We start from the raw sequence: 60,948 nt of genomic DNA, 5'->3' as shown, positions 1-60,948 counted from the left end.
TCACTACAGGTAAAGTAGAAATAAACAAGAACGTGTTACAAGAAAATTCTGCATTTAAAACTTTACATAAGAAAGAATACAGAATCACTATCAGCAGTGGAGTACTCCAGGTTCCTCCCACAGTGCAAAGACATGCAGGGGTCCACAGGTGTGTCTCTGTGTGTCAGTCCTGTGATGAGCAGGAGACCAGTTCAGGGTGTAACCCCGCCTCGGTCTCCTGGAATTGGCTCCAAAGTAAAACTGGCTCTGTTACAGGAAACTGTCGTGTTAATGGTGTGCGGTGTTGTCAGCCTCACAGAGCTCATGTCCCTGCATACTGAGGACCTACAGTCTGTTTACTGACAGTTCAGAGTGACGCGGGCAGAGGAACCACAGACTGTCTGTTCTCATCTGGAAGCGTTCTAATTATTCTTTAAATAATTTTAAAGTCTGCTGTGGATTGGACGGGAGAAATATGATCTCTGACCCTGGCTCCTGTCAGAACTCGTGGAGGATTCTGGGTAATAAAGGGTTCAAACATGGAACGATTCCTCTGCTACACCTTTATTTAATGTTCCTGCTCTGAGGGCTCTAATGCTGTCCTCTGACAAAGAACAGGGGACATGTGTCCCGCGCCCCCCGAGCATCAGGCCGTCCTGACTGTGAGCGTGGAGCTGAAGACGGATTGGCTGAAGCTTCACGGCGGCGCTCTGACAGAGGTGACAAGCTGTGATGCAGCTCCATGTGACAGGAAGCAGGAAACTCTCCGCCTCGCTGTCACATTGAGATGTTAGATTAAAAGTTAATGAGGTTGTCTCCAGCCTGCACGGCCGCGTGTCTCCATGGAGACAGATTCATTTTCCTGAAGCTACACAGCGAAAGCTGAACAGACACGGTTTAAAGACAAGTTGAATGTTCTGGAGTGTCCCGGTCAAAGCCCGGACCTCTGTCCAACAGAGAATCTGTTCCTGACAGACACTGTGTCCAGATGTAAACACCTGACAGAGACAGAGACCTGTCCTCACAGACTCAGTGCTGCGTCTGCAGCCAAAGGTGCATCTACTAAATACTGACTCAAAGGGGTGAATATTTATGCAATCACTTATTTTATATTATATATATTTTACTAATTCACATTAATTGTAGAAATCAGTTTTTTGTGTAAATTAAAAAAAATAACATTGACCATGATTACATTTATAAAAACAATAACAGGGGAAAACATCCAAGCGGGTGAATAGATTTTATAAGCGCTGTATGAAGCTTTACTGTTCATGTGTTGCTGGACTCACAGTTAGCGAGCGGCAGTGAACGTGTTACTGCAGATTAGTGTGGATTATACATCAGGATTATGGACCGATGGATCAGAATTGATCTGTAACTGGGACAGATATCAGTGATCGGATCAAGGCCAGTCCTGTCACTCAGGTTATTTCTCCTCACACACACACACACACACACAGCTCCCAGAATCAGGGTGACCACTAACAACATCTGGGAACATCCGCGGTGAACGAGGACCAGAAGTCCTCGCGGCAGGACAGGGCACCTGTGTTTCCATGTTGCCGTCCCAGCCTGTGAATCAGGGAGACGTTAACAGGCTTAAGAGCCACGTAGTTACCCTGCTGTTAGTCTGTCATGTTCATGTTTGCGTGTTAGCTCCCACACGGACTGATTTCAGGAACAGTTTCAGGAAGCGTCCCTTAGCTAAGTCGTTATCCCGTGTTTCTTGGTGTGAACCTGTCCGGGGCGGCGGATCCGGCGGATCCCGCCCTCCGGACCCTCTCTCCCCGACAGGAAGCGCTCCTCCTCCCTCCTTCCAGCCGTCCTGCGTCAGGATTCCGCTCGGGATTGGTGCTCCGCCCGCATTCCTCCAAGTGGGCGGAGCTCCTTCCGCGCAGGCTATTGGTTGCTGCTGGTGTCATCGTGATGATCCTCGGCGGTGTGACAGATGACCATGGAAGAAGGTGGAAAAAAAAACCAAAAATAATCTGAGCGGGGCGGCCATCTTCTTTGTGCTCGCCGAGGCAGGGTTACGGTGTAAGTGAAGACGGAGGAGAACCGCAGCGGGAGGGAACAAACCGCGGATGTTTATTTTTATTCAGACCAGGAATAATTTACACGACGGGTCCGCCGCCACCCTGAGGAGAATCCGCATGGTTGTGTCTGCGGTGAGGTTTTCCTCCTAGGGATTCGGTGAGGAAATCCGCTCCCGTCAAACCAGTGGGACTGCTAGCTGCGGAGCTAAGCTGGCGGCTAGCCGGGCTAGCTAGCTGTTCGATAACCGAGCCCTGGTCGTCAGCGGTGGATCGAGGGCTGCGGGTCCGCTCGGTAACGTCGCGGCTGCTGGTGAATGGCTGTTTTCCACCAGCGGACTCTGATCCCGGCTAACACTTCCGACACGTCGCTGGGAGCAGCGCGTCAGATGTTCATTTTAAATAGAAAGACGCCGTGAACAGTTCGGGTTCAACTTTTCCTTCGACGTGACGGTCTGGGAGGTTTTTGTTTTTAAAAGGAGGGATTTGGTTCGACTTTGCCATCGACCGGCTACAGCTGGAGCTCCACTTAATCCCGCTTCCGAAACACAGCAAATCAGTGCAGGTCAATGAAAATGTCCTGTCTGATGCCCGAGAAAGAGGCTGCTTCTCTGCTCCGGTTCGCACCCAGTTCGACTGCGGGCTACCAAGCGTACAACGGCCACTGACATTACCACCTTTAATTACAGGGCGAACCGCTCCGCTCAGCCGGGTTTGATTCCCATGAAGAGACCCGACAGTCAGACGGTGTTCCCCGGCTTGTCGGCGGCCGGACTGTGAGCAGGCTCTCCTCTGTAACCTCATTTCAGTGAAATGTGCCATTTTGTCACGTTAAAACTTTAAGCCAGGACTGCTGGAGGTGTGAGCCGGGACACGCTGCAGGTTCTCGGTATGCACCACCTGTCCACGCCAGTGTAAACGGACGGTTCTTCAAATTAACTTATACTTATTATTTTTTTAAGCTTTGGATTATAACCACAGAAACGGATCTCTGTGCGTGGATCCACAATGGGATCAGCGACCAAACTGGCCTTCAGTGTTTTCCTCATCTCCTGCTCCTCAGGTGAGTCTGCTGTCAGCTCGTACCTGGCAGGACACGGTGGGAGGAGCCTCAGCTGAGGAGCTGTACTGCTGCTGTACAACAAGTCATGGTATTAGTAATAATTAGTTAGAGCCTGCAGCTGACGGTTACCATCGTTATGGACTGGTCTGCTGATGCTGTCCTCCAACATTAGATTATTAGCTAATCTGATAACCAGAGAGACTGGAACCAGAGAATGTTTAGCGAATAATCTATTATTTTCTCAAAATAATTGATTATTTTTCTGTTGATAAGCTATGAAACAAACTCCCCAGAGCTCAAGTCAGTGTCTCCAGACGTCCTGTTTATGTGACCAGCTGTCCAAAACTCACACGTAGTCAGTTCACAGCTGAAATGGACAGTCAGTTTGTTCATTATCTGATCAACAGAAAATGAACCTACTATCAATCAGTTAATAATTGTAGGAATTCTGTCTTCCCTAATGAGATGTACGGTAGTAGCCCGTTTGTGGCAGCGTGCAGGTAGCTGCCGCGGTTTGGCACAGGTGCCAGGCATCAGTGGGTATGAGCTCTCTGCTCAGCTCTCTAAAATGGTGGCCCGAGTGCATGACGGCGACACAGCAGATCTGGTTGTGGTGATTTCGGTGGCATCCTGGTTGTGGCAGCGAATGAGGCTGGTGTCGGCTCTGGACGTCGCGTCCCCCTGCCACAGGAAGTGCCAGAACTACATGCCAGTGCCACCACCTGACCCAGGCCTTGCTGAAAGTTCTTGTTTTCGACAGCTTTGGATTCTTTTTAGGACATTTTCTTAAATAATTGGTTTAAAAATCAGGTTAGTGAAATGTGAGAACCACAGTGAGAAAAGCCTGTCACATGCTCACAAAGCTGACGTGTTTCAGTCAGTGGTACGGCTGAAAACCCTGAAGTTTAACAACTCCAAAGATAGCACATACCAACATGTGAGAGGACGGAACCAGAAAAGCGACTGCTCTGTTTTAATGTCTGACACTTCCTGCCGAATTTTCACAGTAAAGGTCTTGCAGCCGAGGCTTTTAATGTGACAGAATGTGTTTGGCGTGCATTAATAAATCAGCTGCACGGTTGCAGGAGAACATCTGGACACATGCTGCTGCTGCGGTAAAAACATCTGGATGAGAACCTGCAGCTTCACTGCCAGTTTTAGTTTCAGGTCAGGTTAGGGTCAGGGTCAAAGAGTGTCCTCACAAAGACAGAAGTATAAACGTGTGTGTGTTGTATAATATGTACGGTTGAATGAGTGATGCTGTGTGTGTGTGTGTGTGTGTGTGTGTGTGGAGCTCATACACATTTGATAAGAGCCTTCATATTTAAAGGACCACTGCACTGTTTTGGTTCAGTCCATTTCTCTGTGTGTCTGTGTTCGTCCAGCTGGTCTCATGGTTTCACTCTGTCTCAGCTGATTCAATCTGAAAGACATTAGAAACATGAAGAACAGTAGAAACAGCAGCATCTGTAGTGACAGCAGAGACAGTGGACACAGCAGAGGCAGTGGACACAGCAGAGGCAGTAGACACAGCAGAGACAGTAGAGGCAGTGGAGCTGAAATGTGTGGACTGGCTGCTGGTCCAGGCCTCAGTCTGAGTGGACAGTGTCCTCCTGCAGCTGGCTGAGGTGTCCTTTTTGCTGATGGACAGTCTGAGTGTGGGACTCTGGACCGGGTCATGCACCTTTTTCTTTTTCGCGGTTTTATGAACTGTTGCACACACGTGTGCGTCAGTGCTCCAGAGCGCCGCCATTTTATCTGCACATGTCGTTACAGATCTGCGGAGCGCAGCTAAACATTTTCATTGGCTGCACCGATGCACCTGTGTGTGTAGCGTTAAAGACCCGCCCCTGCTCTGCCCTGATTGGCTCTGAAACAGATATTCTTCTACTTTCTTAGCGTTAGCTTACACACGGCGTGAACAGTTATCAGCCTGATTGCTCTTTCTCTTCCCCACACCCTCTGCTCCTCCCTTACCGGTCCAGTTTACCCCCTGTGGTAGTTAGTCCTCAGATATTATAGTCAGTATCAGTGTGCTGCTTCAAGAACAGCATCACTTATTTAGCGAGAGGTTGTTACTGGGGCAAATCTACATTCTGTTTGCTTCATATTGACCTAATTTCTGCACCGTAGCAGTGTAACGTATCCACAGCTGCTTACAGCCAGCGTGCAGACAGCTGCACCACGCTCACGCTCAGTTCAGACGCAGGTTTTATTCTGTTACCCAGGCTTTCTACAGACTGCATCACCAAGCACTGGTTTCTCCACCGTTTCTACTGTGGTTTCTACTTGTGTGATATTGTACTGGAGACTCAGCCACCTCTTTCCATTCTGCAAACTCGTATTTCCCTGTGTGTTCTGAATTGGCTTCCTCTCTGAATTTGCAGCACGTTTCTCTTAGTGGAAATGTTTTGGGCCGCAGCAAACACTCATGGAAAAAAATGCACCTGTTGGGGTGCATTGTGCACATTATACCTCAGCGTATAATGAGCATAAAGTGCATTTAAGTTGGAAACTATCAAGAAAATAAACATTTACTTATCGAATAAAACAGATACCAGAACCAGTGACGTACACACAGCAATATGACCTCAAAGCATACCGCTAATTTAAAATGAAGAGAAATGAAAAACACTGCTGTGCCCGATGCACCTGTCCCCGTCCCTGAAAGGCCCAGCTCAGACCTGACGTATCAGCAGAGGTAACTGCCCTGTCCCCGGGGTAACTGCCCTGTCCCCGGGGTAACTGCCTGTCCCCCGGTAAAATCTGCGCTGGAAGAAGGATTCACTTCCTTTACTAAGTGAAAGTACCAGTGCAGTGATGTAAAGTGCTGGTTTGGTCCGTCAGACAGATGCAACATTATATAAGGCGTCAGTAGATTTAATAGATTGGATTTCTACTCCGACCCCGACGTCACGCTGCTGTCTGTCAAACGTCAGAAGGCAAAAAGGTTGGAATCAGCTTGTTAACCTTTAACAGTGTGTTGTATGTTAAAAGCTTTATCATATCATTACTGCGTAACAGGGTCCACGCCGCTCAGGGTCACCCAGCACAGGGAGAACCTGCAAACTCCACCCAGAAAAGCCCAGGGCGGAGGGTTGAACTCAGAACCTGGCTGCTGGTATTATGTTCTAAGTGGAATAAAAAAAAAGGTGAACCTGCAGAAACCCTGACGGAGAAACACCGTGGATGAGTCTGAGCAGAATTAAAGAGGCTCTCACCTGTCAGGTGACTTTTTGCTCTGAGCACGCTCAGATGTTTCCACAGTAAACAGTTCCGTTCATCCTTTGCCGTCAGCGTCAGCTCACAGCAAAGTCCACGTCCCGTCAACTTTACATCCTGACGTACAGTTTAGTGAAGTAAGCGTCGTGTGTGTCCCTCCTCGTGTCTCTGTAGAGGCCAGTAAGGAACTGAGTTAGTGGTAAATAGCAGCTTACAGAGACGACGTCCTCTCACCCAGCCCGGTCCTCAGCAGGAGGGTCCCGGGTTCACAGGGAGCTGTTTCTGCTGATCTGGGGTCAGACTCTGGCTCTCTGATCAGTTCACATGGATAACAGTGTGCGTCCACACTGTGACAGACTCTGTCTCCTCCTCAGGTGCCATCCTGGGTCGCTCAGAGACTCGGAAGTGTGTCCACTACAGCTACAGCCCTTCATCGTACTCTTCTCCCTCTGCGGCGTCGGAGGGCCGGGGGAACGTCAGCGGCGTGGTGACCTGCTCCGGGGAGAAGGATAAGAGGCTGCACTGCTTCGCCACCTGGAAGAACGTCTCAGGAGCCATCCAGGTGGTCAAACAGGGATGCTGGCTGGATGATGTCAACTGCTACGACAGGTAACTGCAGCAGGAGAGACGTATGGACGTCAGACCGACTGGTTCTGAGCCATACGTCAGTATAATATGATTTCTGTTTGCAAAGACCAAAGGTGTCTCTGTCTTTCTAATGTCTGTCTTTGGGCTTTTCTGAAAACACCACTGTCAAAGGCATCTGCACAGTTTGTGCACAGTACGTATGTCCACTCAGAGGACGTCGGTTAGTAGGCGGTCCTTCAGAGTGGCCCAGGACACATTTAGATACACACCGCTCGAAGACTGGCTGAGACCACCTCTGAATGTGGTTCTGTCGTCCTGGGAGCATTTGCACCTGTACTAGAGCTGTCCACTTGGGAGCATGACCCAAGACACGTTAATGCTCGAGCCTGGTTTTGTCTCTCTGTGGTGGTTTCACGTCTCTGTCATGGTTTTGTGTCTCTCTGTGGTGGTTTTGCGTCTCTCTGTCTTGGTTTTGTGTCTCTCTGTCTTGGTGTTGTGTCTCTCTGTGGTGGTTATGCGTCTCTGTCTTAGTTTCATGTCTCTCTGTGGTGGTTTTGTGTCTCTGTCTTGGTTTCATGTCTTTGTGGTGGTTTTGTGTCTCTGTCTTGGTTTCGTGTCTCTCTGTGGTGATCTCCTGTCTCTGTGGTGGTTTCGTGTCTCTCTGTGGTGATTTCGTGTCTCTGTGGTGGTTTCGCGTGTCTCTGTGGTGGTTTCGTCTCTCTGTCTTGGTTTCGTGTCTCTCTGTGGTGGTTTCGTCTCTCTGTCTTGGTTTCGTGTCTCTCTGTGGTGGTTTTGCGTCTGTCTTGGTTTCATGTCTCTGTGGTGGTTTTGCGTCTCTGTCTTGGTTTCATGTCTCTGTGGTGGTTTTGCGTCTCTGTCTTGGTTTCGTGTCTCTCTGTGGTGGTTTTGCGTCTCTGTCTCGGTTTCATGTCTCTCTGTGGTGGTCTCCTGTCTCTGTGGTGGTTTCGTGTCTCTCTGTGGTGGTTTCGTGTCTCTCTGTGGTGGTTTTGCGTCTCTGTCTCGGTTTCGTGTCTCTCTGTGGTGGTTTTGCGTCTCTGTCTCGGTTTCGTGTCTCTCTGTGGTGGTCTCCTGTCTCTGTGGTGGTTTCGTGTCTCTCTGTGGTGGTTTCGTGTCTCTCTGTGGTGGTTTTGCGTCTCTGTCTCGGTTTCGTGTCTCTCTGTGGTGGTTTTGCGTCTCTGTCTCGGTTTCGTGTCTCTCTGTGGTGGTCTCCTGTCTCTGTGGTGGTTTCGTGTCTCTCTGTGGTGGTTTCGCGTTTCTCTGTGGTGGTCTCCTGTCTCTGTGGTGGTCTCCTGTCTCTGTGGTGGTTTCGCGTCTCTCTGTGGTGGTTTCGTCTCTCTCTGTGGTGGTTTTGTCTCTCTGTCTTGGTTTCGTGTCTCTGTCTTGGTTTCGTGTCTCTCTGTGGTGGTTTCGTGCCTCTCTGTGGTGCTTTCGTCTCTCTCTGTCTTGGTTTCATGTCTCTGTGGTGGTTTCATGTCTCTCTGTGGTGGTTTCGTGTCCTTGCAGTGGACTCTCTGTGGTCCTGTAATGATTGTTGAGTCCAGCTGTGACGTGACGTCTTATGAACCGTCTCGTTGTTCGCTCGTCATCATTCTTTGACCTGAACGACTGGGACGAAGTTGGATTAAATTCTCTGTGATGTTACAGTGAAGTGAGTGAGAAGAACGAGTGACTGGGACGGAGCGAGGCGCTCCTGAGAGACGAGCAGAGTCCCGCAGCCCTGGGACACGTTGTAAACATGACTTGTCTTTCTTGTGCTGACAGGAGCGAGTGTGTGGAGAAGAAGGACGCTCCTGAAGTCTTCTTCTGCTGCTGCGAAGGCAGTTTGTGTAACGACAAGTTCCTCTACAGCCCCGACAGCAGCCCGCCGCAGATACCCAGTAAGACACGCACCTGTCCACCTGCTACACACCTGTCCACCTGCTACTCACCTGTTTGTCCTCACGTCGTCTTTCATCATCACTGTAGATGACGTCCAGTTGGTTCTGTATTTGTCCTGATGTGGATGAACTGCGTGTTAAACCTCTGCTGCAGTGTGATGTAACCGTATAAATCGATTGTGTTGCTGTTGTGTGTTTTCATAGCGACAAACAAGCCGGTGACGTCTCCGCCCCCGGTGCTGACCACTCTGATGTACTCGCTGGTTCCTTTCATGGTCATCACCGTCGTCGTCCTCGTCTCCTTCTGGATGTACCGACACCACAAGCTGGCCTACCCGCCTGTCCTGGTGCCCACACAGGTGAGACGCGTGGTGTGTGTTAATGATATGATGGACCATCGGTTTGGTCCACTCTGGTCTCTGGTCCTCTGGTCTTCTGGTCACACCATGAGGGGACGTTGACCTCTGAGCCGAGGACGGGATTCCTGTGCACGGGACGGGAGCACGGCAGCGTACATGTCTGAAAGTCTTTATCTGATCAGAGAACAGGTCCACTCACGTCCAGCTGTAGTGCTGTGGACACATTGAACAGAGCTGAGGTCCAGGTCCCAGGAACGCGGACATGTTTCCACTCAGCCGCTGTCCGTCACGTGTCTTCCTGTGTGTTTCTGCCTCTCGTGTCTGACTGAACTCTCTCTCTGCCTCTCAGCATGCCTTTCATATAATGATCGAGGTAAGAAGATCACGTGACCGTGGTTTCAGCTCCACTGGAGAATGCTTCGTTTTGTTTTTCAGTTTTGCATCTTGCTCGTCCATCTCCGGCCCGACACCGTTCTTCTTTTGAAAACACACCCGCCTTTGTTTCTCTGCTGCTGTGGTTTGTGTTTTTGTTTTTGTTTATGCTCTGTGATGGTGGTTGTTGATGTTTGTGTGCACTGATGGACGTGTCCATGTCCTCATCAGCAGATGATGTGCATGAAAGACTTGAATCTGTCAGAACCTGGGTGAAGTATGCGCTCAGTAGCACTGTGGACTCTGGGGGTGGGACAAACTGGACGTCGCTCTCAGTCCGTCTGCTGTTGTCTCTTCCTCCAGGACCCCGGTCCCCTGCCCCCGTCCCCCATCCTAGGCCAGAAGCCGCTGCAATTGCTGGAGATCAAAGCCAGGGGGCGCTTCGGCTGTGTGTGGAAGGCTCGGCTGCTCAGCGAATACGTCGCGGTCAAAATCTTCCCCATACAGGTCGGTTACCGTCGGTTACTGATCACTGGTCTGGAACCAGTCCACCACGGACGGAAGCCCAGCAGGTCCACAGAGGCCGTCAGCACAATCCAGAACATGTTTTCAGACTAATTCACTTCTTATAGATAGATAGATAGATATTTATTCATCCCTCAGAGGGAAATTGTTATGTTACAGCAGCAAGTAAAACAGTCACAAAAAGAAAGGAAAGGACAGTTGGCAGCACTTAGCAACTCTACAAAATACAGTGTAACAAAATATACAGACATAAAGAGTGAATGTATATATACATAAATATATATGACAAGAAAAATAACAATAATAATAAGATAAAAATTAAAATTAAAAAAATAAAAACAGGGAGGAGAATAATATGTACAATAATATATACAATGTTGTAAGAATATAATCTGTCAGGTGTGCAGTATGTACATTTATAATAGATAAATAGTTAGAGCCATGGTTCTCTAATGGTGATATATACAGTTGTGCAGCAGCGTATAGTTATGTACAAATAATATACATATACACATTCATATACACATATACACATAGTCGTAACAGTGAGCAGTGAACTCACAGCTGTGCTGAAGTGTTCATCTGTCACACAGAGGTGAGCTGTTGTATTGCAAACGGTCAGAATGATTTCCTGAACCGTTCCTTCCGACAGCGGAGCTGAATGAGTCTGTTAGAAAACGAGCTCCTCTGTCTCTGCAGTGTGCTGTAGAGGGGGTGTGATGGATTGTCCATGATGGAGAGCAGTTTATTCAGTGACCTCCTGTCCCTCACTGACTCAAACGTCTCCATGTCCTGACCAATGATGCTGCTGGCCTTACGGATGAGCTTGTTCATCCTGCCCTCTCCAGCACTGATGTTGCTCCCCCAGCAGACCACAGCACAGTAGATGGCACTTGCAACAACAGACTGGCAGAAGATCTCAGCATCTTGCTGCACACACTGAAAGATCTGAGCTTCCTCCAAAAATAGAGTCTACTCATCCCCTTTTTGTATACAGCATCGGTGTGGGTCTTCCAGTCCAGATTACAGTTCAAGTGGACACCTAAGTGCTTGTACTTTTCCACTGTCTCGACCTCCTCCCCCATGATGATTATGGGTCTGGGTCTGGCTGCAGTTCTGGTCTTCCTAAAGTCGACGACCATCTCCTTGGTCTTCTTGACATTTAGGAGCAGATGATTTCTGCTGGACCACTCCACGAAGTTATCCACCAGGTGCCTGTACTCTGAATCCTGTCCATCTCTAATACACCTACCACTGCAGTGTCATCAGAGAACTTCTGCAGGTGGCACGATTCTGTGTTGTACTGAAAATCAGAGGTGTACGGAGTGAACAGCAACGGTGACAGTACAGTACAGTGGGGCTCCTGTATCACTCACCACCACATCAGACAGGGAGCTCCCCAGCCGTACAAACTGAGGCCTATCTGACAGATAGTCAGAGATCCAGGAGACCATAGACGCACTGACACCCATCCCCAGCAGCTTCTCTTTCAGCAAAAGAGGTTGGACGGTATTAAAAGCACTGGAGAAATCAAAGAACATGATCCTCACAGTGCTTCCACTAACATCCAAATGAGAATGAGCTCGCTGCAGTCGATAGGTGACAGCATCATCCACCCCCACATGAGGCTGGTAGGCAAACTGAAGAGGGTCCAAATTAGGATTCACCTGTGGTCTCAGCTGCATTAGCACCAGTCTCTCCAGTACCTTCATAACATGTGATGTGAGTGCAACTGGTCTGAAGTCACTGGGCACAGATGGGACAGCAGTCTTAGGCACTGGTACCAGACAAGATGTTTTCCATAGCACTGGTATCCTTTATTACTTCTTATGTACTGGGACTGGTTCCAGTTCAAAACCAGTGTGAGATACTAAAACCTCCCCCAGTACTCCACCTCCCCCTGCTGTGTGTGTTTTCAGGCTTACAGAGCCTTAATCCCCCACAAGGCTGATCGGGTCCTCAGCCAATCAGCATCCAGTAAACCCAGCATGACCTCAATTGACCACACACACACACACCAAGTCCAAATGCTCAGAGGAGCTCACGACCTCTGACCTCTCTGTGCATTCAGGACAAGCAGTCGTGGCAGAACGAGTTTGAGATCTACAACCTGAACGGGATGAGACACGAGAACCTGCTGCGCTTCATTGGAGCCGAGAAGAGAGGGAGCAACGTGGACACGGAGCTGTGGCTCATCACGGCCTTCCACGACAAGGTGACACCTGACAGATGTTTCTACTGATCACCTGACCCTGATCACTCGATCCTGATTGTCTGATCTCTGATCACCTGATCTCGATCACTCAATCCTGATCGTCTAATACTGATCACCTGATCCTGATCACCTGATCCTGATCCTCTGATCCTGATCCTCTGATCCTGATCACCCGATCCTGATCACCTGATCTCTGATCACCTGATCCTGATCACCTGATCCTCTGATCCTGATCACCCGATCCTGATCACCTGATCTCTGATCACCTGATCCTGATCACTCGATCCTGATCGTCTGATCTCTTATCACCTGATCTCGATCACTCGATCCTGATCATCTAATCCTGATTGTCTGATCCTGATCACCTGATCCCGATCGTCTAATCCTGATCACCTGATCCTGATCCTCTGATCCTGATCACCCGATCCTGATCACCTGATCTCTGATCACCTGATCCTGATCACTCGATCCTGATCGTCTGATCTCTTATCACCTGATCTCGATCACTCGATCCTGATCATCTAATCCTGATTGTCTGATCCTGATCGGTCTCTGAGGTTCATCCATCTCTTCAAAGCGTCACCTGATGTGTTCTCCGTTCTGCGGTCTGTGTTCAGGGTTCTCTGACAGACTACCTGAAGGCCAACGTTCTCTCCTGGTCCGAACTGTGTCTCATCGCTCAGTCCATGTCTCGGGGTCTCGCCTACCTGCACGAGGACATACCTGGACACAAGGATGGACACAAACCCGCCATAGCGCACAGGTACACGCACAGACACAGACACATACAGGTGCATACACACAGGCGTGTAGAGACAGTCTTGTCAAAGAGGAGGTGTCACTCTCTGTGATTTTTCAGGGACTTTAAGAGTAAGAATGTCCTGCTGAAGTCCAACCTGACTGCCTGCATCGCCGACTTCGGCCTCGCTCTCAGGTTCGAGGCAGGAAAGTCTCCAGGAGACACCCACGGACAGGTGAGCTCAGTTTGTTAAAGGTTGGAGCCACTGATCTGATGTGTTAGAGTCCTGCTACAGGACGCAGACCAGCTGTGAATGTGTCCCTGTCCGTGTGTCAGGTGGGGACCAGGAGGTACATGGCCCCAGAGGTCCTGGAGGGGGCCATTAACTTCCAGAGAGATGCCTTCCTGAGGATTGACATGTACGCTCTGGGCCTGGTGCTGTGGGAGCTCGCCTCGCGCTGTAAAGCTGCTGACGGTAAGGAAGGGACATAAAGGCTGAGCGGAGAGAGTGGCATCATGGGACATAAAGGCCACGCAGTGACCAGCGGCGTCTCAGACGTGCTGCAGCAGACGCAGATATTATAGATTTTGACTTTAAAGTGACAGGATTCAGTTACCGCTCAGATCCGGGTCACGTGGTCTGCGTGCGTCTCTGCGTCTCTCTCTGGACTCTGATGGTTCCCCCCTCCCCCTGTCTCTGGTCCAGGTCCCGTGGATGAGTACATGCTGCCGTTTGAGGAGGAGGTGGGTCAGCATCCGTCTCTGGAGGACATGCAGGAGGTGGTGGTCCACAAGAAGCTGAGACCGGTGCTCAGAGAAAGCTGGCAGAAACACACTGTGAGTCTGACTACGTTACCCATAACGCACCTCTCTGTGCTCATTGTTAACCATCATCCTGTGGACTGCACGACGTATCGGTGTGTATGTGTGTGTCTCTGACCTGTGTTGCGTGTGCAGGGCCTGGCGTCGCTCTGTGAGACCATCGAGGAATGCTGGGATCACGAGGCCGAGGCCCGGCTGTCGGCCGGCTGCGTGGAGGAGCGGGTCGTGCAGATGCAGCGACAGACGAGCGTCACGGCGCCCGAGGAGATCGTCACGGTCGTCACCATGGTAACCAACGTGGACTACCCGCCCAAAGAGTCGAGCCTATGACGAGGCTCCGGTCCGGTCAGTGATGGAGCGCGGACTCGCCCGGTGAACGCTCCGCCTCTGAGCACGGGTCGGCGGTCAGGTGACCTCTGGCCGCAGGTGAGTCTCAGGCTGATGAGAAGCTCTTTGAACTGGACGCCAACCTCGCGGAGAGTCTGTCATCAGTTCCTGTTTTTTTTTACTACAAAATAAAAGACTTTCTACAGCGATGTGAGGATGAAAACAGTTTGTCAGATTTCAGTATAAAAGGACGACGTGCGTTTTTAGACTCATGCTGTGACGCCACGAAGGAACAGCCTCTGAACGTCGGCATCACTGACACGCGTGTCGGCGAGTCAGAGAGTGGAATAATCATGGATCCACACAGGAAGTGTTCTGTTCCATCAGAGGGAGAAACCGGAGGCGACCGTTCGATGCTCTGCTAACAAACACTGACGCACGCGGACCGTCACACACCGCATTCACATGAAGTGAATATAGCACATGCACATTCATGTCACAACACACGTCAGTAACGTGACCCACTCACAGTAAACACAGGAAATTAAAGCGAAAACAATTTATTCTTTAAATCAGTTCATTAAAACGGCGCCAAGTTAACGTGATGTCGACATGATGTCCAGTTTCTCCTCGTCAGAAACCAAAGAATCAGAACCAGTCAATCGGCTGATCAATCACACCAATAACTGATCAGCTGTTTGTCCCCAACAAATAAGATCTAACCTCTGAGAAGAAGAATCTGTCGGTGTGTCACGCTCTCCTGCTCCTCCTCCTCCTCCTCCTGCTCCTGCTCCTCCTCCTGCTCCTCCTGCTGCTCCTCCTTCTGCTCCTCCTCCTCCTCCTCCTCCTGCTCCTCCTGCTGCTCCTCCTTCTGCTCCTCCTCCTCCTCCTCCTCCTGCTCCTCCTGCTCCTCCTCCCTGTCAGTGGGCCTGTGGAGCCTCAGAATGATAAAATGTGATCAACTGTTTTCAAAGAAGTTGAAAATATAACTGCAGACATCAATAAGTCGAATTTTACCTTTTGTTATTTATTCACAAGTCCTGGAGGACGTGTATGTGCTGGTGAGACGTGGACGTGCTGGTGAGACATGGACAGCACGGGAAACATTTAGAAATTTAAAGTGAAGCTTTACTGAGTGAAACCAGAACAAAATTTTATTCTTATTCGTTTAAATCGTCTCAGGAAAGATGATTTATCTTTACATCAGCAGATTCTTCTTCACAGATTTTAAATCAGCAGTCACGTGTTGGACAGACAGACATGTTACATGTTACAGATCCTGCTTTGGTCACACGTGTCCTCCCAGGTCAGTGTTTTGCTATCAGAATCAGCAGCGGAGACAAACAAACATCCACATCAGGACACAGAATCTCCGCTGTTAGCCTCTAATGTTGTAATGAGACAGATCAGGACAGGACAGGACATCAGATTGTCCCGGTGCTTCTTCAGTCGAGCTGAGACGAGCCACCGACAGGGAGACGTTCAGGGACCTGCAGGAAATCTGAGCGCTCACCTGTCCGCCTCGCCGTGGTCCGGGTGAGGAGCGCGTCCCCGGACAGGACCGGGTGTGTCCTCTGAAATCCGATGAACCGTTTGTCCCTGTGACACGAAGCCAAACCCGTCACTGGTCAGAGGACGTGAATCCACAGTTTGTACAGATGAATGTTGTGATTTCAGCATGAGTTTGTTTTCTACGGACACTAAACGAAAAGAGACAGAAGTCCTTTCTAATGTTTATGACAAATAGATTCATGTTTATTTTATATGATGTAAACAAAACAATCCGAGCTCATTCATTTATGTTGAAAGCTCTGAACAATAACTTCCTGTGGAGGAAGGCGCGTGTGTGTGCGCGTGTGTTCGATACCTCAGACCTGCTGGTGCTCACCATGACATCATTATGACATCATCATGACATCGCCGCCTGGCGTCGATCAGACCGAGACGTGACCCCCGGAGACAACGCCCGAATGTCCCGGTGAAGAGCGGAGCCTGAGGACAGAGGCGTGGCGTGTCTTTAAAATGACAGAAAATAGTGAAAAATGCACGTGGAGCCATTTCACCGGTGACGGCGGCGTCAGTCATCAGGACGCAGACTCAGGTACAGGTCCCAGCTCGGGTCCTGGACCTGGACAGACTCAGTCCCTGTGATGGGAAACAGGACAAGTCCTAGAGACAAGTGTTGATTGATTAATAATCGATGTGAGTGTGGGCGGGGTCAGAAGCTGATTAAGTATTGATGTTTTAAACGTGACATTTTTCACTGTTCTCTGACACTTTATCAGTTTCAAGAAAGACACGTGACGCTGAGGACAGCGTGTCTCCGCCCTGGTGTCCACGGTTTTTTTTTTCTTTGGTGAATTCCTCAGTTCAGACCATGAATCTCTGACCTGCAGCATCAGAACATGAGTCACTGTGGAAACCAGAGCTGAAGCAGCGGGAGGCAGGTGAAGTGTCCATCAGTCCTCTTATGTCCGTTAGGTCCTGAATCTGTCCACGAGGCGTGGACTCGGTCAGGAGCTGCTGCTCTCAGCTCTGTCCTGAGCTCGGTGAGGACAGTGAGGACGCTGCTGGTCCAGTTCAGACTGTGTTAATCTGTTTGACTGGAAAATGTCCACAGAGCAGCAGAGTCCCGTCTGACAGGTGTGATGTTCACAGGTGTTGAATGGACTCACCTGCTGTTTTATATTTAATGTGAAAACCGATAAATGTTCTATTTATTTCAGTAAAACCCCCAAACTGGCGACAGACACCGCGGTGCGTTCACTGCCCGCCTGTCCGCGGTGGGATTTCTGCTTTCTGATGGGTTGTTGAATCATTGTACAGAAGAAAATGTTCTGCTGTTTCCCCTGAAATAAAGTGACGGCTCTGCACCGAGGCGGTTCTTCTGCTGCTGTTTCCTGTTTGTTTGAGGTGGAGGCAGATAATTTTTAATTCATCACGGGAGGAGTGAGAGCTGATGTTACCGACCGTGTAATGTCAGGGAGCACGACAGGGCCCTGAAGGCACCACACGCATCTCTCTCCGCTGAGCTGCTTGACCCGGTTCAGGATCGGGATCGTGGCTCCTCCGGCTGTGATTGTTCCATCTGCCCACCACGTGTCTTAGATCAGCGCAGATATAATATAAAAAGAAGCCAGAGAAACCCTCACACCTTCAGGTCAACAGTCAGTCAGAGAGTCGGGAATCACTTCATCAGACAGTGGATCTTTTTATTGGATATAAAATAAACCAGACGGGTTAAACATGACACGAGTTATATTTAATTTTTATATTTAAATCAATTAACAATTGGAAAATTTATTTACTACCAATTTATTTGTGTACTTTTATCCTAACCCTGCAAAACACTGTATATATTATAATCATTATAAAACTCACAGGTTATGTTGTGTAAAACAGTTCTGAAACTGCTCAGTAGGGGGCGCCACCTGTTCAGAACATGCATGAGCCTGGGGTATCATGTCGGGGGGGGGGGGGGGGGGGGCAGCTCTGTCTTTTATAGAATTAAAGCAGTTGCAGTGACTTTGCTCAGATTTGTGAAACCTAAAACTCGCCGCCGTGCGAGGCTTTAATTTTGGCGGATTTGAACTTCCTGCCGTGGAGCAGCAGCTTCCTGTTGATCCCAACATTTCATTTCACAGGTGTGAGGGAATATTTCTGAGTCTGCGCACATTTTTATCCAGACTCAGGCTAAATGAGTTCGTTTCCCTGCGTATTAATTATCTCTGTTTATTTCCACACCGCGGCTCAGCAACGATTTAAAAACTTTATTGAACTGTTCCAGGAGCTGCGCTCGCACCTTCTTGTCTCGCGTTTTTTTTTTTTTTTTTTTTTTTTTTTAGGAGCGCCGCGGTGGCTGATGGGATCGCTACGCCGCTGGTGTGGACATGTCCGCCATGTTTTCCGCGGCGCAGGGAGAGGAGCAGTCCGGAGAAACGGCCCCCGCGTCCCGTTAAACCCGCACGCCGATGAGTCCTCCCGCCGGTTCCTGGACCGCCGGACACCGGTGAAGCCCGCTGCGGCGGACCGGAGCGGATTCACGTCGGCGCCGGTGCGGGTGTGTGGCGGGATTTCGCGTTTCCTTCGGATTGTCACCGATTTGGCGCAAACAATGAGTAAACTCTCGTTCCGGGCGCGAGCGCTAGACGCCGCCAAACCGCTCCCGGTTTATCGCAACAGGGACCTGCCGGACCTGACCGACTGCGTGTCCATTAACCGGGCCGTCCCGCAGATGCCCACCGGGATGGAGAAAGAAGAAGAGCTGGTACGGACATGTTCTATTTTACAGTGTGTGGCTGTTAGCGTTAGCGCTGCGCCGCGGCGGGATTCACGACGTGTTTACGTAGCGTTCCGTCCGCACGCCGTGCACAGGAAGCAGACCTCGTTCCGGCATACGAGGATTACGTAGGCGTTACGTACGGCGTACGCTGTTAGCGTAGTGGCGGTTAGGCTCGGGCGCTCTCTGTGGCTGTGACGTTCAAGTTTTTACGTAGTTCTCATGGCAACGGGCGACGCAGCGCGTGCCGTGTCCATGCCCGGCGCTCCAGTCTGCTGCCGGTAGTAACGGAAACACGCCGTGATGATGCCGTGGCCGAGCTCAGAGAGGACAGTCCGTCCACACGGGGACAGCCGTCAGCTGTTTACACGGAGCGAGACCGAAGAACCCGGATGTTCTGTGACAGATTAGATCCGACCAACCCAGCGTTTTATATTCACAGCTGTCAGCTGACTTGTCAGCTGACTGATTGTCTCAGAATGTGAAGGACATGAGAGTTTGTCCACACACCTGATCAGTCACATCACAGTCAGAGTCTTCCAGGTTGTCTTCAGGTAAAGTGACATGTCCATGTGTCCCTGCGTTCTGACAGTGACTCACAGCAGGACATGTCACCCACTGTTCATTCATCTACCAGTTGTTTTACACGCTGATTATTTATCGTCTGTGAAACATCGAGGACCTGTTAGAGCTGATGCGTGTGAAACACGTGATTCGTATCATGTGACGTCCTAGCCGTAGTTTTTGTTCAATCACTGGAAAGACAGGACCCGGGGCGGGTGGTGAACGGGTGGTGTTGATGTGTGTTTCTGCTTGTGTTTCAGGAGCACCACCTGCAGAGGGCCATTTCAGCCCAGCAGGTGTTCAGAGAGAAGAAGGAGAACATGGTGATCCCCGTGCCTGAAGCAGAGAGTCACACCACCTACTACGACCGTCTGTACAAAGGAGAGGTCCGAGTTCCCAAACAGCTCATCCACATACAGCGTAAGTACAGTGCTTCACCCTGACCTGCGTCTGTGTTGCGCCTGTCTGCAGCACTGTCTTGACGTTATGCTCTTCATGTTTAAAGTGTCCCTTGTCCTCGTCCTGTGTCCCTATGAGTAAAAGCTTCAGCTCAGTACAGACGTCCACAGGCTGGCGTCCCATGAGTCGGTGGTTCGTCTGCCGACGGCCGTTAGCTGGCGTCGGACTGGTATCCGTACCATGTGCTGTGTGTGCTAATGTCTGCACGTATGTGCTCTGCGTGGTCCTGCAGCTCTGAGTCTGGACCAGGAGCAGCCGGACTACGACATGGACTCCGAGGACGAGACGCTGCTCAACAGACTGAACAGGAAGATGGAGATCAGACCTCTGCAGTTTGAGACCATGGTGGACCGACTGGAGAAGGCGAGCACACACCAGGTAACTCTGAACACACACCATGGTGGGGGTATAATGCAGAGACAACAAGCTGGAACTGAAGCAGGCAGTGAAAACAGTTTTTATCAGATAGAGGGGCCTCGGCCAGGATCCGGGGACCGGGTCGGGATCCGGGGCCTGGATCAGGATCTAGGTGATTAATCCACCATCAACATAGTGGGTGATTGATTTCCTGGTAGTTGACGCTGCTCAGGGAGTTCTCACAGACGCCACACCTGAGACCAGCCGTCGACTGACCTCTCTTGTTTTGGCTCCGGTTTCAGCTGGTCTCTCTGTCGGAGGCGAAGCTGCTGCTGAACGAGGATGACTACCTGCTGAAGTCGGTGTATGATTACTGGACGAGGAAGAGGAAGAACTACCGGGGCCCGTCACTGATTCCACACATCAAGCAGGAGAAGAGAGACGGATCCACCAACAACGACGCCTACGTGGCCTTCAGACGCAGGACTGAGAAGATGCAGACGAGGAAGGTCAGTGACACTTTCATCTTCAGCTTCACAAAAAGACTCTGACTGTAAACGTTCGCCAACAGCTGACGTTTTGGTTTTTCCTCAGAACCGTAAGAACGACGAGGCGTCGTACGAGAAGATGCTGAGGCTGAGGAGGGAGTTCAGTCGGACCGTCACCATCCTGGAGATGATCAAGAGGAGAGAGAAGTCAAAGCGAGAGCTGCTGCACCTCACCCTGGAGATGGTGGAGAGGAGGTGAGGACGGGGGAGGAGGTTCACACATGTTGATACACTCACAGCCAGTAAATCTGTGAACACAGTCTTCATCGCTGCTGTCTTCGTTCAGGTATCAGATGGGAGACTTCAGTGGAGACATCCTCAGAGAGGTCTCACTCCCCCTGGTGGACAGACCAGCGTACAGCACTTCAGTTACTCTGAACAACGGGAACAGACACAAAGCTGACGTCAAGAACAAGGTACTGGCTCTGAACACACATCTGTCTGTCCCTCTGCACATCTGTCTGTCTGTCTGTGTTTCGTCTTTCGTGGGACGGTCCCTCCGCCCCCTGACAGTACACTCATCACCTTCATCCTTCCTCAGTATAAAATACCCAGACTGAGAAAAAGTTATGTGACTGGACTGTGAGACAGATGCTGATCAGGTTTTGTCTCAGGGGACCAACAAAAAGTCCGGCTTCCTGTCCACGTGAGACCAGAGGAGATTCAGACTCTTCAGCGTTTCTGTCTGTCTGTATTTCCTCCGTTTCAGACGCAGAAGACGCAGGAGTCCGTTAGAGAAGAGCTTCCCTTCGACCTGCTCAGACCAAAGAAGAAGAACGTCAGACGGGACAGGCCTTGTCCTCCGCAGAGACGTCCCGGTCGAACCCCCGGGCCCTACACCGTCAACCAGGCCGACATTAAACAGTACGACTTCCACAGCTCGGGAGAGGACGACTGTCCACCGCCACCACTGGTCAGAACCACACCCGTCACGTTGCTTACTGCCATAATCCATCTGTGATACTGATGTAATGTCTCACGTTGTTCTTGTGTCTCCTCAGTCTCCTCCGTCCTCGGCCGATGAGGAGAATAACCCTGACGGAGCGTTCGTCTTCAGGAGGAAAGCTGGCTGTCAATATGTCTCTGTGAGTTTCATCCTGTTTCTGTACGAGCAGATCAGTGATCCACCCACAGCTTCACCGCATCTCCGTCCGTCCACCGTCCACACCGTAAGGTTCAGGACGGTGGCACATGTTCTGTTCTTCAGCCTCCGAGCATCAGCACGTTCCGTCTCAGCTTTAATCTGAGTAGATTTACGCCAACACCCAAAGGATTGTGGGATATATGACCCCTCTAACACACGGGGAGAAGGGTTTACGGCTCTGATGTCACACATGAAGTCGGACTGCAGCTTCAGGACAAACAGGACATTCCCTGGTGATTCTGTCCCTGGTCTTCACTGCTGTCTCCGTTCTGCTCAGATTAAAGCTGAGGCTGAAGCTCAGCTGTCCCCACACCTGGACTGTCCTGCTGCTGTCTCCACACACAGGACGTGACTGGTCTGTGACATACGACGCACAGATGTCGCTGAATAAGACAAACTTTATTCGTCACCTTTAACATTTACAGCAGTCTCTGTACCTGTGTCACAGTCTTTTTGGGACTGTCTGTGCACAGCAGCTCAGCAGACGGGCACTGTCCAGGGAAGACAGGGAATTTTATCCTTAACCAGCGCTGCTGATACTCTGCGCGGTGTATTTGTCCACAGAACGTGAACAGAGGACCTGTCCTCTGAGGACATGCCCCAGACATCAGGTGCTTTCTTATATTAAGCTCTCTGTGTGTTTGTTTCCGAAGCCTCGCTCAGAGCAGACGGGTGGAGATGATCGTCCAGAGCTCCTCCCCCTGTGTCTCCGTCACTCTCTGACCGAGCTGTCTCTGCCTCCTCATTGGATGGGACTGAGCCGCCGCAGGATTGGACGAGGGGGCAGGTAAACGCTGACCCACTGATGTATGAGCCTCCATTAATCTGTAATCTGGACGGGAGTGTGTCCTTTTTACTGGTAGGCCAGTTAAAGACGTTTCCTGTTGATGGTTTTAGTGGTGTCAGACTGGTTTTTCTGTTCCACCCTCTCTAACCTGTCTCATGTCTTCCACTGTGAGCAGGGTCATCCTGGACAGAGCGTCCTCAGTTTTGGATCAAGTCCTGAAGCAACTGGACTCAGCACATCCAGTCTTCAGGACCAGTACCTGTGTCCACTGGGATCGCCCAGTAACTCTGGACCGGAAACCTTCCCCGGCTTCAGGAATCCCCCTCCCCTCCCTGACCGAAGTCCTGAACAATATCCAGAACCTGAGAAGGTTCTGCTTCAGACGCCGACGCCCTCAGGACCGAGGACATGGGGTCAGAGGGACGACGGGGTTCGCAGCGGACAACGGCGGATTCGTCTCTTGTCCGTCGGCTGAACTCGGCTCTGCGTCAGGTGAGTAGTCAGGACGGCGTCCTACGTCAGCAGGTCGATCGCCAGCTGTGGACGAAGGATTCACTCGTGTTGTTTCTGTGTGAACCAGCAGGGGGCATCACAGAGGAGCAGTACCACAGCCACCAGCAGCAGCTGGTCCAAATGCAGAAGCAGCAGCTGGAACAGCTGCAGCTGCAGAACAGCACAGCTGCAGCCCGACACATGGCACTGCACACGGCACAGGTAACACACAGAACAGGTAACACACACCCACACCCACACCTACACCCAGACTCAGACCCAGAACCACACCCAGACCCACACCATCGACTGTATAAGACATGGACGTAGCACCCGTGACGTCACCCAGTCGGCTGCGCCATCTTGGATTTTAGTGGGAGTGTACTTTCCATATTTGGCGGAGAGGCGGTTACTCTACGGGTCAGCCGGCCGAGAACCCGCCCACTTAGCTCGGAGCAACCGAGCTAGCCTAAGGTTAATCAGCTAATCGGCTAGGCTAACAAGCTAAGCGGCAGCTACACGCAGCTACATCCACCACACGACAGTCCCCGAGTCCGACCCAACTAGCTCGACCCCGTGTAACCGCGACACAGAACATACAACAGAGATCATAATGTTGCTGCTGTGTTTTAAACATGACTGTTTCAGATAGAGAGGTTTTAGGTGGTTTGGGTTCTAGCCTGTTATTTAACTGTGAAACAATCATTATTATTGGATATTGGATTATTGGATGTAGCCGCCTAGCCCAGCCGATGCTTTAGCAAAGAGCTAACTGCCAGTGCCTGTCTATGGAGCTGTCACTCAACGTAACCACGCCCTAATTTATTAAGCCTAAATAACACTAAAACGGTTGTGGTACAAAAAAATTCACCCCCCCCCCCCCCCCCCCCACAGTGTTCACGGAGGTGGAAACTATCAATAGAGACCAAAAACAAAAAATGTACCAGGTTGTAAATATGTATATGTTCATATAAAGTTGGCTATTTTAACATGGGGGTCAGCGGAGAATTGCTCACTTCTGGAGCCAGCCCCCAGCGGCAGCCGAGGAACTGCAGCTTTTTGAATGTGGAAGTGATCCTCACTGCTGAAACCTACAACTGCCCCCTTGACCCACACCCACACCTGATCCCAACCTGAAACACGTCTGAGTCTTCAGACATCCCTTTGAAGGTGTGAGGAGCAGAAACATGTCCTCACAAAGACACAAGACATACGTAGACACGCAGATAGATCTACTGTACACACAGATGTAAATGTAGAAAATATCTACACAACACGTAACACAGAGCACATTAACACACACACACAGTCACAGTGTGCTGATGTGCTGTCCTCGTTTTTCCTGGACTGGTTTCCAGTTCTCCCGGTCAGGTGAGTCCGGTTCGAAGACTCTGGACTCGGCTCGCGCTCAGTTTGCGGCCTCTGCGGTGATCAGCGCTCCTCCGCCTCCTCACGCTCGCACCGACAGTGACATCAAACCCTACAAGACCAGTGTGAACGGAGTCCATCCCTCAGGTGAGCTACCTGAACTCTGAGCCTCGCAGAGGAAACACACACACTGCTGAGAACGTGTCACATGTAAACAACATACAACGTGACTGAAGGTGACACTCAGCCTCCTCCTCCTCCTCAGGTGCCTCCAGGCCTCCGTACTCCACCTCTCTCAGCAGGTCGGGGCTTTCAGCTCGGGGGTCGCTGTCCTCCTGTCCTCCTTCCCCTCAGTCTCTCCCCAACCAGAGGAGCCAGGTGTGGGCCGTGTCCCCTGCCCAGCCCCACGCCACTCGGCCCTCTGCTCCGCCAGCGTCTGCCTTAAAGCTCGCCACTGTCGCCGCCAGCCTCGACCGGGTGCCCAAAGTCTCCACCGCCAGGTAAACGCACACCTGTCCAGGTAAACGAGACCACATACATCTGAACAGCTCAGTTTAAATACTTAAGAAAATGATTAAATTAAAATTTAAGAATATGGGATCAGGGGAGTTCTTCATTAGGGGATGGTTCAGGGCTCACCTGGGGTCGGGGGTCAGGGGTTAGCTGAACAGAAACCCGGCTGGATGAATGATCGCAGCCTCCAGCTTCTCAGAGGCCTTTAAATTAGACCGTTCCAGGACAACCTCTTTTATTTTGGTGGAATTCCACTTCCTTCCCAGCTTCCTCGGCACCCGCACACAGCTCGGTGGACAGCGGCGCAGATCCCGGTCCGATCTGGGTTTATCTGGTCTGCTGTTCCTCTCGGAGGAAGTGATGTCATCCTCACTAACGGCCTATCGGATGTGTTTTTCCTCACAGAGACTCCAATGAGCCGGAGAGACACCTGAGCAGGCTGTCGGAGACCACGCTGCCCATGGAGGTCACATAACACCGTATCCCATCAGCCCCTGCTCCCTCTCAGTGTCTGACCGGTGAATGTGACCCGCCCCAACCTCCGCAGCGAGAAGAAAATGGCGTCTGAGCAGAAGCTGAACGTTGTGTTGATATTGTTGTAATTATTGTTGTACAGTTTGTAAATGTCTCTCATGTAAAATAGTTTTTGTTTCATCAGTTTAGTTTCTGAGGCAGGTAACCATCATGTGACAGCAGCATCCACTCTGATTGGTCTGTGAGGACTCTGTCTTCGCTCTGGTTGGTCTGTGAGGACTCCGTGTCTTCGCTTTGATTGGTCTGTGAGGACTCTGTGTCTTCGCTCTGATTGGTCTGTGAGGACTCTGTGTCTTCGCTCTGATTGGTCTGTGAGGACTCTGTGTCTTCGCTCTGATTGGTTATTTATTTTTCATGTTTACTTTTTGTATTTCTCCTAAAAAAAACTCTTCACTTGTTTTGTTTTTCCAGAGATGGAAACTTTGATTTGGCTTCAGACTGAAACGATGTTTTTTGTGACCTGCATCTTTGTACCCGGGTTTATTTTTTATTTTGATTTTGAAATGTTACCGGATCTGTCCACGGCCTTCTGATCACCGAAACCCTCGTTAAAATAAAATCTGCATCTTGTACAGAGACGTGCTTCTGCCGCTGTGACAGAAAGTTTTTTATATGATGAGACGAGCGTGAAGCTCTGGCCTGTTTCACTCTGGGTTTTATTCTTCAGACGTGATCGTGTAGAGAAGTGTTCAGCTGCTGCAGCTGAAAACACATGAATAAGAAGTGGACACGGACAGACGGCTGCTTCTTTCTGTCCAACACCGTTTAGACCAGAGCTCAAAAATCCATTCGCTGGTTTTTAACAGCAACACCAACTTTATACTGCACAAAGTTTCTCTGATAACTTCAGTGATGATGATGATGATGATGATGATGAAGGTCAGAGGTGGAAACCCAGCAGGACACGGATTCGAACCAGCTCCGCAGCAGCATCACAACCATCCAAACAGGTGTAGTATCTGTTCTTATCTCCTGTAAGATGATCACGGATTAAACCGGTTTTCAGGAGCTGGAGACGGAGCTCGCTCCACGCATTACCCGTCTGTCCTCCCTTTGTTTGCTCAGACAGAGGAAGGACTCCATGTCCCATGATCCCTCGCGGCTCCGTGGTCCAGGGTGGACCTGTGCGAGGTGGGAGTGTTCAGTCAGTCCATCAGAGTCCCGATGGAAAGACGCTGACCGGGTTCAGACCTTCATCAGCACCGTTCTCTGGCTCCTGTAGCGGATTCGTTTCCCTGAGGGACTCGGCGGATGATCCGGACCCGGTGAACCGGACCGAGCCTCTGTCCTCCCCGGTGTGTTTCTGGCTTTCTGCTCCGTGTTTACCGGACGGCGGCGGCGGCGGCGGCGGTGATGATGGTGGACGCGGCGGAGTGCGGGCTGTGCGGGGTGAAGGTGATGTGTCGCTTCAGGCCGCTGAGCGACGCGGAGCGAAGCCGCGGAGACAAATTCGTCCCCAAATTTAACGGAGAGGACACGGTGGTGGTGGCGGTGAGTCCCGAACCTTTCAGCCGTCTGTCTTCACCGATGAGACCGGGTGGGGGGGGTGGGGGGCAGTACACACCCTCTGTCCATCCGTCCGTCCGTCTGCAGCAACAATAGAAACATCAGGACACAAACGGAAACGTGACTCAGCTGAAACCGGTGCTTCTGGTGATTTCTTGTGTTTTTACTCGCAAATATTTAGACAAACGTTTATTTTATGTCTGAAACCAACAATAATTTTTATTATACATCAGATGTCTGTCCCTCAGAGACGCTGAGACCGCGGCGCAGACTGACACGCGCTCAGAGGCAGTGTCCTCTGATCTGAAGCTTATTCCAGATTTATGCAAACAACAAAGCTCATTATGCAAATGAATGGAGAAAATAATCAACGGACCAATGGACAGGTTGATCAATACGCATCATCACGTGAGCAGCTCGTGTATTAAACCTTCATCAGATCGGACTGATCGAGTCTTCGTCTCCTGTTTCCGTCCAACGCTGCAGAAACACGAACATCTGAACTGTGGGTTTGTGAAGGTCACGTGACTGTTCCAGTTTCCTCCAGTTCATCATTTATTCCTCAGGTTTCAGTCAGAGGACACACACACACACACACACACAGTGTACCTATAACAAACATAATGAATGTGTCCTCGTTGCGTCTCTAACGAGACGTTTGTCTGAGCTTCAGGTTCAGAAGCTCTGGCAGAGTTTTCAGAATAAAAGACCCACTCAGAAACTCTAAGGTCGGGTTTAACGATCACGCAGCTTCAGACGTCGTTAGCTGCTTCTGTCCCTGCTCCTGTCCCTGTCCCTCACACAACAAACAACTCTGAGCCCAGTGCTGAATTTTAATCAGAACATTTCGACCCTTTACAGGGTTAAATGAGTCCAGATGACACCTGAGACGTGTCCAATGTTTGTCCATCGACTGGACCCTGAAAACACAGAGGGGTGATTTTAAATCTTTGTTCCTCCAACGTTTAAACCGTTTTTCAAAAAGAAATCCTGTGTGTCTGTGTGTCTGTGCACCTCGCATCATCCTGCAGCAATCACCTTTCTTCCATCTGATTGGTTCTGTCATCTCTCCCACTGGGATGCAGTTACCGTGGCAACAGGCGTCTCAGTAAAACATCAGGGTCGGTGAATCTCAGCTGAAGCTTCAGAACAAACACACGAGATCAACTAACCCGTCCTGCAGTTTGTCTCTTCATCTCCACAGACCTGCCATCATCCAGCTGTCCACCAGATGTCCTCAGACTGCCTCACCCATCCACACACCTGCTTCCACTTCTCATCATGTCTTCTGCTTTACCTGTTTCCACATTTCCCCTTTGTGTTGGACTCTGTGTCCCTGCTCGTGGGTCGGGGTTTGCTGTCTGCTCGCCTGGCTCAGTCTTGTGTCCAGTGTGTCCTGCTCTGAGCCTGAATGTGTGTGGACACTGTCCACAGATCAGTGTGATCAGACCGGAAACGTCCACAGCACAGTCGGGGACATTGAACTCGTCGGTTCTGTGTCGGACAGTTTGGAGTTCCTGGAACAGAGTTGTTAAAACACAGACTTTTATTTTGACAGTGTGTTTCCTGTGTTTCAGGGGAAGCCATACGTGTTTGACACGGTCCTCCCTCCGCACACTGAGCAGGTACAGGTGTACGACACCTGTGCCAGACAGATCGTCAGAGGTCAGTTCAGCTGATTGTGTGTGTGTGTGTGTAGATCTGTAAAGATATTTTCCATCGTTTGTGTGTGTTTCAGATGTGTGTGTTGTGTGTTTCAGGTGTGTGTGTTGTGTGTTTCAGATGTGTTGTGTGGATATAACGGGACCATCTTTGCGTACGGTCAGACGTCGTCAGGAAAGACTCACACCATGGAGGTTTGTCTGATTCTGTTTCAGTGAAACTTGAATAAAGTTTTGACTTTGAATGTGAGACAGGTTAAAGTTCTGTCCCCGTTCTTCCTTCTGCAGGGGAAGCTGCACGACCCCCGACTGATGGGAATCATTCCTCGCATTGCCAGAGACATCTTCGACCACATCTACTCGATGGACGAAAACTTGGAGTTTCACATCAAGGTGATGTGATGAGTCAGAGGAGGCGTGGCTCTGACAGCCGCCGCCGTCATTTTTATTTCTTCTGCATTGTAAGAAATTTAGTTTGTTTTCGGTGGCGTCCAAAAGTCTGAGTCCACGACCGAGATGCTTCCAGAAAGACAAACGACGAAATGAGACAAACTCTGCCTGAACACGAAGAGTTCAATCTGATCTGGGATCAGTCGTCCTGTTAGAAACCGGTGATGCGTTCACTGACCCGCCTGCTCTCCATATGCTCACTGTTCACCTGCTGCTCTGCTTCCTGTGTGTCTGTGTGTGTCTGTGTGTGTGTGTCCGTGTGTGTCCGTGTGTGTGTGTGTCTGTGTGTGTGTGTGTGTGTGTCTGTGTGTGTCCGTGTGTCTGTGTGTGTCCGTGTGTGTGTCTGTGTGTGTGTGTGTCTGTGTGTGTCTGTGTGTGTCCGTGTGTCTGTGTCAATGTGTGTGTCTGTGTCTGTGTGTGTGTCTGTGTGTGTCCGTGTGTGTGTGTGTCCGTGTGTGTGTCTGTGTGTGTGTGTTTCTGTTGGTTACATAGAAATGATCCATTTCAAACTCGTGTTGGATCCAAAGAGTTGCTGCATAATGTTACAGCTGCTGTGTCTAATGAAACCTGTCTCTGTCTCTCTCTCTCTCTCTCTCTCTCTCTCTGTCTCTCTGCAGGTCTCTTATTTTGAAATCTATCTGGACAAAATCAGAGACTTGCTTGATGGTAAATATATTTCTAAATATATGTAAAAGAAATGAAACATCTCTAATGTTGATGTTGTTAAACATCAGTTCAGCTGCTGCTGTGACTGACGGGATTTTCTGTTTCAGTGTCAAAGACAAACTTGTCCGTACACGAGGACAAAAACAGGGTTCCCTATGTGAAGGTATGTGACGTGTAGCGTGGTCAAACAGCCCGTCTGTCCTGCTGCGTCTGCTCCGCTGTAACACTGTGCTTTCGTCTCAGGGCTGCACGGAGCGTTTTGTCTCCAGTCCCGAGGAGGTGATGGACGTCATCGATGAGGGGAAAGCGAACAGACACGTCGCCGTGACCAGTGAGTCTGGGACTGTGCTGCCACACTGCAGCTGGTTTTAGCTCTTCTTGAACGTGATTGGCTGAGGACGTAGCGCAGGTTGTCCGCTGATTGGACGTCTGGTGGTTCAGTCCCAGGCTCGTCCGGCCCGATCGTGTGATTCCTCTGTGTTCTTCCCGCAGACATGAACGAGCACAGCTCTCGCAGCCACAGCATTTTTCTGATCAACATCAAGCAGGAGAACGTGGAGACGGAGACGAAGCTGTCGGGGAAACTTTACCTGGTCGACCTCGCCGGCAGCGAGAAGGTCACGCTCTGTTACTCGTCCATTTCTGTTTTTGTGTTTGTATTTTTTGGCCTTTGTAGTTTTCCTGCTAACTTCGGTTGGGGGTTAGAAGTGTAGGAGTGTGTGTAGGTGGAGTGTAGTACGGTGGTATGTTTCAGTTCTGGGCAGCGATCATCTGTTACAGGTGAGAACAAGTTGCCGTGTTGTGTGGGCATTGTGGGGATTTTGTGTCAGGGTATCCATTCCTTCGGACAGAATTTGTGGTGTGGAAAACGATTCGCAGCCTCGGCTACAGTGCTGCAGAAAGTCCTCCGAAAATCCTGCCGTGTAGACAGAGCGAGCATCTGCCACAAGGAGAGCAAAGCACACGCTACTATCCACGACAAAACACGCTAACACCAGTTACACGCTAACACCAGATCGCACGGACGAGCAAGAGTCGGAGCTTTTCCCTCTAACTGTAAAGTAGCAAACCTTCTGCTTTGTGTTCAGGCGGCTGCTAACTCCTAACTCCTAACTCCTAGCCCCTAATGCTACAAAGGCCAAAAAGCAGAAAACAAAAACAGATAAACACAAACACAGTGAAGAACTCACTTTGTATTTGATCATTAACAGATGCCGAGTTGTGGTTCGTGTTCATTGAACTTTGAGTTTGATCTGTGAAATCATCAAACACGGATGACTCCGTGTTCCCTGACACGTGTGATGATGATGCTGTCGTTGTTCAGGTCAGTAAAACCGGAGCGGAAGGCTCCGTGTTGGACGAAGCCAAGAACATCAACAAGTCTCTGTCTGCTCTTGGGAACGTTATCGCTGCTCTGAGCGAAGGAACGGTGAGTCTCTGCGTCGGTTTAATGTTGGAGAACATCACTGCTTCATTTGATCACAGTTCCTGTAGCTTTTTTTGAAACCGGTAATTTTGACATGTAGATTTACAGAATCACAGGTGGATCACAGTGGAGGCAGACCAGCCAGAGCCCGGTCCTGCTCGGTCTAACTCTGCTCTGTAGGAAACGTGTGGACTCAGCATGTTGTTGTTGCTGTGTTTGCGTATTGATTGTCTGTAGAAAACCCACGTCCCGTACAGAGACAGCAAGATGACCCGAATCCTTCAGGACTCTCTGGGAGGAAATTGTCGAACTACCATCATCATTTGCTGCTCGCCATCGGTGTACAACGAGGCCGAGACCAAGTCCACCCTCATGTTTGGACAGAGGTACTTATCAAAATAAAAGACCCCAGTTAGTGAGCGACTTAGTCGCCAACTCTAAAAGTTCAGAAGATTGAAGAATTTGTTGTCATATTCACAGCAGGTCGCACTGCGAAATGTTAGACATGAAGTTACTTAGACCATACGCTGTGTGTTTCAGAGCTAAAACCATAAAGAACACAGTGTCTGTGAACCTGGAGTTGACAGCGGAGGAGTGGAAGAAGAAGTACGAGAAGGAGAAAGAGAAGAACAGGAGTCTGAATGTCACGATCCAGAAACTGGAGAACGAGCTGAAACGCTGGAGGAAAGGTGAACAGCAGAGAGTCTGTATTCATGTTACAGAGCCGCCTGCTGGGGACGCCAGCTCACCTGCGTTTGATTGGTTGAAGCAGCGTCACGGCTCGGTTTTTAGCGGTGACCCTCCCAAACCTTTCCCCAGGTGAGTCTGTACCTGTTGAGGAGCAGCTGAGCAGCAGAAACAAGAAGAGCAGCGGTGAGACGGCGGCAGTGATGGACAGCTCGGCCCTGCCCTCCGTCCCTATGTCTGACGAGGAGAGGACGCAATACGAGACGCTCATCACTGACCTGTACCAGCAGCTGGACGACAAGGTGAGTCCCATCTGGACCAGCTCAGAGCTTAAATCTGTGAGACGGTAAAATCTGCTGCTTCATGTTTCAGGATGATGAGATCAACCAGCACAGTCAGACGGCTGAGAAATTCAAACAGCAGCTGGTCGAACAGGACGAGGTGAGTTTCACCTGAGTGTGAGTGTAACCATAACCCGCCCCTCCACCTACTGACAACCGCTCCGCCCATCCAGCTGTTGGCGTCGAGCCGCCAGGACTACGAGCGTCTGCAGGAGGAAGTGTCCCGGCTCCAGAAAGACAGTGACTCAGCCAAAGAGGAGGTGAAGGAGGTGCTGCAGGCGCTGGAGGAGCTAGCTGTCAACTACGACCACAAGAGCCAGGAGGTGGAGGACAAGAACCGCTGCAACGCACAGCTGAATGAGGAGCTCGCGCACAAAACCGTGAGTGCACATACAAGAGAAGGGTCAGGGTGGTGGGGTGGGAAGATGTTGGGGTCTGGGGACGACTGGTTGGACTCCCATCCACAGTCGTCCACAAGCTGTCCACAAGTTTTTCTAAGAGCTAGACGAAGGAAGCTGGACTTGCTTAAGGGGCTTGAAGGCGGCTGAAGGTTGACCGTCCTAAGGGTTAGGGTCACACTGGCACAGCACATGAGGTCAGGACAACACATGAAGACAGGAGACACTGAGATCCCTCTTGATGAACCTCAGGAGTCCAGCTTCCATAGCTCAGCACGTGGAAACACGATGTCTGAGAATCTTCCAGACGTGTTCAGCGTCACATGGTCTGTTATCGCGTTTTACCTGACGCCAACATCAGGCGGAACACATGTCACAGAGCCGGTTTACACCTGGACTCATAGATAATACCGAACAAAACCGGGCAGAGTGCTGAGCCCTGTGGAACCCCACACGCTAGAACTACAGTTACCAGCAGAGACTTTGAAGACTTAGTTGGACAGACTGATGTCAGTGTCCCTCCTGTTTGCCTGAGCTGTGTGTTTAGCTCCTGTCCTGTGTTTCCAGGTGAGTTTGGAGACGGTTCAGAGGGACTTTTCCACTCTGCAGGATCTCAGCGCTCATCATAAGAAGAGATCAGCAGAGATCCTCAACCTGCTGCTCAGAGACCTCAGCGACATCGGGGGTGTCCTCGGTACCACCGACCTCAAAGCTGTGAGACTCAGACTCATCTTTCATTGTCCAACTTTCACTTACTTCAGTTCAGGTCAGTTCTATCGGGTTGAGAGACCGGGAACAAACGCGTGGTGGTCACAGACGTCTTTGGACCTTATGTCTCGGTTTGTGTCCTGACAGTCAAACTCTGTCCATCACTCCAGTTTAACACAGGTGGAAGCTTAGCTCGCTAGCTGTGTGTCAGACCCATGGCCGCTAACCCCCGAGTGACCGAGTCTGTCTCCGCAGATGACGGAGACGAGCGGAGCGATGGAGGACGAGTTCACCACGGCTCGTCTCTACATCAGTAAGATGAAGTCGGAGGTCAAATCTCTGGTGAGCCGCAGCAAACAGCTGGAGGCCAACCTGATGGAGAACACCAGCAGGATGGTGGCCAGCGAGGAGGAGCTCAACACCCTTCAGCTGCTGGTCTCACAGGTGAGAGATTGAAGGGACCGTCCAAACATTGGAGTAGGAGCTCCACACCTGTCCACTGCTCATTTGCCAGGTAAAAATAACACCTGGGTATTTGTCAGATGTCTCAGAACAGGAAGTACGACTCGTAGCTTTTTAGAATAAAAAGCATTTGATTGTTTTTTTGTTGATGGTGTTGTTGCATTAAATACCCAGTACACTGATGTGTTTGCTTTATTTGTGTTGTTGTTGTGCAGCTCCAGGCGAAGATGGCATCTCTGACAGATGACCTCCAGAGGGTGGAGCAGAAGAAGAGGCAGCTGGAGGAGAGTCAGGATGCTCTGACGGAGGAGGTCGCCAAACTGCAGGCTCAGGGTCAGACAGCATCACCACGGTTACGGGAGACACTTCTCTCTGATTGGCTGTTAACATCAAACACAGTTCAACCGCTCACAGATGATAACAGGTGTGTGTGTGTGTGTGTGTGTGCAGGTAAAATGCATGAGGTGACGGTGATGGACAAAGAGAAGGAACACATGAGCAGACTGAAGGACGCTGTTGACATGAAGGTAAACTGTCACACAGGTAGTGCAGCAGTTCGTCCGCCAATCAGAAGGTCGGTGGTTCGATCCCCGGCTCCTCCTCCCCCGCTAACCCCAAACCCACACACCGATTCCTCCAGTGTCCAGTGTCTGTCTTATTCCGTCCCACCTTCATCACCCTGCTCCTCAAAGTCTTCGTCGCTGTGGTTTGTATTTAAAGATTTAGAGACAGACGGACACAGACACAGTGTGGATTTGACTTTCAACTCTAGATATGAAATATATATATATATATATATATATATATGAAAATATTATTTTATGTGAACTGAAGTTTGTGAGTGAAAGAGCAGCGTCCCCACTTCTTCTGTGGGGACGTGAAGACGCAGAACTGAAGGAGTTCCTGCGGCGGGCTAACGAAGCAGCTTCGTGTTCTGCAGAGAACTCTCGAGGAACAGATGGAGAACCACAGAGAAATTCATCAGAAGCAGCTGAGTCGACTCCGGGACGAGATCGAGCAGAGACGGAGGGACGCCGACCGGCTCAAAGAGTACGTTGTTAATTATTGATTATCGATGAGTCGCTGATGGTTTGTTTGCTGCGGAGCAGGAATGTAACGTCGCTGTGTGAAACGTGGTCTTCTCAGTGTGAATCAGGTTCTTCAGCTGGAGAACAGGAAGCTTCAGTCCGACCTCGACAGGCTGAAGGCTGACGACCAGAACAAAGAGCAGAAACTGCAGAAGCTGCTGTGAGTTTGTCCCTCTGTCCCCACCGTACACCCAGCACCAAACATCCTGACACACGTCTCTCACATGAACATCTGATTGTTTCCGTCCACCTGCTGCCGTCTGGGTTTTTAGACTCAGTCTCTCTGTGTGATTCAGGTTCCTGAATGAGAAGCGAGAACAGGCCAAAGAGGACCTGAAGGGTCTGGAGGAGACAGTGGTACATGCATGTCTTTTTTCCCACATTCATCATGTCTGTGCAGCAGCGACAGATCTGAGACCAGCTGAACGATGCTGTTTCATCCCACAGGCCAAAGAGCTGCAGACGCTGAGTGACCTCCGCAAACTCTTCATCCAGGACATCGGCGCTCGAGTGAAGAACGTGAGGACACGTCTGAGTCTTTGGCGAGCGCTCAGAGAGGAACCAGAATGTCGGTGCTGAGGTTTTCTTGTTCTTTGTTTAAACAGAGTTTGGAGAACGACAGCGACGAGGCCGGAGGCAGCCTGGCTCAGAGACAGAGGATCGTCTTCTTAGAAAATAACCTGGAGCAGCTGAGTAAAGTCCACAAACAGGTCAGTGATTCTGCCACAGTTCCCCGTCCTCCACAGTCCCGTTGGTCCTCTCAGCGCTGGAGCGACAACCCGGGTCTGAACTCCGAGTGTCTGATGCAGGACACGTCACAGTCCTCAGTCGGTTTAACTCTTTGTGTCCTGTAGCTGGTGCGGGACAACGCAGACCTTCGCTGCGAGCTGCCAAAGCTGGAAAAGCGTCTTCGGGCCACGGCAGAGCGAGTGAAAGCTCTGGAAGCCGCGCTGAGGGATGCCAAGGAGTCGGCTCTGAGAGACCGCAAGCGATACCAACAGGAAGTGGACCGCATCAAAGAAGCCGTTCGCTCCAAGAACGTCTCCAGGAGAGGACACTCCGCTCAGATAGGTGAGGAACGTTTGGTTACAGCCCACAGCCGCCGGTCGGCGTGTCACACCGCGTCTGGTTCATGTCTGAAGAAGCCAGCTTGAACAGCTGACTCCTGTTTCCTGTCTCCACGCAGCCAAGCCAATCAGAGCCGGGCATCAGCACCCATCCTCGTCTCCGTCCATCAGACTGACCATCAGAGGAGGCGGGGCAGCAAGTAGTCCGCGTCACCACTCCTCCCGACAGCAGTCGTCTCAGCAACCGCTCCAGCAACAACCCCATCAGAGCTACACCAAGTAAGGTGCAGGTGAGTGGCAACCACAGCAACCACAGCAACCATAACCACAGCAACCACAACAAGAGCAACTAGTGATGTTTTGTTAACATCAGTCTGTGTAAATAAAGCTTTATCACTTCCTGTCTTCACAGGGAACAGACCACTGGATCCGTTTTGTTTGGATTTCTGAGCGCTCTCTCACCACTCTGCCTTTATTGGAACCAGACTCCTTTCCACCTTAACAGCCATTCCACCTTAACAGCCAACAAGTGCTTTCTTCCCTCTCTGTGTTCTTTTTCTGACTCTGGTGCTCCGAGTCTGTCTGATGGGATCAGCTGAGTCACATTGTGAATGAGTCAGATAATATTTTAACGTCAGCAGACTGACTCGGCAACTTTCAATTCTTCAGATCTGATTTCAGCTTTAAACTTAATTCGGTCTCTAACGTGAGAACGCACAGGAAGTTAAATAATTAGACAGAACTTTAATTTGACGTCAGGAGTAAAGTTCTAAACAAAAAGAAAAAAACGAAGTGAAATTACAAATTTAAACTTTTTCTTGGAAAATAAATCATATTAAATTCCTTTGCAAAGAATAGTTTTACTTTACCTCAACATAGAATTTTTCCTGTGAACTTGATTTATTTGCCGTTCCTGTTGCACTAACACGTACAAAGTCAAATTCATAAGCCGTGTTTATATGTTTAAATGAAGACGGAACAAATACACAAACAAAATACAAACACAACTTAGTCGTTAACATTAATATTTTGTCTGAGGACACAGTTTGGTTTGAGCCTGTTTTATAGACGTGAATCGTTTCTGTTCTTATTTTTGATCTTCATCATGTTTCGTTTGTTCCTGTGCTGAAAGTTTTATCAAATTAAATATTTCAGTTATTTCTGAAGTTTTTATTTTTATATTTTATTTAAGGAAATTTAAAAAAAAAAATATTCATGTGTGTTCGTCAGCTGCTCACCGGGTGTTTCCACACGCGTGGAGTATCTGTACAGAGTAAAACGTGTTGACCTGCCGTGTCGTTGTGAGCGTTGTGAGTCGGAGGAGCAGCAGTGTGTGTCTGTGTGTTATTAAACTGCTGCAGTGCGTTGTGTGCACAGTAACACGCAGCTCACTTCACTGCCAACAAACCAAACGCTCCGTGATTCCTGGTTAGACTTTTGCACAGTATTATTATTATTAATATTAATATTCTAATTATTAGCTGAGATATAAATGTGCAGTGTCAGCTGACGGCTGTGTGCTGCAGCGTCTGTCAGCCACTAGAAGCACATTACTGTAACTGAACAGTATAAACTGAGTTTGTCAGCGAAGCTGCTGATGAAGCTCGGAACATGTTTGACCTGCACACAGATTTAAAACCAGTGCTCAGATGTTACGGTGCGTCCACCGACATCAGTGTGAACTCGGAGTTAAAGTGTCGACGTGGTTCAGTGCCGGTGATGTTGCTAAATGTTTTGATGTAAACTTTATCTGAGTGAAATGAAAAGCTACAGTCGAGTTTTAAAAAGTTTGACACCCGCCAACGAGAGAAGCGTCAGGAGGAGCGAGGGATTCAGTTCCTGCAGATGATAAAGATCTTTCATTAGGAAAAGCAGAAAAAGAAAATGAACAGCTGGAGATTTTCATTCTGTAATAAACCTAAAACTATAAATGTGTCATACTTGGTTTATTTTGTGGCTTTGAATGATGAAACAAACACAACAACTGTAAAAATGTAAAATTCACACAACAAAAAGTAAATAAAAATATGTATAGAAAAAAGGTGCAGGTGGGTCTGACACCTTTAGAATCTGTGGCTGAGTTCAGAATATTAGAAATTATATTAGAAATGACATCACACACAAAATCATTCACCATCTTTAAAGCTGAGTAATGGGCAGCTGGACTCTGCCTGTGGACACGTCTGAGTCCAGTCAGTGAACTCACTGCCAAGAAACCAGTTATCCTGCTGGAATCGTCCATCAGAGGACAGGTACACTGTGGACATAAAGAGACGGACACGGTCAGCAGCAACATGTTGTTTCATGTTGTTTACATCAAACTCTGATCCTGCCGTCCGAATGTCACAGCAGAACCCGAGACTCGTCAGACCAGGCAACTTGGTTGGTTATTGTCCAGTTTGTGAGCTCGTGTGAACTGTAGCCTCAGCGTCCTGTCCCCAGCGCCCTGTTCTCAGCGGACAGGACCAGCACCCGGTGTGTTCTCTGCTGCTCGCTTCTGAAACACTCAGAGCAGCTCGGCAGCAGGAACCACGTTCAGAGTCACTTCGCGTTTCCGCTTCGTTCTGATGCTCGAGCTTCAGCTCGAGTTGATCGTGTCTTCGAGCCTAAATGCGCTGAGGTGCTGCTGCGTGATTGGTTGAGTAGATATATGTGTTAACAAGCAGTTGAACAGGTTTACTCTAATAAAATGGCTGCTGTGTGTGTATATATTCACATCTGAGTGTATATATGTGTGTATACTGTTGCATAATATAAATGTTCTGTACATAAACTGTAATTTGGGATGTTTCAAACTTTAAGGTTTTCATCTGAACTTGTTCGGCCGGTGGCGACAGTGGTCACTCCACACATATCCGAGTTCAGTCCCCGGCATTTGAAGCAATAGTTGATCCATTTTGGATTAAATTAAAAAATGATCTTCAGAATATGTTGGGACCAGAATCCATCCGTTTATTTTGTACAGTCCAGCCCGATCACCTGCTGCGTCTCTTTTCTCCTAAAACAATGAAACATCTACAGTAATTTGGTAATTTTTTCAGCTTGGATGTGTAAATGTGTGACAGACGATCCAATCCACGTCAGGACCGTTTACTTCCTGTCCAGGTTGAAGATCTCTTGGCTTTCAATGAGGATGAACTCCACGATCTGGTTCTGGTAGACCATATTGACCGCCATGTTTCCTGCGTCCAACTCAGGCCACATCAGCGTTGGGCCAAACACGATACCGATGCCCTGAGTGGACATCAGGTTCTTCCTGGAAAAGGCCAGAACTCTGAAAAACAGCACGCGCAGCATGATGAGTCTGTACGAGCCACAGGAACAAAGCATTCAGTTTAACTTTGGAAAATTACAAACCAGAGTTTTTATTCTGTCAAAATACAAACTCTAAACTAATGTTTGAGGGAGAGTTTTTTCACTTTAACGTGGAAAGGAAATAACAGGAAATGAAACAATCATGTATTATTTGTCTGTCATCTTTAGATTATGTGATCAAACGCTCAGTCAGCAACTGGAAGGACTCTGCTGCTGCTCATTAACCGTGATTATCGCCCTGTGGTTCCTCTGAATGAAAAGTTTTAATTGTTAAAAATTAGATCTTAACAATAAAAAAAAAAAACCATACTAGCCTGTTAGCTTATAGTGTTTGTTGTGTACTGGATTGTTCTGCCCTCTGCTTAAATATGTGAATTTCCCTTTAATTTAGTTTTTTTGAATTAATAAAGTTCATAATTTATTTATTTAGTGTTAAAAAAAATTATTTACAGCTGAAAGAAAAAAAATGCTATAATTCATGATTGACCTTTATTTTGAAGGCTTGTAAGAGACGCGCTGTGCATTGTGGGTAGCTGACAGACGGACACGGCGAAGATTCCCTCGTGTTCCACGCTTTTCCTCCACGCCTTCGAAAGCAGCGGCTTTAAGTTTCAGGTGTTTAGCGGATGAAAGTAACTGTTGAAGTGTCTTCGATTTATTTTCTATAAACAGGAACAGTCTGTTTTTGCACGCGTTCGCATTAGTGGTAGCTACATTAGCATGTTAGCATGAATGCAAACATGCTAATGTAGGTACTGCTACTGCTAATCTAAGAAGTGTTTTATGCTAACGTCCGAATGTGCTAGCAAAACGACGTCATGCTCCTGTGTATTTACATAAAGCGTTAGCATCTGTTGTTAGCCTGATGGCTAACGTTAGCACTTATTGCTGCCAGTGTCACTCAGTAACATTTTTATGCTAATTCAGAGACGTTTGTCTTTCTTCACCTCGGGGTTTCATTGGCCGTTTACCTGCGCTTGCTGACCACCTGTATATCAGGTGTGATGGGAACAGTACGTTGATTTAATTGTTTTGAACAGAGCAGAGAGCTCAGGTGAACGGTGGACGTACCTGTGCAGGTGACTGAACAGCAGCTTCATGGTGTCCTGGTTGGGTTTGGGCAGCTGCTGGATCAGTTTCTTCACAGTCTGGATTTTGTGTTTGGATTCTTTGATCTCTGTTCAAAGGGAGGCAGAGGTTTGATCAGTGTGTAGCATCGCAGGCTAACGTGTGCAGTGTCGTAGTTTTCAGTCCAAACTTTACGATGCTTTAAGTCACAGTTAAATATTGTAGTGTTGTATGTTGATGAACGTGATGTTTGTCAGTGTGTTTTGTTTTGTCTCAATCTCAGTCTTTTTCCTGCCGTTTTCCTCGCTACCTATCCACAGTCAGGTCTCAGCAGCAGTCTGAGTCCAGATGTCCCTGTCCACAGCAGCGTGGAAGCCCAGAGATTTTCCCAGGCCAGATGAGATTTATAATTTGTCCTTCATGTTCTGGGTCTTCCCTGGAGTCTCCCAACAGTTGGAAATGCCTGGAACGTCTCCAATGGAAGGCGCCCAGGATTCACCGTGATCAGAAGCATCAGAACCACCTGAGCAACTCACTCTCAGCTGGGTGGGAACGCTGCAGACCGTCCCAGTGCAAGCTTTGGGTATGATGAAGCCAACAGAAACACATCATCTGCTAAACGTAGAGAAGTGATTCTCAGGGTTCCAAACTGGCCGCACCCTGAAATGCTGTAGACACCTGTGGACAGAGGACAGCTCGGAAATGTCTTTATCTGCCGAGAAGACACGCTGCTCTTGCTCAGGTCACGTAAACAGGATCTCTGTTTCCTGACCAGGACAGAGTCCAGCTCTTTCTGGATCCACAGGTCGACACTCGGAGCCTCCTGTCCAGGACTGTGGCGTAAATTTTAGGCTTCAGGGTTTGAGCTACAGAGACCTCTGCCAGAGAGCTGAATGAAGCCCCCCCGAGTTTCAAACTGTGCGTCCTCCACAGAAGGGTTCACTTCCTGCTGCTTTGGTGTGTTCATGTTTGTATGTCAGTGTAATTTTTCTAAAGCTTTTCTGAACAGGACGATACAGGATTTCTAACAGACGCGTCCTGTACATGTAACTGTCACAGGAAGAATTAGAATAAAAATCCTGATGTTTCAGTGTCACGGTTTCTCGTCGTAGTTATTCGCTCTGTGTGTTTGTACTCACTGACGGCTTCCACGAAAGGCTGGAAGAACCTGAAGGGGAACAGCGGCTCCGGCAGCTCACGGAAAAACAACTTGAGGGCTCCTGTGACCACATGGATGTCCTCCCACTGACTGTGGTCCAGGTCCAGATCGTCCTCTGGTCCAAACAGACACACGGTAATTTATTAATGTTTACACCCACACACACCTCGAAGCTCAGGTGATCTGATCGGATTACAGTGTTTCACTAAACTCAGAACAGGAAGTGACACTGGTGCTGAAGCAGAGACGAAGAGGTTTGTGCACCTTGGTCGACGATGAAGCGCAGTTTCTGGATTGTGGCCAGATTTCCACTGACTCTGTAGATCCCATCAACCTCCAGACCTGAACACACAAACAGAAACAGGAAACACACACACACTGATGTGGGAGGATCCATACGTCGTGACGTGACAGGGACAGGGTATATCGTTCTCTCATCAGCAGCCATTAGCGAACGTACCTCGTTTATCAACCGCATCCAAACACATCTGAATGAACTTTGGCACCGTGGTTCCTTCCCGCTCGCAGAGTGTCGACAGCTGGCAGCCGAATACTCGGTCTGAGACGATCAAACATCACAGTTAGAATTCCTTCAGACATCACTGTTTCATTAAAGGTGAATTTCATCAAAACCTAAATACATTAAGTCCAGTATTTAAACCTCTGAGCTGATGATGATGATGATGATGATGATGGTCCAAAGTTTATTCAAATCATTGTGAAACCTACTGAAAACAAACTGGCTGCCTGATCATTTGCTGAGAAGGTTGTTGAAAGATTCACTGCAGACCTGCAGCAGCAGCTGCATCTGAGAGTTCACAAGTTAAACACACAAAGAAGAGACGGGAACCTTTGATGAGGCCTTTCTCCTGTAGCGTCTTCATGGACGGACGTCTGATGATGAACTTTTTCAGCCTGTTCTTCACTCCGTTCTTGTCGGCGCTGTCTGACGTACTGTGCTTCAGCTTGGAGCTGCCGAACATGTCTGCAGAAAACATGGACATGAAGTGAGTCCTGATCGAGACACGTCCTGTGTTTGAGGGACACATCTGGCTCTCTAACAGTCACTCACTGATGGAGCGCCTGTGAACCGGGTTGCGTTGCTTGGTGCTGGGGGAGGCTGAGCCGTAGCCAGGCAGCGAGCTGTGTCTGGGCAGGCACTCGGTGCTGTTGGACCTCCGCAGGGGACAACCTCCGTCTGCTTTAGTCTGAGCAGAGAAAGAGTTACAGCCAATCACAGGACAGATCGAGACTCCGGTAATAAATGGCCAGTTCTACAGGAAGTGAGTTCTTACTGAAGAGTTGACAGCCTTCCTGACGGCGTGGAACCATATGCTGGCGGTGGATGAACTCTCAGACTGAAGGAGGTACTCACTTCCTGTGTTTGTTGTGATCTGTTGTGAACAGATAAAAATGGTGAGTTGAAGGCAGAGACGGGTTTGTGAGGCCGGTTTGTGTCTGTCTGTTACCTGGAAGACATTTTTCCTGCTGGATTTCTCTGTTGTCCAGTCGACAACAGCTCCACACAGCTGGACCACGTCGGTCTTACCTCCTGGTTTCTGAGAGAGACACAGAGACAATGAAGACATGAAGATGTAGACGCAGAGGTCCAACAGTGAGGTCCATTGTCTTATTTACGGATTCTCATCTGTCTAAAGGGACAAAGACTAACTACAGATCAAGCTGAGACAAAGAAGAGAGGACAGTAAATACAGAGGATGTGTTTTGGACCATGACTAAAAATTCACCTTTGTACTTGAAACAGAACAAATGAGTCCAAGCGGACTCTGGCCTGTCATGGTCAGTCCACCAGACCGGACTCCCTCTTACTTACTTTGCTCCGTTTAACCTTTGTCCCTCTTTCAGGACAGAGGTGCAGTGGAGACGAAGAAGAGACAGAACAGATAAAAGAGAGACAGAGTGGGAGCAGATCTGAGATCTGGTTTCGTACCAGAGCAGTTTCCTGCTGTTTGTCTTTGTAAAACAGCAGCTGGTCTGAGGTCAGCATGGTCCACATCGAAGTCCAGTTCTTCCTTTGCTTTTTACCACTGTCTGAGATTTTAGCCACATTGAGGTGTTCACCTTTCAACTCCACCTGGAAACACACACACACACACACATTAAAAAGGTTTTTGGATGAAAACCATTTGAGTCTCTTTAATTCTCTGTGAATATTTAAGTTTAAATGATGAATATGTGGTGGAATCATCCCATGGTCCAGGCTAAATAAGACACCTGTGTCTCTCTGTCTGTCCCTCTGCCTCCTGCTCTGTCCCTGCTGGTGTGCAGTGTCCAGTGTTGGACATCCTGTGGTGAGTTGTCCTGCGATTGTTCTCTTTTCCCTCCTCCTTTTTTCAGTTTCACCTGTGCAGTTTACTTTGCTCAGTTTAACCTTTGTTGTGCGATTGTTTAGTTTTATCTTTTACAGTTAGCCGTGAGTGGCGTCGTTAGCCGTGAGCGGCGTTAGCCGTGAGCGGCGTTAGCCGTTAGCATTAGCACACCTGTCACTGAGCGGTGTTCCTCTCTGCATGCGGCCTCTGCCTGATGTTTAAACATGAATTTTAAACTTTAAATAAATTGTCATTTTAAACGAATGTCGAGACCTTTTCTAGTCGTCAGATTAACATTTTAAACACCTCATTAAGTTGTTTTTTTCATCTGTTAATCTTTCTTTCTTTGTTTTCAGCAGTTCCAGTCCCTCCTATATATATATATATATATATATATATATATATATATATACTTTCCAACTGCCGTCTGTACCTCAGGGATGTACCTGTGTGATTATTATTTGAAGATAAGTATGTGTCAGGTATTTCCTGGGGTGCAGTTCCCCAGATGGGGGTGGGGGTGGGGGTGTTGGTAATGTGGTGTACCTCAGCACAAACATATTAAGAATAAAAAAGGAAAAGATGAGGGTGTGGAGACACGGGGTCTGAGGCAGAGTTTAGATTATACAGTGAAATAAAAGTAAAACTGAAAAGAAATAGAAAACATGTCTGCGTGTTTGAATGTGGTGGTGCTTTTCTCACCAGTGGTTCGAACGTGGCGGCTCCTGCCACCACGACATTGTGCTGAGACTGATTCCTGCGGTGCCGAGAGATCTGCGGACAAAAACCGTGGGTTAGAAACTGAGCGGGATCCTTGTGAGGCGGCAGCTCATTGCGGTCTACGTACGGGTTTCTGTGGAAGTTCTGTGGAAGAGTCTTGCAGAACCATGGACTTGGACTGACTCAGGCGGTCTCCGGAGCTCTGCGCGCTCTTAATGCGCATCTGCACGGCTCCCTGCGCTGAGCTGCGCTGAGGAGACTGAATCAGCGGCGGCGGCTGCTTCGCTGCGCTCTGGAGGTTCGAGATCCTGAGGACGAGCAGACAGAGTGAGCTTCTCCCACCTTTCACTCAGTGAGTTTGAACGTGCTGTCACATCCAGAGACCGGGACTTTTTCCTGTCTGGTTCCTGTTCACAGCTCCGATTGCTTCACTGTGATTGCACAACTTTTGTTTTTCTAACAGTCAAATATGAGAAATTCTTCAGCCACAGACAAAGACAAGAACTGTCAAAATAAAATGATTCCAAAAGAATACGAAAAATTACAAGTTTTACACGTTTTTCCTCAGCATAACAAACACACACAATTAAAAATGAATGAGATCCTCACGAACACCACACACACAGTACAGTTAGTTTCACCCTCAGGGGCCTGAAAGAGCCCGGTCCTGCATTTGAACTTTTCCAGACCTGGAATCCGTATCATGCATGTTCATGTGTTTTTGGTTGTTGTTGATGTTAGTAAATGGTGGTTTAGACAATGTTACACAAAAAGACACACAACTCACTCACCCAGCTAAACTAAATGACACCAACAAACAGACTGTCGTGTCCAAAGCTGCAGCACTGATGGACTTTAACACTTCATGAAAACCTGACAGCTTTTATTACTTTCATCCATATGTGAGTGTGAGTATAACAAACAGCAGGAACAGCAGAGTTTTGCTGAGCAGTTTAAGTCTCAGCAGAGACGATGATTCACTGACGTCAACTTCAGAGTCTGGAAATGAAAATGATTACATTTTAATCAGACACTTGAAAGATCTGAGGTTCTGTGGGTTTGAAGCTTTTCAGTAACTGACTTTGAGATAAAACTACATTAGACAATAATCCAGCTGCTGTCATCATATATCAAACCCCCTGAACTGACTTGAAGAGAACTGAAGCTTTAGCAACAGGAAACAAATTGAAATCCTCTAAACAACGGAAGCTGGAGCTTCAGCCACGCATGAAATTTTATCATCATTCTGTCACGTTATGTGCAGAACGGAATGTAAAGCGTGAAGTTGTCATCACAGACTCATGATATCTGTGTGTCCGAAAAATAAACAAATGAAATCAGTCAGTTAACTTAAGTGCGTCTATCAAGCAAAGTGGCACCTGTTGATAATGAGAGCAGGCCGACACACACACGAGTTTACAGCCAGGAAAGTTTGGGCAAAAACTGTGGACGGACACAAACAAATTACCAAGACGACAAAGCGAAATTGTTGACTCAGAGATTAAGACAAACTTGACAGATCATTTAATGTGATCTTACCTCGTACCCGCCATGTGTGTGTCACTGATTACGAAAGAAGAAATGCAGAGAGCCGAGGCCTGACGGTTACAGGAAGTATGATTTATCACGTGGTTTCTTCAAACCAGCCGTCTCTCACACTACAGCTGCTGCAACATCCCCATTTCCGGGAAAAAGGGAAAAAAATCAGTTTCATGACACAAGACATGAGCAGTTTGTCACTTCTGTTAGTCAGAGTACAGATGAGAAACATCTGAAGTGAGATGGAGCATTTTTCTTATTTTGACAGAACCTGTGACTGCTGGTTTACATTTGTGGGTAATTAACATGAACATTAATTAAGATGCATCTGAATAATTTCACTCAAGGTAGTGAGTTCAGAAAAGTGTCACCTTCTGTGCTTACCTACAGAATCTGCCTGTCTGAGCTCCTCAACTCTTTTTCTCTCAATTCATTTACTTTAAACCTAGACTTCAGTTCCACAGTTTTCCCTCCTGTGCTGCAGTAATTCTCCTCCTCTTCTTTCCCATCCTCTCATTGGCCGTATGACGTGTTTTATGACATTTTGAGTTTGTACTAAAAATTCACTTTTTTTGTCAAATTTTTTCAATTTCAATTCAATTCAATTCAATTTTATTTATACAGCTCCTTCCACAATCAAAATTGTCTCAAAGCGCTTTACAGAGACCCAGAGCCTGACCCCAGAGCAAGCATTTAAGGCGACAGTGGCAAGGAAAACTTTTAACAGGAAGAAACCTTGAGCAGAACCTGGCTTGAGAGTGGGTCTGAGGAGAGAAAGAGAGAGAAGAAGAAGTGCGCAGTAGATCATGGGATGTCCCCCAGCAGCCTCAGTCTATAGCAGCATAACTAAGGGATGGTTCAGTTGCCTATAGCCCTTAGAAGGTTCAGCCCTTCTAAGGGCTATATCCTTAACTGTAACGGTGTCTATAGAGATAATTGTGACTAACTATAAGTTTAATAAATAACTAGGACTGTAATTACAACTAATTATAACCTTTGTCAAACAAGGTTTTAAGCTTAGTTTTAAAATTAGAGAGGGTGTCTGCTTCCCGAACCCAATCTGGCAGCTGGTTCCACAGGAGAGGGGCCTGATAGCTAAAGGCTCGGCCTCCCATTCTACTGTTAGAGATTTTGGGAACCATAAGCAAACCTGCATTCTGGGAACGAAGCAACCTGTTGGGATAATATGGTTCTATCAGCTCTGTGAGATATGAAGGAGCCTGGTCATTGAGGGCCTTATATGTAAGGAGAAGGATTTGAAAATCAATTCTGGATTTTACAGGAAGCCAATGAAGAGAAGTTAGTACAGGAGTAATATGATCTCTCTTGCTAATTCCAGTCAGTACTCTCGCTGCAGCATTTTGGATCAGCTGGAGGCTTTTTAGAGAGTTAACTGGACATCCTGATAATAGGGAATTACAGTAGTCCAGCCTAGAAGTAACAAAAGCATGGACTAATTTTTCAGCATCACTCTGCGACAGAATGTTCTTAATCTTACTGATATAACAACAAGCCTTCAAGATGGCACCGCGGATGGCGGCCTCGGTACTGCGCTCTCTAGTCCTTTGTGTAGTTTTTGTATTTTTTTGCGTACCTGCGTACTCAAATCTCATCACCTATAGTAGGGATGAGCTCCTAAACATTGGGAAGCTCACTTCGAACTCTTCCCCAACTTTTTATTTGGACCCGGCCAATTTCTCAGAACTTTTTGTTGGCGGAGCGGCAGCGCTCTACGGGCTGTGGAGGAGACGTAGACGCGGTAAGCGAGCCGGCGCACTTGTGAAGCTAAGACAGCGGGGCTTTCGCACCGCGCTCCCTGCTATACATCTCGCCAATGTCCGCTCTCTGCCCAACAAAATGGACGAGCTGCTTCTCATGATCAGGACCAACAGAGACTTTGCGCATTCTGCGGCTCTTTGCTTCACGGAAAGCTGGCTCTGTGACTCTATCCCGGACAGCGGTCTGTACCTGCCAGGCTTCCAGCTGCTGCGCGCGGACCGCGTCGCGGAGCAGTCAGGGATACTAATAACACTCTGGACCATTGCTACACCACTCTCAAGAATGCTTATCGCTCTGTTCCCCGTGCAGCTTTGGGACACTCTGACCACTACCTGGTCCACCTTATTCCAACCTACAGGCAGAAACTAAAATCTGCTAAGCCTGTAGTTAGGACAGTGAAGAAGTGGACCAGTGAGGCCAAGCAGGACCTCCAGGACTGTTTTGACACCACCAACTGGAGTGTTTTTGAAGCTGCAGCTACTAGCCTCAACGAACTGACAGACACTGTGACATCCTACATCAGTTTTTGTGAAGATGTATGTGTGCCAACCAAATCATTTCGCACATATAACAACAATAAACCCTGGTTCACCCCAAAACTCAGCCACCTTCGTCATGCCAAGGAGGATGCCTACAGGAGTGGAGACAGAGCCCTGTACAGACAGGCCAGAAACACACTGACAAAGGAGATCAGAGTGGCCAAGAAGCGCTACTCTGAAAAGCTGAGGGACAACTTCTCAGCTAACGATCCAGCAACAGTGTGGAGAGGCCTGCAGGAGATCACCAACTACAGGACTCGCCCTTCCCCCACTGCTGAAGCTAACAAAGCCCTGGCTGACAAACTCAACACCTTCTACTGCAGATTTGAGAAGGACCACTTCACACCCGTCCCTCACCTCTCTGCAGCTCCCCTTCCTGCCCTCCCTCCCCCACCACCCACCAACACTTATCCTGGCACTGCAGCACCCACCTCACCCCCCCCCCCCCCCCCAGCCCCCCTGACTCACAATCACTCCGGATCAGCGAGGGAGAAGTGACCCGGTTGCTCCGGAGGCAGGAAACCAGGAAAGCTCCGGGCCCAGACAGAGTGTCCCCCTCCTGTCTGTGGGCCTGTGCAGATCAACTGGCTCCCATCTTCACTCAGCTCTTCAACAGATCCCTGGAGCTGGGTGAGGTCCCCTCCTGCTTCAAGCTGACATCTGTAGTTATGAAGACCTTTGAACGCCTGGTGCTGACCCACCTGAAGTCCCTCACGAGTGACCTGCTGGACCCCCTGCAGTTTGTCGGGCAAACAGGTCAGTGGACGATGCAGTTAACATCGGATTGCACTACATCCTGCAGCACCTGGATTGTCCTGGGACTTATGCACGGATCCTCTTTGTGGACTTTAGCTCGGCGTTCAACACCATTATCCCCCACACCCTCTGCTCCAAACTGTCCCAGCTCACTGTGCCACCTGCCCTCTGTAAGTGGATCTACAGCTTCCTGACTGACAGAAGCCAGCAGGTGAGGCTGGGGCGGTTCACCTCAGACACTCTGACCACCAACACCGGTGCCCCCCAGGGATGTGTCCTCTCTCCACTTCTCTTCTCCCTCTACACAAATGACTGCACCTCCACAGACCCCTCTGTGAAGCTCCTGAAGTTTGCAGACGACACCACTGTCATTGGTCTCATCCAGAATGATGATGAGTTTGCATACCGACGGCAAGTGGATCAGCTGGTGCTCTGGTGCGGTCAAAACAACCTTGAGCTGAACACCCTCAAGACGGTGGAGATGATAGTGGACTTTAGGAGACATCCCCCTGCTCTGCCCCCCCTCACAATACTCAACAGCCCCGTCTCCATTGTGGAGAGCTTCAGATTCTTGGGCACGATCATCTCACAGGATCTGAAGTGGGAGCAGAACATCAGCTCCATCCTCAAGAAGGCCCAGCAGAGGATGTACTTCCTGCGGCTCTTGAGGAAATACGGACTCCCCCAAGAGCTGCTGCTGCAGTTCTACACAGCAGTCATTGAGTCCGTCCTGTGCACCTCCATCACTGTGTGGTTCGGAGCTGCCACTAAGCAGGACAAGACCAGACTGCAGCGCACTGTGAGGACTGCTGAGCGTATCATTGGTGTCCCCCTGCCCTCTATCCAGGACTTGTACTCCTCCAGGACGCGAAAGAGGGCAGGGAACATCATGATGGACTCCTTTCACCCCGCACACAGACTGTTTGAACTGCTCCCATCAGGGAGACGCCTCAGAGCCCTCCAGACCAAAACAAGCAGACACCAGAACAGCTTCTTCCCCACAGCAGTCACTCTACTAAACAGTACAGTTAACAGATAACTCACTATTGCATACTTCATTTCATTTCATTTCATTTTATTTTATTTTTTTTTGTCTTATTTTTTTTGTCTTATTTTATTTTATTCTTATATTTATTCTATTTTATTTATCTTCCAACACCTTCAATCCACTCACTACTGGACTGGTACGCATTTCATGTACATTACATATTTGTATATTTGAAAATATTTTTAGATTTTATATACTAGAGAGACAACAACTGCCGGCAAAAAATTCCTTGTATGTGTTTGCGTACTTGGCGATTAAACCTGATTCTGATTCTGATTCTGATATCTGATAGATATGATTTAAACCAGCCTAGTGCTGTTCCTTTAATCCCAATAACATGTTCCAATCTTTCCAATAGGATATTATGATCAATGGTGTCAAATGCAGCACTGAGATCTAGCAGGACAAGTATAAAGACGAGTCCATTATTTGATGCTACGAGAAGGTCGTTGGTAACTTTCACCAGTGCTGTTTCTGTGCTATGATGAACTCTGAATCCTGACTGAGAAACTTCAAACAAACCGTTCCTATGTAGATGATCACGCAACTGAGTTGCAACAGCCTTTTCAAGAATTTTAGAATTAAAGGGGAGATTGGATATAGGTCTATAGTTTGCCAAAATGTCGGAGTCCAGAGAAGGCTTTTTAAGTAAAGGTTTGATAACTGCAACCTTAAAAGCCTGTGGAACATATCCTGTAACCAACGAGAGATTTATTTGATCTAATATGTGAGTGCCAATCAAAGGCAACACCTCTTTAAGAAGTCTGGTCGGGATAGGATCCAAAAGACATGTTGATGATTTAGATTTAGAAACTATTGAAGTCAATTCAGCTAGATCTATGGGAGAGAAACAGTCTAACGACAAATCAGGACTGGCAGACATTTCTAAAGATGCTGTTCTTGATACACCCACATCATTAACAGTTGTAGGCAGGATAAGATGGATTCTGTCTCTAATGTCTACTATTTTGTTGCTAAAGAAGCTCATAAAGTTATTACTGGTGAGAGCTAGAGGGATGCATGGTTCAACAGAGCTATGACTCTCTGTCAGCCTGGCTACAGTGCTGAAAAGAAACCTAGGGTTGTTCTTGTTTTCCTCTATTCATGATGAATAATAGGCAGTTCTTGCCTTACGAAGGGCTTTTTTATACGTTATAAAGCTGTCTTTCCAGACTAGGCGGAATTCTTCTAAATTAGTGGATAACCACTTCCTGTCCTGCTTTAAAGTTAGTATTTGTGAATCGTACCATGGAGATAGCTTCCTCTGAGTAATGACCTTCTTTTTCAAAGGGGCAACAGATTTCATGCCTTAGTATACTATGACACTTTTCATGACACATTGTCAAACTGAAGTTGGTGTTTATGGTTGTCAAGAGTGTACAGGGCTTGGAGTTTTAACCAGGGTCAGTTTTGACCGATCCTCAGGGGAGAAAGATAGAGACATGGGACCTTGTCCTACCCCCCCATTTGTGTGTACCCCGAGTCCAACGGTACCACCCTTGAGTCTCTAGCACATAGGGTTCCGGAGTTATGAACATTTGAAGTTCCCCCATAAAAGTGAGTTGGGAGAGTGAAAATTTGGGGTTTTAACAAGAGTCAGCTTTGACCGATCCTCAGGGAGCAAGATAGAGACATGAGACCTTGTCCTACCCCCCCCCCCCCCATTTGTGGGTACCCCGAGTCCAACGGTACCACCCTTAAGTCTCTAGGACTTAGGGTTCCAGAGTTATGAGCATTTGAAGTTCCCCCATATAAGTGAGTTGGGACAGTGAAAATTTTCCAAAGTGTGAGATGCCAAAAGTGTTCCCCCAGAAAGTGTTTAGGAGCACGTTTCAGAGCCTTAGGAGTGGTTTGGTACTTTTTGTCAAACTGAAGATGGTGTTTGGGGTTGTTAAGAGTGTACAGGGCTTGGAGTTTTAACCATTTTGAGGCCGTTCTGAAAAATGACGTTTTTCGGCCGATTTTGACGCCTTAATTTTGCCGTCTTGTTGTCGAACAGCTTCTGTCAACGACTCGGATCAGAATGATACACAGTTCCCTGCTAAGACATTAATTTATACCCACCTTGAGAACCTTGGAGACTCAACCCAGCCCGCCGCTCTCTGCTGCTGCAGGAATACAGGAGCCACTTGTGTTTTCTCTTCACCATGAAATCTGTAAAATACACATTTGCTGGAAGTAGTAAAGCGTAAAATCGAATCGAAGTGATAGCGTAGGAGTTTCTCTTCATGTGGAATCCATGTAAAGCTTAAGATTTTTCTCCATTTTGTTTTAAAGCGTTTAAAGCTCTCCCATCTGCCGCCGCTCGGTGTCTTTTCTCCGTGATTTCTCTCCTAAATGTTTTAAAATCCAGCAGAAGCCCAATGAAACGACTTTGACAGCGAGACGACAGGTTTGTTAAGAGATACGGTGCAAAAACATTCAACTCTTGACTGTCTTTTTTCGTTAAACAGCAGTTTTTTCGGCATCTGCAAACACACGCATGTTGGTGGAGGCCACCGGCTGAGTTACTTCCTGCCACAGTGTGTGTGTGTGTGTGTGTGTGTGTGTGTGTGTGTGTGTGTGTGTGTGTGTCATCTGTTTACCTCCGTTTTTCCCTTTAATTCATAATAGAATCAGACGTGAATCGTAGTTCTGACAGTCTGAAATGTGTCAGGCAGATAATCAATGACTGCAGTACAACAAAGGAGAGAATAAAACAATCATTTAGTGATATGATTTGTGAAATAATGAGCTTAAATCATTGCATGTAAATCAGATTTCCAGTACTTACCTTTGAATTGGTGTTGTTCACACTTCATCGAATCACTGAGATCCTTTCTGTTTAGGTAAAACGAATAAGTGGAGCATGAATCACAGTCATATGTTGGCTAATAAATGGCCAGTAGCATGATAAGGGATTCAACGCCGTAACTCCGCTTCTGGTCCAGCTGAAGCCGTTTGACTGATGAGGCAGTCAAATGGCGGAGCAGGTGATACTGATTGCGTTAGCCTGACCTGTGCACGAGCAGCACGCCGCTTCTGATCGGTGAGCTCGGCAGGTATGTGTAAAATAGTGGACACAGCAGATCCTGGCTCAGTCAGGAGCCCTGCAAAAACCCGCAGCTTCGGCAATCAGGTGATCGTGGAACTTCACGTGGAAGGTCACATAAAATTGAAAGAAAACAAAGGAGATAATAAAACAATCATTTAGTGATATGATTTGTGAAATAATGAGCTTAAATCGTTGCATGTAAATCAGATTTCCAGTACTTACCTTTGAATTGGTGTTGTTCACACTTCATCGAATCACTGAGATCCTTTCTGTTTAGGTAAAACGAATAAGTGGAGCATGAATCACAGTCATATGTTGGCTAATAAATGGGCAGTAGCATGATAATTTCAAATTTCTTGGAAGAGTTTTAAACAGACAGCAGCGACACATTATATAAGGGCTTGTATATTTTTTGGGGGGTAAATGTTTCCTTATCTTTGCCCTCCTGCAGAGCCAGCGGCTGCGTTTTCCAGCGCTGACAGAATGAGTGCGATGACAGGTTAAGAATGATTAATGATGATTGTAGTGATGATGGTTTTGGGGAAAGAGTATGGAGTGAATATCCGCTGGAATTGTGCTCTTGAGTGAAATATGTGGGTGGCTCTTAAAAGGGATTTTTGACGAGTTTGAAATGATTTGATTGACTTTTTGTCTGTTTTGTTGGCAGCAAGCTTGTTAGTTTTGGCCGCTTTCTTCGGGCTGTTTGGAGGTTTCTTAGCTTTCTTCGGTGTCGTCTTGACTGCTTTGGGCTTCTTGGTGGCTGCTGGCTTCTTGACAGCGGCGGCAGCAGCGGTCTGGTCCAGATTTGTTGCTCAGCTTTGCGGCCTTCTTCTGCGGTGCTTTCGCCGGAGCGGCTGGGGCGGCTGTGACGGCGGGGGCGGCGGATGCAGCTGTGGCGGCGGGCGCAGCTGCGGCGACCTCTGCCGTCTTGTTGTCCAACAGCTCCTGTCAAACGACTCGGATCAGAATGATACACAGTTCCCTGCTAAGACATTAATTTATACCCACCTTGAGAACCTTGGAGACTCAACCCAGCCCGCCGCTCTCTGCTGCTGCAGGAATACAGGAGCCACTTGTGTTTTCTCTTCACCATGAAATCTGTAAAATACACGTTTGGTGGAAGTAGTAAAGCGTAAAATCGAATCGAAGTGATAGCGTAGGAGTTTCTCTTCATGTGGAATCCATGTAAAGCTTAAGATTTTTCTCCATTTTGTTTTAAAGCGTTTAAAGCTCTCCCATCTGCCGCCGCTCGGTGTCTTTTCTCCGTGATTTCTCTCCTAAATGTTTTAAAATCCAGCAGAAGCCCAATGAAACGACTTTGACAGCGAGACGACAGGTTTGTTCAGAGATACGGTGCAAAAACATTCAACTCTTGACTGTATTTTTTCGTTAAACAGCAGTTTTTTCGGCATCTGCAAACACACGCATGTTGGTGGAGGCCACCGGCTGAGTTACTTCCTGCCACAGAGTGTGTGTGTGTGTGTGTGTGTGTGTGTGTGTGTGTGTGTGTGTGTGTGTGTGTCATCTGTTTACCCCCGTTTGTCCCTTTAATTCATAATAGAATCAGACGTGAATCGTAGTTCTGACAGTCTGAAATGTGTCAGGCAGATAATCAATGACTGCAGTACAACAAAGGAGAGAATAAAACAATCATTTAGTAATATGATTTGTGAAATAATGAGCTTAAATCATTGCATGTAAATCAGATTTTCAGTACTTACCTTTGAATTGGTGTTGTTCACACTTCATCGAATCATCAGCGTCCTCTTTCAGACTGAAAAGATACGCTTCTGTTTTAACGAATGAAGCTGTGTACAGCAGTAAAGTTCAAGCACCACAGGGAATCACAGATCTTGTGTCCAGCGTGTGGAGGAGGATTTTAAATCCGTCTTCGGTGACCGCGTTAACAGTCAGCGTGTCCTCGGCAGTGTAGTGCGTTCTGGCCGTCGTTAGCTCCCGGTGTGTTCCGCTGCTCTTATCATCCGGAGTGACGCTGGTCAAACATGCAGGAATCGTCTGTTCGCTTCTTCGGGCCTGAGCCTCATTTTCCCACTTTTCAGCGGAACTTTTCCGTCATGCGAATACCTGTGCTGATTTTTCAGGTGTCGGTCTAAAGTGGTTGCTGTAAATAGTCCCAAATGAGCGCCGTGCTGGTGTTCTTGGGGATTCAACGCCGTAACTCCGCTTCTGGTCCAGCTGAAGCCGTTTGACTGATGAGGCAGCAGGCGGAGCAGGTGATACTGATTGCGTTAGCCTGACCTGTGCACGAGCAGCACGCCGCTTCTGATCGGTGAGCTCGGCAGGTATGTGTAAAATAGTGGACACAGCAGATCCTGGCTCAGTCAGGAGCCCTGCAAAAACCCGCAGCTTCGGCAATCAGGTGATCGTGGAACTTCACGTGGAAGGTCACATAAAATTGAAAGAAAACAAAGGAGATAATAAAACAATCATTTAGTGATATGATTTGTGAAATAATGAGCTTAAATCATTGCATGTAAATCAGATTTCCAGTACTTACCTTTGAATTGGTGTTGTTCACACTTCATCGAATCACTGAGATCCTTTCTGTTTAGGTAAAACGAATAAGTGGAGCATGAATCACAGTCATATGTTGGCTAATAAATGGGCAGTAGCATGATAATTTCAAATTTCTTGGAAGAGTTTTAAACAGACAGCAGCGACACATTATATAAGGGCTTGTATATTTTTTGGGGGGTAAATGTTTCCTTATCTTTGCCCTCCTGCAGAGCCAGCGGCTGCGTTTTCCAGCGCTGACAGAATGAGTGCGATGACAGGTTAAGAATGATTAATGATGATTGTAGTGATGATGGTTTTGGGGAAAGAGTATGGAGTGAATATCCGCTGGAATTGTGCTCTTGAGTGAAACATGTGGGTGGCTCTTAAAAGAGCTTTTTGACGAGTTTGAAATGATTTGATTGACTTTTTGTGTGTTTTGTTGGCAGCAAGCTTGTTAGTTTTGGCCGCTTTCTTCGGGCTGTTTGGAGGTTTCTTAGCTTTCTTCGGTGTCGTCTTGACTGCTTTGGGCTTCTTGGTGGCTGCTGGCTTCTTGACAGCGGCGGCAGCAGCGGTCTGGTCCAGATTTGTTGCTCAGCTTTGCGGCCTTCTTCTGCGGTGCTTTCGCCGGAGCGGCTGGGGCGGCTGTGACGGCGGGGGCGGCGGATGCAGCTGTGGCGGCGGGCGCAGCTGCGGCGACCTCTGCCGTCTTGTTGTCCAACAGCTCCTGTCAAACGACTCGGATCAGAATGATACACAGTTCCCTGCTAAGACATTAATTTATACCCACCTTGAGAACCTTGGAGACTCAACCCAGCCCGCCGCTCTCTGCTGCTGCAGGAATACAGGAGCCACTTGTGTTTTCTCTTCACCATGAAATCTGTAAAATACACGTTTGGTGGAAGTAGTAAAGCGTAAAATCGAATCGAAGTGATAGCGTAGGAGTTTCTCTTCATGTGGAATCCATGTAAAGCTTAAGATTTTTCTCCATTTTGTTTTAAAGCGTTTAAAGCTCTCCCATCTGCCGCCGCTCGGTGTCTTTTCTCCGTGATTTCTCTCCTAAATGTTTTAAAATCCAGCAGAAGCCCAATGAAACGACTTTGACAGCGAGACGACAGGTTTGTTAAGAGATACGGTGCAAAAACATTCAACTCTTGACTGTATTTTTTCGTTAAACAGCAGTTTTTTCGGCATCTGCAAACACACGCATGTTGGTGGAGGCCACCGGCTGAGCTACTTCCTGCCACAGTGGGTGTGTGTGTGTGTGTGTGTGTGTGTGTGTGTGTGTGTGTGTGTGTGTGTGTGTGTGTGTGTGTCATCTGTTTACCTCCGTTTTTCCCTTTAATTCATAATAGAATCAGACGTGAATCGTAGTTCTGACAGTCTGAAATGTGTCAGGCAGATAATCAATGACTGCAGTACAACAAAGGAGAGAATAAAACAATCATTTAGTAATATGATTTGTGAAATAATGAGCTTAAATCATTGCATGTAAATCAGATTTCCAGTACTTACCTTTGAATTGGTGTTGTTCACACTTCATCGAATCATCAGTGTCCTCTTTCAGACTGAAAAGATACGCTTCTGTTTTAACGAATGAAGCTGTGTACAGCAGTAAAGTTCAAGCACCACAGGGAATCACAGATCTTGTGTCCAGCGTGTGGAGGAGGATTTTAAATCCGTCTTCGGTGACCGCGTTAACAGTCAGCGTGTCCTCGGGAGTGTAGTGCGTTCTGGCCGTCGTTAGCTCCCGGTGTGTTCCGCTGCTCTTATCATCCGGAGTGACGCTGGTCAAACATGCAGGAATCGTCTGTTCGCTTCTTCGGGCCTGAGCCTCATTTTCCCACTTTTCAGCGGAACTTTTCCGTCATGCGAATACCTGTGCTGATTTTTCAGGTGTCGGTCTAAAGTGGTTGCTGTAAATAGTCCCAAATGAGCGCCGTGCTGGTGTTCTTGGGGATTCAACGCCGTAACTCCGCTTCTGGTCCAGCTGAAGCCGTTTGACTGATGAGGCAGTCAAACGGCGGAGCAGGTGATACTGATTGCGTTAGCCTGACCTGTGCACGAGCAGCACGCCGCTTCTGATCGGTGAGCTCGGCAGGTATGTGTAAAATAGTGGACACAGCAGATCCTGGCTCAGTCAGGAGCCCTGCAAAAACCCGCAGCTTCGGCAATCAGGTGATCGTGGAACTTCACGTGGAAGGTCACATAAAATTGAAAGAAAACAAAGGAGATAATAAAACAATCATTTAGTGATATGATTTGTGAAATAATGAGCTTAAATCGTTGCATGTAAATCAGATTTCCAGTACTTACCTTTGAATTGGTGTTGTTCACACTTGATCGAATCACTGAGATCCTTTCTGTTTAGGTAAAACGAATAAGTGGAGCATGAATCACAGTCATATGTTGGCTAATAAATGGGCAGTAGCATGATAATTTCAAATTTCTTGGAAGAGTTTTAAACAGACTGCAGCGACACATTATATAAGGGCTTGTATATTTTTTGGGGGTTAAATGTTTCCTTATCTTTGCCCTCCTGCAGAGCCAGCGGCTGCGTTTTCCAGCGCTGACAGAATGAGTGCGATGACAGGTTAAGAATGACTAATGATGATTGTAGTGATGATGGTTTTGGGGAAAGAGTATGGAGTGAATATCCGCTGGAATTGTGCTCTTGAGTGAAATATGTGGGTGGCTCTTAAAAGAGCTTTTTGACGAGTTTGAAATGATTTGATTGACTTTTTGTGTGTTTTGTTGGCAGCAAGCTTGTTAGTTTTGGCCGCTTTCTTCGGGCTGTTTGGAGGTTTCTTAGCTTTCTTCGGTGTCGTCTTGACTGCTTTGGGCTTCTTGGTGGCTGCTGGCTTCTTGACAGCGGCGGCAGCAGCGGTCTGGTCCAGATTTGTTGCTCGGCTTTGCGGCCTTCTTCTGCGGTGCTTTCGCCGGAGCGGCTGGGGCGGCTGTGACGGCGGGGGCGGCGGATGCAGCTGTGGCGGCGGGCGCAGCTGCGGCGACCTCTGCCGTCTTGTTGTCCAACAGCTCCTGTCAAACGACTCGGATCAGAATGATACACAGTTCCCTGCTAAGACATTAATTTATACCCACCTTGAGAACCTTGGAGACTCAACCCAGCCCGCCGCTCTCTGCTGCTGCAGGAATACAGGAGCCACTTGTGTTTTCTCTTCACCATGAAATCTGTAAAATACACGTTTGGTGGAAGTAGTAAAGCGTAAAATCGAATCGAAGTGATAGCGTAGGAGTTTCTCTTCATGTGGAATCCATGTAAAGCTTAAGATTTTTCTCCATTTTGTTTTAAAGCGTTTAAAGCTCTCCCATCTGCCGCCGCTCGGTGTCTTTTCTCCGTGATTTCTCTCCTAAATGTTTTAAAATCCAGCAGAAGCCCAATGAAACGACTTTGACAGCGAGACGACAGGTTTGTTCAGAGATACGGTGCAAAAACATTCAACTCTTGACTGTATTTTTTCGTTAAACAGCAGTTTTTTCGGCATCTGCAAACACACGCATGTTGGTGGAGGCCACCGGCTGAGCTACTTCCTGCCACAGTGGGTGTGTGTGTGTGTGTGTGTGTGTGTGTGTGTGTGTGTGTGTGTGTGTGTGTGTGTCATCTGTTTACCTCCGTTTTTCCCTTTAATTCATAATAGAATCAGACGTGAATCGTAGTTCTGACAGTCTGAAATGTGTCAGGCAGATAATCAATGACTGCAGTACAACAAAGGAGAGAATAAAACAATCATTTAGTAATATGATTTGTGAAATAATGAGCTTAAATCATTGCATGTAAATCAGATTTCCAGTACTTACCTTTGAATTGGTGTTGTTCACACTTCATCGAATCATCAGTGTCCTCTTTCAGACTGAAAAGATACGCTTCTGTTTTAACGAATGAAGCTGTGTACAGCAGTAAAGTTCAAGCACCACAGGGAATCACAGATCTTGTGTCCAGCGTGTGGAGGAGGATTTTAAATCCGTCTTCGGTGACCGCGTTAACAGTCAGCGTGTCCTCGGCAGTGTAGTGCGTTCTGGCCGTCGTTAGCTCCCGGTGTGTTCCGCTGCTCTTATCATCCGGAGTGACGCTGGTCAAACATGCAGGAATCGTCTGTTCGCTTCTTCGGGCCTGAGCCTCATTTTCCCACTTTTCAGCGGAACTTTTCCGTCATGCGAATACCTGTGCTGATTTTTCAGGTGTCGGTCTAAAGTGGTTGCTGTAAATAGTCCCAAATGAGCGCCGTGCTGGTGTTCTTGGGGATTCAACGCCGTAACTCCGCTTCTGGTCCAGCTGAAGCCGTTTGACTGATGAGGCAGTCAAATGGCGGAGCAGGTGATACTGATTGCGTTAGCCTGACCTGTGCACGAGCAGCACGCCGCTTCTGATCGGTGAGCTCGGCAGGTATGTGTAAAATAGTGGACACAGCAGATCCTGGCTCAGTCAGGAGCCCTGCAAAAACCCGCAGCTTCGGCAATCAGGTGATCGTGGAACTTCACGTGGAAGGTCACATAAAATTGAAAGAAAACAAAGGAGATAATAAAACAATCATTTAGTGATATGATTTGTGAAATAATGAGCTTAAATCGTTGCATGTAAATCAGATTTCCAGTACTTACCTTTGAATTGGTGTTGTTCACACTTCATCGAATCACTGAGATCCTTTCTGTTTAGGTAAAACGAATAAGTGGAGCATGAATCACAGTCATATGTTGGCTAATAAATGGGCAGTAGCATGATAATTTCAAATTTCTTGGAAGAGTTTTAAACAGACAGCAGCGACACATTATATAAGGGCTTGTATATTTTTTGGGGGGTAAATGTTTCCTTATCTTTGCCCTCCTGCAGAGCCAGCGGCTGCGTTTTCCAGCGCTGACAGAATGAGTGCGATGACAGGTTAAGAATGATTAATGATGATTGTAGTGATGATGGTTTTGGGGAAAGAGTATGGAGTGAATATCCGCTGGAATTGTGCTCTTGAGTGAAATATGTGGGTGGCTCTTAAAAGAGCTTTTTGACGAGTTTGAAATGATTTGATTGACTTTTTGTGTGTTTTGTTGGCAGCAAGCTTGTTAGTTTTGGCCGCTTTCTTCGGGCTGTTTGGAGGTTTCTTAGCTTTCTTCGGTGTCGTCCTGACTGCTTTGGGCTTCTTGGTGGCTGCTGGCTTCTTGACAGCGGCGGCAGCAGCGGTCTGGTCCAGATTTGTTGCTCAGCTTTGCGGCCTTCTTCTGCGGTGCTTTCGCCGGAGCGGCTGGGGCGGCTGTGACGGCGGGGGCGGCGGATGCAGCTGTGGCGGCGGGCGCAGCTGCGGCGACCTCTGCCGTCTTGTTGTCCAACAGCTCCTGTCAAACGACTCGGATCAGAATGATACACAGTTCCCTGCTAAGACATTAATTTATACCCACCTTGAGAACCTTGGAGACTCAACCCAGCCCGCCGCTCTCTGCTGCTGCAGGAATACAGGAGCCACTTGTGTTTTCTCTTCACCATGAAATC

The 60,948-nt window shown here is 48.3% G+C and overlaps 4 protein-coding genes across 6 annotated transcripts; 3 read left to right on the top strand and 1 right to left on the bottom strand.

The window, feature by feature from the left end:
* Positions 1-1,926: 1,926 nt before the first annotated feature.
* Positions 1,927-17,022, top strand: acvr2aa (activin A receptor type 2Aa). Its single transcript, XM_041056342.1, has 11 exons — positions 1,927-3,078; positions 6,675-6,909; positions 8,671-8,786; positions 8,991-9,145; positions 9,881-10,024; positions 12,114-12,257; positions 12,875-13,020; positions 13,117-13,231; positions 13,333-13,471; positions 13,703-13,833; positions 13,954-17,022. The coding sequence occupies exons 1-11, from the start codon at positions 3,024-3,026 to the stop codon at positions 14,146-14,148; spliced, it is 1,575 nt and encodes a 524-aa protein (XP_040912276.1). The 5' UTR covers positions 1,927-3,023; the 3' UTR covers positions 14,149-17,022.
* A 980-nt stretch (positions 17,023-18,002) lies between these two features.
* epc2 (enhancer of polycomb homolog 2 (Drosophila)) lies at positions 18,003-25,764 on the top strand. Of its 3 annotated transcripts, none has more exons than XM_041056340.1 (14): positions 18,003-18,412; positions 19,249-19,408; positions 19,680-19,825; positions 20,107-20,313; positions 20,399-20,547; positions 20,639-20,768; positions 21,062-21,265; positions 21,354-21,437; positions 22,150-22,283; positions 22,459-22,775; positions 22,867-22,997; positions 24,134-24,290; positions 24,409-24,643; positions 25,062-25,764. In XM_041056340.1, exons 1-14 carry the CDS (start codon positions 18,008-18,010, stop codon positions 25,129-25,131), a joined length of 2,529 nt encoding a protein of 842 aa, XP_040912274.1. In that variant the 5' UTR covers positions 18,003-18,007; the 3' UTR covers positions 25,132-25,764. The 3 variants fall into 3 exon arrangements, with proteins under 3 accessions (XP_040912274.1, XP_040912275.1, XP_040912273.1); XM_041056341.1 differs by having other exon boundaries at positions 18,004-18,412; positions 21,071-21,265; positions 22,864-22,997; XM_041056339.1 differs by having other exon boundaries at positions 18,004-18,412; positions 22,864-22,997.
* Positions 25,765-26,382: 618 nt separating this feature from the next.
* Positions 26,383-36,758, top strand: LOC121194296 (kinesin heavy chain-like). The gene is made up of 26 exons (XM_041057085.1): positions 26,383-26,681; positions 28,274-28,361; positions 28,479-28,552; positions 28,646-28,750; positions 29,425-29,473; positions 29,581-29,636; positions 29,717-29,804; positions 29,966-30,090; positions 30,798-30,902; positions 31,137-31,285; positions 31,440-31,588; positions 31,719-31,888; positions 31,959-32,027; positions 32,101-32,307; positions 32,893-33,039; positions 33,289-33,477; positions 33,711-33,828; positions 33,946-34,022; positions 34,436-34,545; positions 34,642-34,743; positions 34,880-34,940; positions 35,031-35,102; positions 35,189-35,293; positions 35,438-35,654; positions 35,770-35,940; positions 36,063-36,758. Exons 1-25 carry the CDS (start codon positions 26,544-26,546, stop codon positions 35,931-35,933), a joined length of 2,934 nt encoding a protein of 977 aa, XP_040913019.1. The 5' UTR covers positions 26,383-26,543; the 3' UTR covers positions 35,934-35,940; positions 36,063-36,758.
* Positions 36,759-37,583: 825 nt separating this feature from the next.
* Positions 37,584-45,924, bottom strand: arhgap15 (Rho GTPase activating protein 15). The gene is made up of 13 exons (XM_041058072.1): positions 45,782-45,924; positions 44,370-44,550; positions 44,225-44,296; positions 43,144-43,287; positions 42,662-42,751; positions 42,488-42,586; positions 42,265-42,400; positions 42,043-42,177; positions 41,653-41,751; positions 41,457-41,534; positions 41,173-41,307; positions 40,037-40,142; positions 37,584-38,924 (listed from the first exon to the last, which is right to left on the bottom strand). Exons 1-13 carry the CDS (start codon positions 45,793-45,795, stop codon positions 38,741-38,743), a joined length of 1,473 nt encoding a protein of 490 aa, XP_040914006.1. The 5' UTR covers positions 45,796-45,924; the 3' UTR covers positions 37,584-38,740.
* Positions 45,925-60,948: the final 15,024 nt, after the last annotated feature.

Source organism: Toxotes jaculatrix, chromosome 15, assembly GCF_017976425.1.
Source record: "Toxotes jaculatrix isolate fToxJac2 chromosome 15, fToxJac2.pri, whole genome shotgun sequence".
NCBI lineage: Eukaryota > Metazoa > Chordata > Actinopteri > Toxotidae > Toxotes > Toxotes jaculatrix.
Note: the sequence above shows the minus strand (reverse complement) of the source record. Positions and strands in the feature narration are given on the sequence as shown.

Bases quoted from the DNA above. Each gene is read 5' to 3' on its own strand.
- epc2 (XM_041056339.1), top strand. From the start codon at position 18,008: ATGGGATCGCTACGCCGCTGGTGTGGACATGTCCGCCATGTTTTCCGC. The intron at 22,998-24,133 runs GTAACACACAGA...ACTGGTTTCCAG, and splicing joins TGGCACTGCACACGGCACAG to TTCTCCCGGTCAGGTGAGTC. The intron at 24,291-24,408 runs GTGAGCTACCTG...CCTCCTCCTCAG, and splicing joins GAACGGAGTCCATCCCTCAG to GTGCCTCCAGGCCTCCGTAC.
- acvr2aa (XM_041056342.1), top strand. From the start codon at position 3,024: ATGGGATCAGCGACCAAACTGGCCTTCAGTGTTTTCCTCATCTCCTGC. The intron at 3,079-6,674 runs GTGAGTCTGCTG...TCTCCTCCTCAG, and splicing joins CCTCATCTCCTGCTCCTCAG to GTGCCATCCTGGGTCGCTCA. The intron at 12,258-12,874 runs GTGACACCTGAC...GTCTGTGTTCAG, and splicing joins TCACGGCCTTCCACGACAAG to GGTTCTCTGACAGACTACCT.
- arhgap15 (XM_041058072.1), bottom strand. The intron at 42,587-42,661 runs GTAACAGACAGA...TGTTCACAACAG, and splicing joins GCAGGAAAAATGTCTTCCAG to ATCACAACAAACACAGGAAG. The intron at 38,925-40,036 runs GTACGTCCACCG...GCTGTTTTTCAG, and splicing joins CTGTTCAGTCACCTGCACAG to AGTTCTGGCCTTTTCCAGGA.
- LOC121194296 (XM_041057085.1), top strand. From the start codon at position 26,544: ATGATGGTGGACGCGGCGGAGTGCGGGCTGTGCGGGGTGAAGGTGATG. The intron at 33,040-33,288 runs GTGAGACTCAGA...CTGTCTCCGCAG, and splicing joins GTACCACCGACCTCAAAGCT to ATGACGGAGACGAGCGGAGC. The intron at 35,294-35,437 runs GTCAGTGATTCT...TGTGTCCTGTAG, and splicing joins TGAGTAAAGTCCACAAACAG to CTGGTGCGGGACAACGCAGA.